At 39.8% G+C, this 72089-nt stretch overlaps 4 protein-coding genes across 10 annotated transcripts in view; 1 reads left to right on the plus strand and 3 right to left on the minus strand.

Annotated features, from left to right (window-relative positions):
* Nucleotides 1-10307: 10307 nt before the first annotated feature.
* Nucleotides 10308-15208, minus strand: LOC131471989 (uncharacterized). Of its 2 annotated transcripts, XM_058648931.1 has the most exons (6): nt 14770-15208; nt 14540-14687; nt 13984-14080; nt 13109-13280; nt 10882-11134; nt 10308-10789 (listed from the first exon to the last, which is right to left on the minus strand). In XM_058648931.1, the coding sequence occupies exons 2-6, from the start codon at nt 14660-14662 to the stop codon at nt 10703-10705; spliced, it is 732 nt and encodes a 243-aa protein (XP_058504914.1). In that variant the 5' UTR covers nt 14663-14687; nt 14770-15208; the 3' UTR covers nt 10308-10702. The 2 variants fall into 2 exon arrangements, with proteins under 2 accessions (XP_058504914.1, XP_058504866.1); XM_058648883.1 differs by having other exon boundaries at nt 14540-15208.
* A 4067-nt stretch (nt 15209-19275) lies between these two features.
* Nucleotides 19276-27025, minus strand: klhl20 (kelch-like family member 20). Of its 2 annotated transcripts, none has more exons than XM_058633053.1 (14): nt 26905-27025; nt 24918-24981; nt 23743-23991; nt 23516-23624; nt 23184-23390; nt 22456-22614; nt 22114-22208; nt 21873-21988; nt 21606-21789; nt 21379-21522; nt 21163-21296; nt 20838-21046; nt 20452-20558; nt 19276-20299 (listed from the first exon to the last, which is right to left on the minus strand). In XM_058633053.1, exons 2-14 carry the CDS (start codon nt 24938-24940, stop codon nt 20215-20217), a joined length of 1821 nt encoding a protein of 606 aa, XP_058489036.1. In that variant the 5' UTR covers nt 24941-24981; nt 26905-27025; the 3' UTR covers nt 19276-20214. The 2 variants fall into 2 exon arrangements, with proteins under 2 accessions (XP_058489036.1, XP_058489026.1); XM_058633043.1 differs by having other exon boundaries at nt 23743-24000.
* Nucleotides 27026-28182: 1157 nt separating this feature from the next.
* On the minus strand, nt 28183-38795 carry LOC131448131 (LIM/homeobox protein Lhx8-like). Of its 2 annotated transcripts, none has more exons than XM_058620396.1 (8): nt 35106-38795; nt 33519-33680; nt 32495-32616; nt 31803-32023; nt 31307-31407; nt 29902-29997; nt 29635-29815; nt 28183-28773 (listed from the first exon to the last, which is right to left on the minus strand). In XM_058620396.1, exons 1-8 carry the CDS (start codon nt 35145-35147, stop codon nt 28697-28699), a joined length of 1002 nt encoding a protein of 333 aa, XP_058476379.1. In that variant the 5' UTR covers nt 35148-38795; the 3' UTR covers nt 28183-28696. The 2 variants fall into 2 exon arrangements, with proteins under 2 accessions (XP_058476379.1, XP_058476289.1); XM_058620306.1 differs by lacking the exon at nt 35106-38795 and adding an exon at nt 33921-34081.
* Nucleotides 38796-52255: 13460 nt separating this feature from the next.
* LOC131443958 (microtubule-associated protein 4-like) overlaps nt 52256-72089 on the plus strand; it is a 65582-nt gene continuing 45748 nt past the window's right edge. For all 4 annotated transcript variants that reach the window (XM_058614094.1, XM_058614165.1, XM_058614240.1 and 1 more), the window contains exons 1-5: nt 52256-52423; nt 59909-60108; nt 64245-64331; nt 66958-67200; nt 70409-71533. In XM_058614094.1, the coding sequence (XP_058470077.1) occupies nt 59919-60108; nt 64245-64331; nt 66958-67200; nt 70409-71533 (1645 nt within the window). In that variant the 5' untranslated portion in view covers nt 52256-52423; nt 59909-59918. The remainder of the gene's footprint in view (nt 52424-59908; nt 60109-64244; nt 64332-66957; nt 67201-70408; nt 71534-72089) is intronic.

The raw sequence follows: 72089 nt of genomic DNA on the forward strand, positions 1-72089 counted from the left end.
GAGCACATTTACACATGAATGGAGACTGTTAGAGAGAGAGAGAGAAACGATGCGGAAAGAAACACACCAGTTTGCAAATAGTTGGAGGTCATGCATGTTGGTGGGATTTTTCCAAACTGATATTATCATTTTTTTCCTCTCAATAACGTTACAGTCAAACTATGTTTCTTGCAGCCAAACCGACTGTGGCTTTGAAAGGAAAATACAAGCTGCTGTTGTTTTTCTTTCTCCCTATAGGGGTCGCCACAGCAGATCATCTGCTTTTTCACTCACTCATTTTTGACCCCTTCATCCTCCACATGCTGGTGCCAATCCAGCATTTGGTGTCATGGTGACAAGGCCTCAAAATTTACTTTTTTCTTGTTGCTTAAAATAAGCAACAACAACAAAAAAGTACATTTTGAGGCTTAGGTGTTAAAGGGCCAGACTAAAATCTTTTAATATCAAAAATACTAATAGTAAAAGTACAACACAATATAAATAAACAATGTTAAATACAAGTTAATAGAAGTAAAACTTCAAGTAAAAATAATGCAGTAAAAGTAAAAATGTTTAAAATCACATTTTAAAAAACAGTTTAAAAGCAGCAGATCTGGTGTAAGTGAGGGATCAGGAGTTTGTGGAGACTGTGTTGCACTGTGCTTTTTGTGAATGTAATGCACGACACTGACTCCGCCCCCTCTGGCACTGTCCATTACAGAGTGTAAGCCAGTGTACCCCTCCCCCCCAGCCTCGGCACTGGCCAGCACCATTGTCTTCTCCATCACCTTGTCATCATGTTCACAGTGTAATTACACGCAGAAACATCCACCCCCTGCTGCTTCTCTGCTGCGCTTCATATCATAACCGGCGACCTTGAGACTCGGGAGCAAAGAGGCTCTTCATATGTGCAAATGAAGGGCTCTGTGACTGCAGTCGACAGCAGGATTCAGATTTCTATCACACACACATACTAATGCACGTCCCGCCTCATCCTCCTCCTCCTCCTCACAGCAGTGACAAAAAGAAGGGAACCGTGGTCACAATTCACCACAAGCATGTGTGGGCAGCCTCCCTGTGATGGCCTTCTTCTCTTCTAGTGCACCTTGAGTTGCCATTTTCCCTCCCCTTGATTTGATTTTTAATCTATTTTGCACAAGAAAATACACAGAAATGACATAGAACTGTATCTCTGTTGTCTTTAGAGTGGAAAAGCGTTAAAGCTTATATCCTTTAGGAAGGTGGAAAAGTTGGCATATCAATAAAATGAACTAACTCCCAGTACTTGAAAAATTGTCATTTTCTTTCACCATATTATTTAATAATTTCAGGGGAGAGAAATTTTAATTGAAACTCAGCTCGTCTTCGCTTGCCATTCACTGTCTGAAGAGCTGCAGGAATAATGGTGCGTTCCATTTGCATCGCAGGTCGGAAGGACAGCGGTTAATTAATTCTCAACATTTTTATCCAAAGTATCACCTGAGAAAATATTGAACTCAAAAAGGTCTTGTGAAAAATTCAGCGACAGACTTTTCACAGCACAGCAGGCAGATTGAATCTCTCACCTTCCTCACATATACTTCACACACTGGTATAGAGAAATTAGATTAAGTGACTGTGATCACATACCTACATATGGTACATATGGGTAGGACAGTATTTCTGATTTACCACCAGAGAAAACTTGCGTACCACTGGTGGGACACGTACCACAGTTTGAGAAGAGCTCGCAGGTGCGTTCATACCATGCAGCTCCTTCTTAATCGAAGCCTAGTCCATTTGCTCAAAAGTCCGGTTGGTTTGGGGAGGTGTGAACTCGCAACCGAAGAAGCGAAAAGGACAAGTTTCCATGGTACAAAGATATAGATGCCATTCTTGTGCCGCCCAGTCTACCGAGTCTACCGGACGATTAGGTGTGAAAATGACCCTTTGTGTATGACTGGTTTACTGCGGTCGCCCCGACTTTCCCTTGTTGGTTAAAGAACGCCCCCCTCAAAACTTCCGACTTCTGTCCACAACTTGATCGCACCATAAATCATGAACATTACCACGAGAGAAACCGAAAAACAAACCTGGAGAATGACGTCGTCCGTGTGTCAATGCGTGAGTTACATCCTGCTGCAGAAACGATCTGCATCTGTGGCTGTGAGTGAAGCGGAGAATGACAGCGGGGCGCGATGTAAAAATGGAGTCCGAATGTGACATTTTTATCATCATTTTAAAGCAAACAAGTTCTCCCTCGACGCCACTTGACAGCAATTTCTTTCCCCTCCCTTCGCTCAATCTGTGCCACTTCAGCTTTGCTCTCGCTGCTTTTCCAACAATCAAAAGTTCCTGAACAAATTTCAACTTCCTCAGGTCAAGGTGCAGCTTGTGCCGCTCGCTGACACTTGGACGACTGCTCCTGCTGCGTGAATGCTTTTTATTTCTCCCCCTCTTTGCTCCTTAATGAGAACATGTGACGGAGACATCACTCTCACTCACAGTATCCATGAATACTTTTCTCCTGGCAGCTTTAATGCTGCCTTGGTAACAAGTGCAGAATAACGAGGTTCTCAACCCGCGAAGCCCAAGTGTCAAAGTTAACACTGTGGCTCCAGCCAAATAAAGAAACCGGGAACAATATCAGAGCTGAACTGCAGTTTCTGTAAAAATAAATTATTTTCTTTAAAAACGAGATGAAGAAATGCAATTTCTGTTACTGCGGGAGGTGCAGGGTTCATTTTGACAGCAGATTTTATAGTTTTGTGACTAAAATACTGTTTAGTTTTAGTCATATCATTGTTTGTTTACATTATTTCAGAAATACTGAATATCGCTCCAAACTCAACTCACCTGTTCTGACGTGATCCCACTCCACATTATTTTTATTTATTTATTTGTTCTCTGTTTTGAATCTTTTTAATCTTATATATTTGACTTTCATTTTAGAATTCTGCCTTTTTTCCTCAGAATTCTGACTTCTAAACATTCTGATGTTTTCTTTCTTTCTTTTTTTTTCTTTCTTTTTGTTTTACATGTGTCCCTAATACTCTTCTTATCTATTAATATAAGGTTTACATTTAAAACACAGATATCACTGTTTTTATATAAAACTTTTTTTCAGTTTGAAGACGGTGAAACCAAAATTAGCAGCGTTGGCGGTTTAAATTAAATTTTGAATTTAACATTTGAATCTAATGAGTAATAAACGCGTTTATGAAGTCGACACAAGATGACTTCCATTTCTGTTTTGGGGGCGGGGCTTTGAAGAGAGTGACATACATGGCTATCGCTAGATTTTCCAGACTTTTCCAGAACCTTAATCTGTCTGTTAATTCCTCACATTTCAATGTATAGGATATTTTAACATATGGATCCAAGTGCATCCTCTCAAGCTTTTTCTTGTTGAAATCTGAAATAGATATATTAGATTTTGTGGTTTTTGCAAGAACTACTCGTGAATTTAAATTTCTAATGTCTGCAGAAAAACTGAGGACAATTAGATATTTTTCAACTGATTATTTTCAATGGATATTGCAAAGTTTTAGGTATTTTGTTATGTATTTTTTTATTTTGCTGCCATACACACACACATCTTAATTAGCCGGGTTTTTAGCGTTTTAACACTACTCACGCTGCTGTAACATAAAAATGGCATTTTAGCCATTAGATTAAAAATAAATGATAGAATTGTCTGTATTAATAAAAAACTTGTGGGTCACAGGACCTCAGCAGTCTCTAATGTGTCTGAACAAGCTGAGCTGAGCCGATCCCGAGGACAGACGTGTGTTTGTCAAATCACTCAAGGACAAATAATAACATCATATAAGTGTCTAAAACTCTTCTAGGACATTGTTCTGCCTCAGCTGACGAAATTAACTTCATAAATTATATATAGTATATTCTGTGAATGTGAGACATGTTGGCATAGTGGCTGGATGATGGTGGTCGGATCAGATTGGATAATCTGGGGTATTTGTTGACGTCTCGTATCCTGCAGCAGGTTGTTGCTGTTCCTCCACACTCATTGTGTGCCACAGGCAGAGGACACTGTGGGAGTGGATCCTGTGGAGGAGGATGGAATCAGATATGAAACACAAACACATTTACACTATTCCTTTTTTCCCCTCCCTTCAGGTAGACTCTAACTACACTTATGTATTACATGCTATGCTCTGTTTCCTAAAGGGATATTGTTGACTGTACTAACCCTGCACCTGGAAAAAATAGATTTTAGCCAAACAATCGAAGGATTACGTATTGAAATCTACACCATATTAGGTCTGCATCTGTGGTTCTCAAACTGTGGTACGTGTACCACCAGTTGTACGCGACCTTCCTCTGGTGGAACCTCAGAAATACTGTTATATTCTACAGTATATATCCAGTATATATTCCTCAATTTCCTTGCTAAATGTTGGAGATTAATGCATGTTTTCAGGATCTTTTAAGTCTTTTTAACCCTTTAACATATTTTAATGAAAAGAGACGTTGACAATAGTTTATAAAGACATGATTGACTCAGTCAACACGTGTCTGATCTACAGTTCGGCATTGTTCCCTTTAATTCTTGTGTCGGACGTCGTGCTCACGATTCTTCCAGTGACGATACTCTCTGACCAATCAGTGACCAGCAGTCTGTTGACATCATATTTTTGGATCGGCTCAGCTCAGCTTGTTTAGAACCTTGCCAGAGCAAAAAAACAGGTATCATCACTTATGGAAAAACAAAACAAAAAAATTTCACTGAATCAGTTTCCAAGAATGTGCTCAGCTCACATTTTCAACAGATCTTGTTGCAGAAACTGTCAGACTCGTGAAACTGACTGAGGAATGCGATTGTTCTCGCTGTGTACTGTCATGAAACACGCGGGGAATATTATTCTCCAGAGGCCCGACTGCATCAGTGTCTCATAATAATCCCACATGAAATGTAGGCACATTTGATTGTAAATACAAACATGAACAGTTAGATCTGTTTTGGTCACATGACGCCGAGCAGCTGTGCGGCACCAGTGCAGTGTTTAAAAGCATTAAACACACCTACAGTCGTATATCATGTAATGTAAAGTATTTAACCTTTAATTACTTCCCCCTTAATGTCACCCTGTCCCAGATAATGGTCAGAGCATCACAGAGATAAGAGGACGAGGCTGTTGCTGTGGAGCAACTCTGCCACCGCCTGGTGATGTGGAGGATAACAAGCAGACACAGCAGTAGTTTGGAAATCCCTTTTTTTTTTTAAGTCATGGATATAATTAATGTGTCACAACAGAAGTTGTGAGGCAGGTCAGACTTTTGAAGCTGTCCTTGCTGTTTTTCTACTCCAGTTAAAGCGTTTTGTGTTTTCATGTGAGCTCTGATCTCTGAGGTTCCTTTGCCTTTTTTGTTGTTGTTCACTTGAGTGTGATATTGTGGTTATTTTTTCCTTTTATTTTGTATTTTATTACTTTTTAATGTACACATTGTCTACAATGCAGTTATCCTGAAACTACATTTGCATTTATACGCCGTAACAGTAATTCCCGCACTTTCAGTGCCTAGATAGCTGCAGCAAGTCAAAATGCTTCTTTTTTAATTGTACATAATTATAAAAATACATACACTACATGTTTGTATACCCCCACTCTCCTTAATAAACTCCAACTTCTCCATCTAACACATAAAGCTCCATATAACCAGTGTTGTAATGTACAAGTACAAATACTTCTGTATTTTACTTTACTTATATTTTAGCAGCTTTTACTTTTACTCCACTACATTTCCCCTAAACTATCTACATTACGCTTGACTACCAAATAAAACCAAATAGAATCCGAAAAAGACCACCAAAACACACCAATATGTCCTCATATCACTATAAAATCCATGAAAACCCAGTGTTGGAAGAAAAAGAGACCAGGACATTCTCATAACACCATATAATCCATTAAAATGTTAAAACAGATCAGGATGTCCTCATAATACTGTAAAATTTGTAAAAGCACACCATTAAAACTATGTGAACTTCAACAGGTCATTTATCTACAGGCCTAAATGCACTGAGCTGCTGATATGTGATCGGATGATTAGATATTTGCATTAACAGACTTTTAAACTGGTGTATTGATAGAGTGGATAGAGAGTTTATACTCTTTTGTGTGCTGCTCTTGAAGTCAGTTTTTAACACTTTAACATGTGGCCCATAACCGACTTCTTATGGCGCATTTCCACCAGCTCTACTCGCCACGGCACGTCACGGCACGATTAGGTTGCATCTCCACTAAAAAAAAGTACCTACTAAAAGTACTGCTGACTGAAACTGCAGTGACACACACAAACAAGTGACTAGTGACTTTACACCACACTTTTGTAGTTGCTGGAGATGAACCCACGTTTTTAGGATTGTTAAGTAGTTTTAATTTATCTAAAATTCGGCACTGATTTCTGTCCATACGTCTCTGGAGTACAGCCTCCTACTCCACAGACTACAGCGGCAGTGGTCTGTGATGCTGCTTGCGATCGCCGGCGCTGTCCCTAAATACTCCACTCCACTTTAAAAGACTCCTGTTAAATATAGAGGTTTCACTGTTAGTTGTTGCAGATTAACCCACATTTTTAGGATTATTAAGTAGTTTTAAGTGATCTACAGTGCAGTGCTGTTCAGCTTGATTTGTGTGTGGGACGTCTCTTCCTGTGACGGGACTATGGCCAGTCAGCGGCCGGCAGTCTGTCCAATCATTGCATAGTACCCACTACTATAATAGTAGTACCTGGTACTAATGGTACCAGGTACTATGCTAGTGGAAACACTACGTTAGTGGCCCATGTAGCAAATTACTGCAAAAATAACAAGAGAAACACTTTTCACTGTCCTTCAAAGATTCTTACATCAATTCCTATAGTAGACATGTTACAGGTTAAATATTTTAGATTTTTCATGTATGTCTTAAATTCGTCAACACCTGCTGCATAAAATTAGCCTAGCAAACCAGGCCTACATCAAGTACAACAACTGGCAGGAGCCCAAAAACAACTATGAGAATTGTGGGCGTCTTCGAAAAACAGAAGAAAGCCCAAAGTATTGCAGAGAGATTACCACATGTTGGAGTCGCGGTAGAGAAAACATCGAGAAAGTCGGACAGAATTTGTCACTGGTGTCTTGATAAGAACGAGGAAGCCTCCGCAGTGGAAACCACGACAGGTCGTTCAGATAAGTGAGCCGGTATCCAGTCAGCAAAACTCTGAATACATCTTTCATTAGAAGGAATGACTTTAGTGCTGTTATTTGTTCATTTTACAAAGAAAAGTCGAGGCCAAAGCCGATTCGAAAGACTGCTGTTCGCCAGCAGCGGCCATCTACTTTATTTACATGAAGCATGCAAGCTAACGAGGAATTTTCTAAACGGAACACCTGGCTAATTAAGCTAATTAAATTTGCTACCGCTAGAGTGTGTCTAGATTTCTAAGCTAGCATAAAGTGTATGGCCAAAGCTAAATTTCTTGGTTTGAAAGTGCGGCCTAACTGAGTTTGTAACTGAACAGTCTTTCTGATATTTGTATTTCTGATGGAGTAAAAGACCACAGTGAGAGACACAGCCACCTTCCCGTCAGCGTCTTCACCTCCATCGCGTCACACGAGGGACTTCCTGACATTTGCAGCCACATTGAATCATCCGGCTTGTGTTTACCACGGATAACAGACACACTCATGAGTCGAAAAACACGGTCTATTTAGAGCTCATTGTCATTGAAAATTCCACACCCGAGTGTGTCTCGCTCGCACTAGCCTCTCCGCTCTGGTTGTCGTCTTCATGAATGTGCAACAAGCCTGTTTAATTCTCCGAGCTGGTGAGAGGCAGACAACGGTGGCGGGCCACATCTTTTATTTACTTTGTCATATGTGTCAGATGTAATAGAATATTACTCAGAGGTTAATGAATATTTTAGCACCACTTCCTGTGCCGTGTGGTCTACAGCGCTCGCTGTGAAGCTGCTTCTCCTGCCACTGGAGATTTTCTTCACAATTAAGAAGCTGAGTTTGTGCGGAGCTGTAGCAAGAATTCCTTTTTTTTGCTTATAGCTTCAACATCTCTTCCATAAAAATACAACCAGCTTGTCCTCAAAACGCTGTTAAAACCTAAAAAAGTGCGCAGTGTTGGAAGGTTATAACATACCAGAATGTCCTCATAACACTATATAATCCAGTAAAACGTTAAAACACATCAGGATGTCATTATAACACTGTAAAATCCATAAAAAAAATGTGCAGTGATGGTTAAAACACACCACGATGTCCTCATAACACCATCTATTAAAACATATAGTGTTGGAGGGGTATATGTCCTCATAACACATTAAAATCCATGAAAACCCAGTGTGGGAAGGTTAAAATACACTAGAATGTCCTCTTAACACTATAAAATGTGTAAAAACACACACTACAATATGTCCTCATATCGCTATAAAGTCCATAAAAATCACACAGTGAGGATTAAAACACACAAGAATGTCCTAATAACACTGTAAAATCCATGAAAAATGCACAGGTTCTGTATCTAATAAATAAATACATGTTGTTCTACCGTTATAATTATTACAGTTTGGTTAGACATGTAATAATTAGTCCAAAATATGGCCAAAAATTAGTTGCAACATGTTATGTTCCATAATGTGGTGATTTTTACGTAACAAAGTGAATATTTATGGCAAAAAATGATAATATGTGGCATTTACAGTGCCTGTCTGTCAGCTCCAGTGGCAGCTCAAAGAGACAGTGTGCTGATTACACGCCGAGGCGTCAATCCTCCCACGATATGTATTCACACATCACGTCTCCTCGCTCCTCAGTGTGTTCACTGACAGACGTGGGAGTGCAGGGCTCGTGTGGAGAGAAACGGATGAGTCTGTTCTGGATCCACGGGCACAAGACTCGTCCAAAGATGCTGCATGTGCCACAGAACAAATAGTGCCCCTGCTAAAAAGTGTTTGATATGATAATATTATTTTACATACAGTAATAAGATCATATTATGTGGAAAATTGATAGGTTTCTACTTTATTTCCTCACTGTATCCTCTACAGATTGTATAAACGGAGGCAAACTTGTGATTTTTCAATCCAGTGTTTTTATTGACAGAATCCAACAAATATAAGGGGATGATTTTGGTCGGTCTCCTGCTGCATTGTTTGGTAAACTTGTGCCTCTGAGGTAAATTAAAAATGAATTATTTGAAACCACAAATTCAAAAAGAGTAAACTTAGTAATGGAGGCAGCAGTGGATCAACAGCTCCTGTGTCGTGGTGTAAAAATCACTGATTTCCTCCATGGACTTTGGTGCAGTGTGTGAAAAGGTCGTCTGACATCAAAATCTAGCTTTTTTAGGTTTAATTGATTTGAGCGATTTTATGAGTTGAGCCTTTTGATAAGTGGTTTCTCTCCTGTAAAACCCGAAATATCCCCTTCAACCTGTCTTTCTATCAAAGGACAGCAGAGACTAAAGATCCGATTGCGCATATTTATCACTTGTTTACCAGGTTAAGGGTCTATAATTGCATTACCCGTGATGAATGTGTGCCCATATCCTCATCCATAATGGGAAATCGTAGGTAGAGAATACAGGGTTGAACTCTGGAAACTCAGCACAGGTAAAAAAAAAAGAAAACAAACTTTTTCCTCGCTCTTAAAACCCAACTGGAACCAAAAGCTGAGTCAAAGGTCAGTTGACTTTCCACATGTGATCAAACGATGCCGCTTTCAGAGTCAAAGTCATCTCCTCCTGAGTGGGAAATCATATTGTATATGACCAAGGTTAAATCTGGATCCATGTTACAAAAAATAAACATCACAAGCTTCTCTCAAAAGTCCCGCTTGTGAAATTCAATCAAAAGGTTCATCAGCAGAAGTAATCGTGCTATTAAATATTGGTTTTAGTTTATTCACACTTAACCAACTGCATTACAGTGAGTCAAGAGCCATGGCAGTAGCTCTGTGAGGCTGCATTAAAGCAGCAGTGTGTAACTTGTAAGCATAAACGAATGAGTTCAATTTTTACCACAGATACCATTTTGGCTTCTCAGAAGCCGTCGTCATTGTCAAGGCTTCCTTGGACAGCTGCCTTATTTAGACTTAACGTCTTCTGTTTCTACAATCCTGAAGAATTTTAAGACTTAAACCTTAAGACTGAATGATATTAAATGTGCTCTACAAACTAAAAATCACCTTAGCATAGCTTAATGACACACTATGACACTAATAAACCCTTTATTTCATTTGACAGTTAGTGGCACAAATCTTGGATATTAAGGTTCCCCTTAACTGCCGACTAGGGTGCCAACTTTTGCATCGTGACGGACTCTAACGCAAATTAACTTAAATAATATCTTTATTGTACATGTTTGTATTACATTACATTACATGTCATTTGGCAGACGCTTTTATTCAAAGTGATTTACAATAAGTGCATTTAAACATTTCGGTTCAAACAAGAGCTAGTAAGTAAGAGCTTCAAGTAAGCCAAACTATACAGTGCTAGTCAACAAGTGTTTTTTTTGTCGTCGTCGTCTTAGTTATTGTGATGTCTAATGGTTCTTTGACTCCAGCTCTTTTCCGTACATGAAAATCACCCAGGGAGTAAGGACCAGGTACTGTATATTCAGTCTGTCTGTTGAGCAAACTGAGTCATGTCATAGAAAAAGTACTTTAACATTAACATTAATACAACACATTTATTCTTGCAATCTTCTCTTCTTTCTTAAATTCTTAAGTGTTTGCGTTGCTCAAACACTTTATTTGGTGATTATGGAACGCCGTTTCAGAGATTCCTTGGATCTTAAAGGCATCCAGGACCTGAAACGACGAGAGCAACACGACGTAAAGACACAAACAGTCTCAAAACAGAACATATTACAAATGGTGGCACATGAGGTCTTCTTTCTCACCTTGGATATCTGAACCGCTGCACCGAGCTGTAGGTTCCCAGCTGGAGTGTTGCCCACCATTGGCTGGCTGGACCACTGGTGCGTGTACTCGCAGTGAGCACACGTCTGCTTCAGCTGCAGGAAAGTGCCGGTTACTGTTTTAGTAATTGAACAGCTCCGGCTGCAAACTGGACATGTTCTGAAGAGCTCCAACAGATTGTCCTCGTACACAATGTGTTTTTGCATCGTGTCAGGCGGCAGCTCATTTAAGGGACTTGATAAAAGAAAAGAAAAAAAGACAATATTCAATATAGACATGTCTACTAAACAAATAAACATGAAACATTCCAGAGGGGTATTCCAGAAAGCAGGTTCAACACACTCTGAGTCTATCCCTGAACTCTGAGTTGACTTACTCTGAGTCGGGAAACTCTGAGTATCCGGTTCCAGAACAGCTGATCTGAGTTAGTTCAATCAACTCTGAGTATGTTAACCTCGAGGTACGCGCGTGCACAACCACTATAAAAAGCCATCATCAATGGAGCCCCGATACCACGAGTCACCATGACAACCGAGAAAAAAAAAAGATCAACATATTTCAGTGCGAAGGAGTTGGAGATCCTTTTGCTGGGCTACGAAGAATATGAGCACATATTTCGCCGCGAATGCAACACAGCTGCAGCAGCGAAGGAGAGAGAGACGCATGGGAGAAAATTGCTGCCCGAGTCAACGCGTAAGTTTGAATGTACTATTCCATTGACGTAACCGTAAGATCGTAGCATAGCCTATAGTTATGAATATAAGTAGGAATGAAATCTGAGTTTTTCATTTAGGTGCAATCCAACAGGAGAAAGGAGGACTTGGAAGCAGCTCAAAATGAAACATAAAAACATCATTCAAAAAGGTAAGGCATATTTTGCTAGGCTATGATTGCACCTCACTTTGATTTATTTTTTTATTTTTAATTGACTTAGGCTATTAAACGTAACGTAAATATTAATTCAGATTGCAAACATTGAGTTCTGCTCAGCCAACAGAAAGAAGGCAGAGGCCCGAAAAACGGGTGGAGGGCCACCTCCACCACCTCTGTCAGAGGCTGAGGAGCTGGCTCTCAGCCAAAACAGGGGTCGCCCTGTGGCTGAAGGCATCCCCGGGGTAAGCTCATCTGAGCCTGTCACCCCCCAGGACACAAGTGCCTACATCAGATGCAAGTATACACTTATGTCTTTTTTTAAAATAATTATGTATGTATGTGTATATATATATATATATATATATGTATATAAATATATAGTGGAGGAGGAGACGCTGTCTGCTGCCACAGGGAGAGATCCGGAGGGGGGCCTACTGAAGTGTGTCTTAATATTATGTATAGCTACTGGCACTGCTCTACCCATTCATATTCATTTACATTCTTGAGTGGAATTTGGAGTTTGACATGTACACTGAAGTGATGAGCATAGATAATGGACAAACTAGCACATTCTTGTCCTTCAACAGAACATGGCTGGGCATCACCAAGAGGAGGGTCCATCAACTTCTAGAGCACAGCTTGACACAGTGAGATTTTCGGTCAATACCATGTTAAATCTGTATGTAGAACTGCAGGAATTAAATGTCGTCCATATGTTTCCGAGTTGCCGGTAAAAGAGTTGTACAGGGTGCACCTAACCCTAAACCATTCAAAAAACCGAGAAAGAAATGGTGTACCTGGACCGGCAAATCAGAAAAACAGACTTGGAAATTCTATTACTTGAACGCCAGTTGAGGTGGGTGCATTGTCATGGTGAAACAGGTGAATATGTGAAATATGTTAATAGTTGGAACTATATTACAAATCCTGACTGTTGCTTTTGTACTTTTAGAGAATAAAGAAGAACCAAATCACATGTGAATTTGTCTTTTATTTTTAATCAAAACGTCTAATCTGGGTCGGAAGATTCTCTCACGACATAATGCATTTCTAATAAATACGGCTTCGATGTCGATTGGATTTCTAATGAATGGGCAATCCATGTCTAACTGCTTTCTTCGTGTGGGAGGAGACCGGTAGAAACTCTGGGTTTCTTATAGTAAACCTGCCAGCGAGCAGGTTATGTTCACAGAGTAAGTTACCGCAGTAACAGACCCAGAGTTTAAGTTACCTCTCTTTCTGGAACGGATAACTCAGTGTTTCCCTCATCTCAGGGTTAACAAACTCAGAGTTCTCACATAACCCGCTTTCTGGAATACCCCCCAGAACTTTTACCTCGTGTTGGTTTCATCCATGCAGCTTCTGGAGTCGTCCGTAAAAACCTCACACTCTGCCCTACTCTCTGGAGTGAGGCTCACCACTGGGCCCTCCTCAAAGTTAACCTCGAGACCCACAGAATTGCCCGTGTCACACGACACATCCCTGTTATAAGGTCGGGTCTCCGTAGCTGTGCAAAAACAACAGATTCCACTATATTATACTTTCAAATAAGCAAAAACACGAGAAGCACAAATTAAGCTGTGGTAGCACCATAGCTTAATAAATAGCTGTTAATAAAATACAATTTTTACAGATTTATAAAGTGCATATACTGTACGTAAAGCCTGTATTTTGAGACACTGTGACATTTATAAAATGTGTATTGTAAAGTACAATCATTTTCCCTTAACTTTCCTCTTAAATGTCGACCAGGAAGCTGCAAATCTGGATGTCAACTTCTGCACCCTTGCAGATGCTAAATAACTTAAATATCTTGTTTATTTTTACATGTTTTTGTTGTGACAGAAGAATGAAGAAGAGTTTATGAGAAAATGTAAGTTTGTTGTGATGCTGCAGGTCTGGAAGAATCAGGTTATGTTCTGTGATATATATTGATCTCAGTGGATTTTAACTCTTACAGCACGAAAAGGTCATTTATCAGCACCTTTTCCTGTCAACATGGCGGTGTACGCAAACTGAGTCACAAGATGTCCAGAGCTCTATAAGCGAGTTCAGCAAGCATTTAGCAGAGTAACCATATACGACTTATTTCCAAGTAAATGCACTCAGTTGCACTCAGTGTCTTGCAATGCCTTTTGACACTATCATAGTGTATAACAACAAATATCTCTTTCAGACTGTGGCTGTGTTCAGTCTATATGATGACTCACCTTTGCTTCTCCTGTGAGGCTTGATGTCAACCTGATAAAAAGCATGTTTGGTGAGAACTCGCTCCGTCTGGCATCCAATTTCTCTCGTCGGCTTGGGCTGGAAAAATAATGTATTCCAGTTTCAAAATCATCAAGTTTTCCGATTTTTCAGCTTCTTAAATGGGAAGATTTTATCTGGTCTCTTTGCTCCATATAACTGAATAATTTTTGGGTTTTGGACTAGAAAACAAGATGAGACAGTTGAGAACATTCTTTCCAGGTTTTAGAAACACTGATCAACATTTTATGAACCAAACGATTATGACAGATTAATCAATTATGATAAGAATTGTTTATTGAAGCCGTTTATTTATTTTTTATTAACTTTTCGCCAGCACCCCCTTCCCTTGCCCTCCTTTCTCTACTATCTCTATCCTACCCCAACCTATCCTGGCAGATGAGGCCCTTTATGTGTTCCTGTTGGGTTTCTCTTGTGCTTCTCATGTTTGTGGACCTAACTTAAGCTACTCAGTCATTTTATTGTGCAATATTACATAGATAGCCCATATACACTCACCGCTATGAGGCGTGGTTGTGGCAGCAGCTCTTGCGGTCTTGGTCGAGCTACTCTCGGCCGTACAGGGGGAGCAGGTATTGGCACCGCGTCGCTCCTCAGCTTGAGCAGTTTGATGAATCCCATGTCTACCTCCAGACGATTAGAGAAGCTATCCGGGGGAAAATGCAAATTGCAAACTCCAGCTTTGCTGTTGATATCGTCGGGTAAACCCAGTGCAATGAGCCACTTACGCCTCATATCGGCGTCGACCGGGAAATAGTGCAGTGTTGTACGATTTCTGCAGCCGGTAACAACACACTGTCGACCCATGTTAGCTCAAAGCTAAACAACGAATACTTATATGAGCTAGCGCTAAACCCTACAAACTAACCTGACGCATACAACCCGAACTACCAGCTAAACTACTACACAAACATGAGCTGTCTAACCATTTAAAACGGAAAGAAACTGCATATAGTCACTAATTGAACATCACCAACTAACCAGAACGTAAACAAACATCATCTACGCACTCCACTGGTTATAACTCAGTGTTCCGTTTCGGTCACTTTACCATTCCAACATTACACTACAGTATCAATATTTAAAAATACAATTAATAGCTACTGATTAAATTCGTTTTCGCCAGAAAAAAATCGTTTTAAGCGCCACAGCGGTTCATAATTTGGCAGAGCGGAAACGGAAATTGAATGTCTAGTGTCCCAAAATGATCTTCCCCTGCTCCGATAGGTCATAAAGGCAGCCTCAACTTATTTCACACCGTTTTCGTAGTTTTGGCTTATTTATCCACCAACTATACATGTTTGTTTAAAACGCAATTTTATTACGTTGAAATGCATGTGAAACTTAGCGTCCGTTTTGAATACTAATATCTAAACAATGATTTAGGTACAGTTGCAGCAGTAGCGTGTGCTATTTTGTGAAAACATGTTCATCTTTTTACTTAATAATATTTGTTAATGGTTAGATATTTTAATCCTACATTTGTGAATATATGATTAGGACCACAACACTACCAACTCTATCTGGATATAATGGAGAAGGGGAATAGTTGCCAAATTATCTGCTTTACAGCAGGTTTGGCATTCTTTGCAATGTGTGTGCTATAGTTACATCATGTTTTATCACATTTTTTTTATCTTAAAGTTCATCATTCAAAGCACACTTTATGTGAAAAGCACATAAATTGTCACATTTATGCAGCATTATGGCAATTCAGAAGCCAGTCTCCAGAAAAGTGTATCTACAATACAAAAGATATGACTTCATCTTTGGAAAATTCTAACTCACCTTACTTTGCCCCTTACCTTTAATCTGAATGTGCTGGGGAACGGCTGCTGCTTGAGACACACAAGGACAGAATAGTCCTGAAAATTCCAATATTCTTCTGAGGATGCAGTATCATGTATTCCGTTTCGTAGGATAAATAGGGAAAGTCATGCTTATCATACTAATCAACAGGAATGCACATACAGAAACAGACACGAGTTTTGTTTTTCCAGGGAAAAAGTTTAATTCTCGTCATAGTGAACATATTCCAGAGCCGATGTAGTGATCACAGCTGAGAGATGGCTGCTGCTTGATCATGAGAACGGACACCAGAGATCAGAGAACGAACAGTGTTTGGTGTCACGTGTCGTTAACAAGATATTTGAATATCGGCTGTTCTGGCTGTAGGCTGGTCGAGCTGCGTTCATCACAGTCACGGCAGTATTTAGTGACACTCGGGTGTTTGTTTGGGAGCCAAATACAGTCTCGCTGCTTTGGTGGTCAATGGCAGCCTAAGTCCATTAACCTTCAAAATGCATAACAAAAGGTTGTTGATGAAACAATGTAGACTAAAGATTTGAGATCTCAGCATAGGTTAAGTCAAGATTGACGTTGGGCCAGTTTGTTGAAAACAGAAAACAACGTGTATCCTTTGAAAAACGCAGTAAGAATGAGGAAAATCAGGTTTTCACCATGAAAAAGTTCACATTTTGTTCAAGTTTTGCCACAAGATAAGATTTCTGGACACTAAGCAATGTGACCAGGACAAATCCTATCACATACAATGCTCTTAAAGCTGCTGTCAGTGAAATCTTTGAGTTAAAATATGTGTTAAATCACTCGATATTCTGACAGCTATTGCTGATGTAGAGCGTTTGCTCAGTCGCATGGATCTCTTAGTCTCAGGGTCAGACAGTAAATATCGGAGAAACGTTGTCATCTACACTAATTTTATCCAACCAGGAGCCAGAACTCCACAAAGAGGTGGTTCTTTTTATTTGTGAGTTTTGGGTGATATATGGAACACCAGCAATAGCTAAAAGACATAGCTGACAGCAGCTTTAAAAGAGTGTGATTTCCCTCTCATTCTGTGGCAGTGAAAAGAAAAAATGTATACATACAATAGACTGTTTTTCAAGAATAGGCATATATCACTTGCATGACTGCATAAACGTTTGTTCAACAAAGGCATAATATTATGTGTTTTCTATCACGACATTTGAAACGGTCCGATTGTACATTTCAAGTGGATATGAATTTTTCTAACTGCATGAAAAAACAAAACAATCGATTCTATGACAGATAGAAGTGAAACCTTCAAAATCTTACTCTGGCTACGTTCAGATCAACAGGTGAAAGTGACTTGTATACGATTTATTTTTAGTGATGTGACTCTGATCAGTTTTCAATTCAAAGTTCAGCATTGTAAACTATGAAATAAACTCACTTTCATGTAAGTGTGAGGCCTGAAATGTTGATTATCACTTTAGACTTCCCCCCCCGCCACATATCTGTAAAGTTCAATACCCTTATGAAACACAACTAAGTAAACAAACAAAAAAAAATAAACAACAAAAAAGATAAAATCTAAAAATACATTTCCAATCACAGTGCAATAAATTATGAGATTAACCAAAAACCAATCCACCATCGACTCAAAGTGTCTGTTTCACATTGATCTGACCTCGGCTACACAATCAGGGGACTGCTAAGAAAACTCTTTGCGTAATCCATACATCACTACTGCACCTAAGCGCCCAGCAGGGGGCACTACTGCATGATTGCTGCATCTGGTGGCATTACAAAAGTATAATGTGGGGAAACTGGACACAGAAGAAAAATGTCCCACGTTTCAAACATTTCTAGCTACTCCTGAAGCAGCCGTGACTTCATTTATGTATATACAGTTATGAATGATATGAATGTGGTTATGAGCTATGGTGTACGTGTGTGCTTTGCTACATTGGACATCACTTATTTTGCTCGTCAGTGCTTTAAATCTGTCGCAGGGCAGGAGCCAGATTGTGAAATGACAAAGTGGATTTAATCTTTTTGTTACCAAGGCCACTATGGAACTGAAGAAGAAAACACAAAATCCTCCATTGCTTGTTTTCTATAATTTCACTGGCTCCAATATAACTTAACTAATCTGCCAACAAGAAAAATGATGAAGTATTTAATGTAATGCAGTGTATTTTGTCAAGATTAGGGACTGATTTTTAAAGCTGCCGTCAGTGAAATACTTTAGTCACAATCAGTGGTGACTGTAAATCTAATTCCACAAAGAGTCGGCCCTCTCCCCTCGCGAGTTTGACGTCACTGACGGCAGCTTTAAATTTAAAAGGACAGGTCTGGTTATATTGTGCATTTTCTTTCCTCTCTCTAATCATTTCTGTATCCCATGAATTCTGAGTGAGACATATCTGTTAAGCCACACTGTGGCACTGGTTTGTCCTGTATTTACAGTATATTACTTAAATTTAAATAAAAAGGCACATATTTGTGACCTGTTTTTAACAATGAAGTGATAAAGTTAGGGTTTAATAAGCAGGAAAACGTAAAGGATTGACAGACGTAAAACAGCTCGTTGGTTTTGGTCTTCTCACTGGATTTGTTGAAAACAAAAAATTAAATATAGCGTTGTCCTTTTAAACTCCTACGAGTTCCAATATTCATCCACTTCTGAGGTTACACTGGTAACATACAGTCTATGTGTGTGTGTGTGACATTGAAACCTTTGTATGCTTCAAACCGTGTTTGTGAAGTGTTTGATTGTCCAACATGGTCTCCAAAAAACACCTAAAAACAAGGTTTTTTCCAATTTTCCTAGCAAGCTTATTCACTTTATAACCCAAGTGTGTGGACCTTTTTTTCCAAAGAGTGTAACATGTCCTCTTGAGGAGACATAAAAGCCACCCAAAAAAATACTATGGAGGTGAGAACCTTCTGAGCACAATGAGGCCTTTACGATTCATCACGGGAGTCAACAATAAACCATGTGTCATGAGTCATGAGTTTATGAATGAGGCGCCTATGTTTTTCCTTTTTTCCACTGACACTAATTAACAGGCCACATGGCATGTTCCCGTAAAGGTATCGTTTTTAGTGTGATTGTATGAAGTATGGACTAATGTGAAACCGGTCCGCCTTCAGTTAAAACTTGGCTACCAGCATGGACACACTTAAAACAGATTTAGCCACTAACAAAAAGGCTCACCTAATAAAACCTACTCTTTTCTCAGTTCTATAATATCATAAGAATACGTTTGCCACTGTATCTTGCCATTAAACCTCCTTTTACTCTGAGAAACTGAGGATTGTGTCAACCACACACTCTCCTGCACCAATGTCCATAGAGGAATTCAACGATTTTACATCATGGCACGCATGACTTGTTGACCCACAGTTGCCTCCATGAGTGAGTTCAAATGTTTTCTTTTGCAAGAAAACATTTGAACTTCTTTTGTTTTAAATCCCTCATTTGGATTTAAATAAGTGAAACGAACTGACCAAAATGAGGCCGCAGCAGACAAGAAGCCTCTGTGTCCCCACAAGTTAAAAATGCTGATTTGTAGTTTGGTAGTTTGGTGTGGCAATTTACAGAGCAACATAAAGCTGTTTTATGGCGAAATAATGCAGCGAACATATTCCTACGATATCTTAGATTAGATTAAATTAGGTTGGCCTTAGGTTAAGAGGCTAAAATGTGTTTACCAGGTTCTAGATGACGGGAAAGCAAACAGCACAGTCTATGTCTGAATCTCATATAAGCAGAAACAATCCTTTTAACTAAACTGAAATTATATCAAAAATGTAACAAAAGGCTACAGTAGCCTCCTGTAAAGTGCAGCAGTCCCATTCAGTAACAGTGTGAAGGCAGAGGGGAAACTACCTGTCCATTTTCTACTCTTCGATTCTACACACGAGATCCAGCCGCAGTGGAGATGTACGCTTCAAAGCCCAAAGAATTTCGGAGATATGGCGAAGGTGATGGAAAAAGCCCTCTTCCAGTGACCTGATGCTTTTTGGACGTTGAATAATTAACATTGAAGTCTGATGGAGTTCAGTTGTTCCATTCAAATATCCGCGACCGATAAAACCGCGGTCACAGGACATGGACTGCCCTCTCCCACGAAGCTTAATGGTACTTGGCCCACTTCACGCTGATCACAGTCGGACGAAGACAACCAGAGTCACTCACTTTAGAGTGGAAATAGAGGGGAGGAACTAGGAGTTTGTCCCTCTTTCCCTCTCGAGCTGTGCCCCTCCAGACACACTTTCCTCTCATCCTCGCATCATTTGACAGCATCTCTTCTGGAGGCACGAGAGTTGCAGAAAAGAGGCATCCATTGCAATGTGATGAGAAGTGAGTGAGTGAGTGTAGAGCGGTGGAGGTGGTGGTGTTGTTACCATATGTGAGATTCACAATGAGTCATTTTTATGACACCCACCCCTCCACCTAGTCGACGGTAGTTCATTCCTCCGTACAACCTGGAGAGTGAGAGGACAGTGACAGTCAAATGGCAGAACAGAATAGACACTTTTTTAACAATTTTTATGTGATATGGAGCAAAGACACAAGAAAATATTCACTTTTAAGAAGCTGAAAGCTTGTTTTAACTATTTAAAAAATTAAATCATACCTCCATGTGTTGGCGTCAGGGTCGTAGACTTCTATAGTTTTGAGATACGTCGTTCCGTCAAAGCCTCCTACTGCCATCAGCTGACCGTTAACCACAGCCAAGCCCACCTGCAAGTACGACAACACTTCAGCGTCATATGCAAATTAAAGCATATTATGGTGCATTCACACCAAACGCAACATTGTTTTTTTTTGCTCTTCACATAAAAAAGTCAGGGCAAAGACTCAAGCAGATGCGAATATTGCATACATTGTGTTTAAAACTCACAAAATCCCAAAACATACACACACACACACACACACACACACACACACACACACACACACACACACACACACACACACACACACACACTCACACTCACACACACACACACACACACTCACCCCGCTCCGCCTGGAGGTCATGGCCACCACAGGAGACCACTGGTTGGTCCTGGGGTTGTACCGCTCTGCACTGCTCAACTCCGTGGTGTCGTCCCTCCCTCCGACAGAGTAAATCATGTCCTGGTAGACGGCACAGCCCAGGTGCTTCCTCCTGGTGCCCATCGGGGATACGGTGTGCCAGCGGTTCTCCTGCGGGTTGTAGCGCTCCACTACAGAAAAGAAGAACGACAATAACACAAGACATTTTGTCTAGTGAGAACAAGCATCAAGCTGCAGCATCAGTGTGTCACTCCCCCCCAGAAAATTCCCTCAAGTCACACCACACCTGTATTTAACGGTGACGTTCCATCCGAACCTCCCACCGCATAAAGAAACCCTCCGAGCACAGCCACAGCTACACCCAGTCGCCTGGTGCTCATGGAGGCCACACGAGTCCATTTGTTCTCCTTTGGATCATATCTGAAGAACAGGAAGGATGGAACTTTAATTTTTACATGTGGAGACACTGACACTGATGAGACAATTCAAACAAAGTCCTTACCTTTCCACAATGTTGAGGCAAGAAACCCCATCCTGACCTCCTACGGCGTACAGGTAACCACCCAGGACAGCCACGCCCACACTGGTGCGACACGTGCTTGTAGGAGCCACGTCACTGCTCCACTGATTTGTCTTAGGATCATATCTGGATGAAAAAACATAGAAAATAATAATTTTTTCATTAAATCCAAGTAAAGACCAGAGAGCAGCAGGAGTGTAAGCCCTTACCTCTCCACAGAATTGAGATACGACGAGCCGTCGTGACCTCCCACCGCGTACAGCAAGTCGTCCAGGACACTGACACCGACCCCACATCGCCGCTTGCTCATCGATGCTACCATCCGCCACTCGTTGGTCTGAGGATCGTATCGCTCCACGCTGGAAATGGCGTCTCCGCTGCACCATCCACCAACTACAGGACAAAGGAGAAGAGGGACACATGGATGAGGATACAGTCTCCACATACTTTGAACTTCAGTGCCTGAAGATACTGACCTGCAAAAAGAACCTCTCCACAGCGGATGGGTTTCCTCGGCCGTGTCCTGGGGCCCTGCATCAGGGGCCTCTCCTGTGGCAGCAGCAGATAATTCTTCGCTTCATCAACCAGGTCTCTGAAACATCAGAACAGCATGTCAGTAAAAATGAGCTTATGACGCCAGAATCGTACAAATTAACTCTAAAACACTTTAAAATTAAATTAAGTATTTCAGTCTCGGCTCCAAAAAGCAGCACCCACCTGCACTCCTCGTCACTCTTGATGAGTGGATCTGAACCCACAGTGCCGACCAGGAACTTGGGACTGAGCAGCGGCAGACGTACATGCTGCAGGACCTGAAACGACACACAAAGCCATTTTTTTTTCCCCCAAATGTACTTTGTAGTAGCTGTAATGGGTTATGTGTGACAGCGTTGCTGATCAGTCATGTCAAAATTACGATTAATAGTTTTTTCATATACAAATGTGTGCAGCTGTGCACCAGTTGCTCCTCCAAATGTTGGATTCAGGACAGAGAAACATCAAGATTGATTTTAATCTGTTAACATGGGTATTTCGGATTTGTTTCTCCTCGAGACAAACCTGTGGCAGCTGCGGCCTGCGTTCCTGGATGCTGTATTTCACCCAGGCCATCACCGCGTTGAAGACCTGCTCCTCGCTCCGCACGTTTAGCTCATCACTAGAGATTATATCGATCAGCTGGTTGGCTGGCAGCAGCATGAACTCTTCACTTTCCATGACCTGAGATGAACAGTCGTGGAATGATATGAAAATATCATGTCACAATTAAAATCAATGTTGCTTAGTAAACATTTTAAAAACAGTAATCTTAAGGAGATGATTACAAAAAAGGAGGCTACCCCTTGTAGCACTTGATGAATAAATCAGTAGGAAAGTATGTTGGTGAGCTAGACAGCATTTTCAAATAGCTCAAGTAAAATAGTAACAACTTCCACATTAGCATTCTCCAAATAATGGAAATTGACCACTATCAACTGATCGTGAGTGTTTTTTTTTTTTATCCTGCCTGTGGATGTGACTGCAGACCACTGATCTCTAACATGCACACGTGAGTTAGTGCTGATTTTCCTGCTCTGAACCGACTACGTGTTAACATGTTTTCACTCGCACACACACGGAGCACAGCCAAGTGTAAAAACTGTTTCCATAACTATTTCCCTTTTTTGTTCAGTATTTCCCCCTTTTGTGCCGTTTGCATTTACCTGCATCCTTTTTGCAGGGCCGTGCCGCATGTAGGAATTTAACCCACTAGGGACAATTGTTCACGTACAGTACGTCTATGCTCTTACCTCTTGAAAATTGTGCTGGGTGAACTTGTCTGCAATGCGGAGCAGCTCGCGGCAAGAGTGCGTGTCAGCGAAAGCCCTGATGCCCAGACAGTTGGAGGGATCCAGCTGCCTCTTGAGGAACTCGCAGCAGGCCTCCTGGATCTCAGCCAGCTGGAGGAGGCAGGCTGCGGGAAGAAGTGTTTGCACATTCCCCTCCTCTACAGTCACCTGGGAGAAGGGAAGAGAGGATATTATGGAGTTCACCATTCATATCATGAGCCCAAAAATCAAAAAGACTCTCAGAAACATGAAAAACATTAATAACACACTTCTAACGGCATTGTCCTCGTTACCTGTGAGGTGTAGGCAAAGTCAATGAGCAGCTCCATGGCTCTCTCGTCGATGTCCCGGATAACTACCTCAGTCTGTCTGCTTTCTGCCAGCTCCCCAGTAAACATTGCCCTGTAAACAACATCGACGTAAATCACAAGATGTAATGCAATTACAGCCAGCACTTCAGAGGTGTTGATTCACTGTCCAACTGATTCATTTCCACAAACAACTCTAAGTCTCCAAGTACCTGAAATAGGGGCTGCAGGCGGATAGAATCACACGGTGAGCGTAGATCTTCTTGGCCCCCACCACCAGCACCACGTCACAGAGCTCACGGTGTTTCCTCAGCAGGTTGATCACCTCCAGGGTCTGCCGCGGGTGTTTGTCTGAGACGTAGGGCATGCGTGCAGGCTGGGGGACCCCTTCAGGGAGTTTGTTGGGGTCCCCCAGAGTGCAGCGGCTGGTGATGTCCATTCCAGTGGTGTCTTGGCGTACGCTGGAGGCCCTTGATATTGTTAATTATTTGAGCAATCATCACGTGCAAGAACATAAACTTGGTTGTTGTTGTAGAACATGTAAAAAATAAGTGATAATAAGTAGAAGTAGAAGAACTAGTGTTTCTGTCTAGACCCAGGGTTTACTATTTACGACAGCAACAAGAGTTAATGAAGAAGAACTGATGGCCTTTATTGGCGAGTTTAAAGTTTTATTATTCTACAAAGTGCTGGTGATAATTTATGAGGTTTGTGACATGACTTTATCTGCGCGTACGTGTGTTCTTGGGGATAGCGGTCACTCCCTCTTGGATGAAGTGATAACTTTTGGCATTTGCTGTAACATAATTAAAGGCTACAACCACCTGAGTGACAGTTGGAGTACTGTTTGGCACACTCTGTGTCTGGCTCGGTCGGGTTTGAGCAGAAAAATGTGGCCTGAGTCACACTCTAGTCCCTATTAACTTGTCCATTTCCTGTCAAACAAGTACATTTGGTCATTAATTCATCTGAGTTTATATTTTGGGATTCCACTTCCCCTCACTATATCTTTCCCATAAGTTTCCCAGCCTATTAAAAAAAGAACAGTTTGGAATTTCTGCTCAGCGTCATCTCCTAACCTGTCAGAGGTCAGACACTGACCACAGGCTTCAGTTAAAAGCCAGAGCAGAGCATGTGGTTGGACCCACCCAGTCTTGTAGGGGGGCTGGGACGTGAGGGATTCCTGTTGGAAAACTAGTCTTCAAAGGGAAACTGTATGAGAAGGGGTTGCTCATGTTGCTGTAACCAGCAGGACGGAGGTTGAAGGGAAGTTGTTGTGAGAATTTAGCCTGTTTAAAAGTCATGTTAATAAAAAAAACAACAAAGAGCCTTAACCACATTTCTTTCTATTCTAGAAAGAATCAGGCCCACATTCTTCCACACCTACCTGCGCATTGGCTTTGATTCCATGCACTGAAGAACAAAGTTAAGTCCCACACCTTTAGGTGAACCTAGAAGGCCAACAAAGGAAATAGCAAAACAATGTTTCAGAGTCATTTTACAAATACCCCGTTCCGTCCAGTTTTAGATTCAGATTCCTTGAGGGAAACGTACTCATGTGGCTGATTAGAAACTGTGCTTTTCTGTCACAATAACAACTTGTCCTTACTCTGTATTGGTGCCTACCAGAACCCCACCCTACCCTGCCACCTACTTCATTTGTAGTCATTTATCCAGGACATTGTGTTAGCTTACGGCCACAAATTAATTTCAGGCACACCTGTGCAATGTTCTTAGACACCGTCAGACTGTCTTTATTCATTTGATTTGTAACTGACACTTTGTTCTGGAGACTATCGTGACGTCTGTGCTTTTCTGTTTCTCATAGTTTCAGTTTCTCACACATTTTTATATATATTTTAAGGACTTTTTATTTCCTTTACATTGATTTCTCACAATTATGTCTCTGTGTTGTTTTCAAATGTGGGTTGTTGTTTTTAATGTTCCTATACTGCACCTTGAATCTGGCTTTGTGTATGAAAAGTGCACTATAAAACTGCCTTGCCTTAAAATGTTAATAATTTATCATAAGGTTGAGTTTGTACTGAGCTGCAATAGATTAAAAATTCACAAAATAACACTTTGTAACTCAACAACTTTTTAAACAACTCTTGTGTGCTGTGACAGATCGTTGCAAAATTCCCCAAAAGACTTTGGCGCAGAAGGTGCAACACAAATTTCAATTTCCAGTCGTTTGTGGCTGTCTAATGGCAAGACAAAGAGTCAAACATACTCATAATACAGCAGTTCATTGTCAACACTTAAACAAAGAAGCCAAACAGACACATTCACACAAATGCAGAGCATTAATATACAAATACAAACACAATATAAATCCTAATTTAACAGCAGTTATTAACGTGCATGTTCAATTTTTCCTCTTCGTGTTTATCCAAATCATGGCAGTTCCCCACAATCAACTCATTTTAGGAGCTTTCTTTTATTAACCACAATGTGCAATATTATCACGATAATTAGATATGAGCTGATACGATGCTCAGTATTGATATTGTCTGATACAGAACAGAAATCCTATATACGTATATGGTATACATCACATGCACACACATCAAATGTAAATACAAATCAGCAACAGTATTTTATTTTCGTCATGTTGTGACTGTTTATCTCCCGCCCCCCTACTGATCAAACTAGACACTGGGAATTGCATATCGGTATACTTGAGTTCGTGAAATCGGTAGATACTTGAGTTTGTGATATCGGTAACGTACACGAAAAAGTGGTATTGTGCCATCCCTAGCGATAATATATGTCTGAGGAGGCAGTAAAGCAACGTTTATTGTCGTGAAAAATTGAAGAATAAGTTATCAATTTTAGCAGATGAACGGCGTGTGCTGCTAACCTGTTACTACATGGATGTTAGCACGATTTCGAAAAGTGTGTAAAGAGTTAGTTAATACAAGGATTCATCCGTACTTCTGGTAGAAGATTATTGGCCAAAATTAAAGAACGACATGTCTTGGCGCAGACTGAGTAAAATAAGGGAGTAAGCATAACAAGATTTTTCCATATTTGGGTGTTGGGTATAGCTAGGAGCTGTTGCTAGCCCCGAGGCTAAGACTCCACAGGCGAGTCCGATTACGAAGATTAATTACGGAACGAAAAACGTCAGGAGTGAACTCAATCGGCCGAGTATAGCAGAATATAAGGAATAAATGACGCCGTTAATTGCTGATTCGTCAATTATCAAGGTTACGTGTGGTCAATGGAGAGGGTGTCATAAACTGTAATGCTAACCTGAACTAAGTTAACGTTACCACTTCCGACACTGCACGCGTTGCTATATTTAGCAGTGACAAATATCTGGTAAAAAATAAAATAAAAAAGCAAACACAATTAAGGTGAAGTTTTACCTCTATATTTCCATCCTAACGACGCACACACGTCGCTCTGCTCGCTGATGTTTACAAATTTCTGCCGTGACTTAAACACTGGTGCTTTTCTTCTTCCTCGATAATATGCGCACGCGTCACTTCCAGCCTGCGTGCTTTTCAAAATAAACGCGTGCATTACGTCATCATGAGCAAATTTAAGTAATATAAAAACTATGACATTTTATTGACACTTAAAAGAATAACACAGCTTTTAAGATAAACAATATATTTTAAAATAACAAATTGTTTCTGTTGTATTTATTACATTTATTTTTATATATTGGCCTTTGTTTATTGCCTTCATACTGCCCAGGCAGATTATAAATATTCATTATGACAATGTCTTACCTCTGTCTACAACTACATGGAGAACAATAATAACAATAATGTCTTCAGTGGAGTTCTTTAAAACGATATATACACAACTCGATTTGTCAATATTTATCAGTGTCAACATATCAAGTCTGGCATTTATAGACAACAAAACGACTGAAACAATTTAAACTGTTAACTGTTAACAAACCTTTTCAAAGAGGAAGTATGTGTTATTTATAATTATGATTGTCTATTTGTATTAGTTATATTATTTTTTATTGTGTTTACTGCCTTCATAACTCCCAATAAGATATTTTAGGTAACCACATATTGTCTTACCTCTTTTGTCCACTAGATGGGGTACTTGTCTGTTGTATTTTTTACATGCTATTTCACTAAAGATCTTTAAAAAATTAACAGAGCTCAGTTACCCACACAAACGATTTCTCACCATACAAAGCTATATTCAGGACCAAAGGAAACAGCTTAATCAAAGTTAATCTATAAGCAATGATGGGTTATTTTGATGGAAATTGTATATTTATTATAAAATGAGAAGTAGTTTTTAACTTTGTAATTTTCAAAAAAATTTCTGCTACAAGATTCGTTTGCTGCTATAACATTCGTTACCTTTGTACACTGGAGCACTGTGACGCAAGAATTTCCCGCAAGGGATTAATAAAGTATATTCTATTCTATTCTATTCTAAACTGTAATTGTTGTCCATGTTGCCATGAAAATTACAATAAATTAAAACTACTGCATCACTTCCATTCATGTCATTGAGTTCCTTTTCTATTTAAAAAAGTCAGCCCCTCAAGGACAATTTGGGATATCCTGATGTACAAGTAAATTGAGAGTAAAGTGGTAGAAAAAAAAGTGGCGTTTACTGTAAATCATCAATAAGACAGAAAGGATGAGAAGATTTTGTCCATCAATATACCATCTCCAGTGGCTTTAATACACAGTATAACCAAACAATGCATTTCCTAGTAGTCTTTACACATCGAAACCTTACGATTCCATTATTTGTAAATGACAACTGATATCTCAGTTACATAGAAAAAAATATATTTTTTTTGTTGCAGAAAACCAAAAGACATTTTACATCATTTTCCAAAAAAAAAGTGCCATATCTCATATTTCCCCCAAATAAATTAAATTCATAACATACACATATTAGTTTGTCTTACATAAAGTTCCATTTCACAAATATCAACATTTCATCGGACATTTTCAAACATATGCTCACCTGTGAATCCCTGTGTGATCGAATGAAATTAATTCTGGAACTTAACAGTCATATTTAAAGTGTCTACTCGCATGTTAGGCAGTGTAAATTAAATTGATCATTTGCTGCTTGCTTGCTCAGCAGTTAATGTATCCAACCTATGTAGTTTCTTCTTCTTTTTTTTTTTTTTAAACGAAGAGTAATGACTTTGTTCCTCCTCAGAACTCAGGCATGGCTCACGGGCAGCTCTGTCAGGGAATGAGACACGAGTGGCTGAGCCAGAAATGTGTCTGGAGTTTGAACTGCGAAAGAAAAATAAACAACTTGTGAATAAACAAAGATTTCCATTTAGTAAGAAGCTCTTTGCAGCAAGTTTCCCATTAACTCAGATTTGGAATGTCTACCATGCATTGAAAATAATGTATTTGTGCACAGTACAGGTCAGGTGATACTGAATTTTTCTCCACTTTACATCCATCCATCCCAATCCCTATTGTTGGTGGTGCCTCTCGAATCAAATATCCCACAGCACCAGTAAGTAAAGCGGCGTGCCTAGCAGTCACTCTCCACTTTCTGCCTGCAGTTATAAGCCAGCAAGCTCAGGTCTGACAGCCAGTTTTAGACTCTTTTTGCTGTAGAGAAAATGTGGACAAAAGGCTCCGTGCGTCTCTGCCTTTTGTTGTGTGGAGTACAAATGGGCCTTTTATTTTTTATTTATCCTTTATTTAGCCAGGAAGTGTCCCGAGTTTCGGAGCCGAGACAATTTCAGATGTTAAACCCACAACAGAATATAAAAGTTAATTAAAGGAGAGTGAATAAAGAGATATAACAAAGTGCAGAGGTATACAGGCCATACCAACAAGATCCTTATCCATCCAGCATTTTTGAATGTGTTTAAAGAAGGCAGTGCCTGGAATGAAATTATGTTTTGCAGCTCATTCCATGTCCATGGTGCATAGAAGGAGGACGCAGTTTTACCAAATTCTGAGTTCATTCTGGGAACTTAAGATGTTACATGTAAACAGCTGTACTGTATATGTACGGCCATTGCCTAATTTAACGAAATTTACTTTTTCCACTCGTACCCCCATGGACGTACAGTGGCGTGGCTTGTATGAATTCTTGTAAGAAGAGACCATGGAAGTGTCAAGTGCTTTTCTCACCATCCATATAAGTCAGTGTAGTGAGCAGCGGCGTGTCTGGAGAAATAAAGGTTGCATATTGAAGATCCTCCATCAGAGGTGGCGTCAACTGACCGGGATTAAATGACGTCATCACGGTTGACGGAATAGAATTTGGACTGACGTGTTTCTTTTGGCGAGCTCGACAGTTCTGAAACCAGACCTGAGGGAAATGGAAAACATGGATTGATAAATGGACTTGAGGCACTGAGGTGCGACTCCCTCCACACAAAGTAAGAGTTGCTTCACCTGAATGACTCTGCGGCTCAGACCGGTTCTCTCTGCCAGTCTCTGAAGAGTCTGAGCATCTGGATTGTTATCTTTGATAAACTGGGCTTGCATTACCTGGACAGAGAGAGAGAGAGAGAGAGAGACAGTTATTAGATTGACATTGTGGTTGATCCCAGCTGATGTGAGTCTAACGAGTCTGCTTTCATTTACAACATATTTAGTAGCTCTAGATCTGCTGCTGATACTGGAAAGGTAATTGTCTTTTTAGCACTGGTAATGAGCAGTGTAATAATGTGTTAGTGTTAATTATTTCCTTTGAGTCCATGATTTACTAAGAATTAACCATGAAATCCTTGCTAGTGGCGTCTCATCGCTTCTGATCGTTTTGAGCAAATTTTATGGCAGATCGATCCAACTCCACCATTTCCCTAGATCTGTGCGGGACCTGTCTCTGTCTCTTTTGACATCCCGCAGCACAAAAGCTATCAAGCATCTTCACTTTTATGGTGAAAAAAAGCCAGCAAAGAGTCAAGTTTTCTGACATATTGCCTGATTTAAGGTGGGAGATCTGGTCCTCTGTTGACGACATCACCACTTCACTGTCCACGGAGGTTCGCAACCTGGGTGTCATTCTGGACTCTACTCTATCATTCGACACACATCAAATCTGTCACAAAATCTGCATTTTTTCACCTTAAAAATATCTCCCGACTTCGGCCATCGCTCACTGATTCTTTCGCTGAAACCTTCATCCATTCCTTCATTACATCACGCCTGGACTACTGCAATGCCGTCCTGTTTGGGGTCCCGAAGAATAGGCTCCAACATGTCCAGAACTCTGCTGCTAGGGTTCTCACTCAGACCAAACCTTGGCAACACATCACCCCCACACTGAAACAACTGCACTGGCTCCTCGTTAAGTTCTGGATCACCTTCAAGCTTCTCCTCCTTTGCTACAAGTCTCTCCATTCACTTGCTCCACATTATCTCTCCGACCTCTTCCATGTGTACTGTCCCTCCCGGAACCTGCGGTCTGCTGACCTAGGTCTCCTCTCCGTTCCCCGGACCTGCAGGCAAAGCTTTGGCAACAGGGCTTTCAGTGTCGCTGCTCCAACCCTCTGGAACTCACTCCCTCTGGCTGTTCGCCAGGCACCAACTCTGGAGTCATTTAAATCAGTGTTGAAGCGACACTTGTTCCAGCAAGCTTTTGCCACCTGATTGTTTGTTTTCTTCGCTGTTCTCAACTGTACAGCGACCTTGGGTTTCGTGAAAGGCGCTTTATAAACCTAAACCATTATTATTATTATTATTATTATTGTTATGTGTCTAGTACAGTGATTCTTGTCCTGCATGTTTTAGATGTTTCCCTGCACCTGATTCAAATGATGTGCAGCACACAAACAAACAAACAAACACATCCTACCTGTAACTGGTCAACAGTGAAGCTAGTCCTGGCCCTCTTTGCCGGTCTTGGCATGGAACTGGATTCATCTTTGCTTGCCTCGTCCTCTGTTTTTGGTTGCTCTTTAAGACAAGACAAGACACACCTTTCACATCTGTTGACCTAATCATTCATCAGCTTTGTTACATAAAGGTTTGTCACATACTGACAGGAGGTAAAGACCAACATTGTGAGAAGCAGGCTGTTTTCTAAGCAGGTGTTTGGTCAAACAAAGGCTTATTTATTTGGCTCTATGCAGTCTCATCTTCATGGGAGAGGATTTACTGATAATTCAGATGCTGATAAAGTCTGAAGTTGTGTTCCCATTTAGAGGGAAATAGATGATAAAGAGGAAGGAATGTGACTGGATACCAGTGTGATTTACAGCTGGTATCAAATCTCATGGCTTCACAAAAGACTATGTGCATTTTTACATACAATAACTGACTTTATCTCTCCATTCTAACCATTTACTCACCATTCTCCTTAGCACGTTTGATGTTCTCCATCATGATATCGTAGTGTGGCCGGCAGAAGACTCTGTTCTCCAGGAGTCCACATTCCTCTCCCGTGGACAGCTGACGCTTACAGGAGGTGCAGGAGAAACAGGCCAGGTGGAAGGTGCTGCCTCGTGCCCGACGCACCCAGTCGCTCGAGTGGATGTTGCGGCCGCAGCGAGCACAGCGCGTGCCGTACCTCCTGGAGAAAAAGCAGAAAAGAAAAAAGGGGGAATGCAAGAGAAGACGGATAACTTAGAAGAGCATGAGATGAAAGAATCAAAGAATTGTGAAAAGGGACCAGGTGAAGTCTAGAGATGTTCCTATTTCATTATGTTTTATGTATAAAAGTAGCACATCTGCTTTACAAGTGATTGCTGTATATTATTCCTCTTACTCAGGGACCATGTTTCATTCATTATACTTAAAGCCCAGGTCTGTACATGTGGAAGAACTAGCAACAGCAGCCTACACTTTGACACAATGTCCATTGGCCTTCTCATCAAAGCTCTTAAGGTCTCAATTGCTAGTTTCAGTTCTTCTTCAAAAGAAAATTATTTTAATTTAGTGTATTATGTTCCCATATACAGGAAAATAGATGATAAAGTCTCACACAAACATATGAATGGACACCAGTGGGATTGACAGCTGGTATCGCATTGGTATGACTTACCTGAAGTAGTCGAGTTTGCAGAAAACCTGTTTATCTTTGATGTAGCAGCTCACGTGTCGCCCAAGCGATGTCTTACACACACTGCAGGAGAGGCAGCGCACATGCCAGCACAAGTTGTTGACCTGAGCAGGAAGAGTTTTTATTTAAGTCATTTATTTCAATAACAGACAAGAAGCAACTTCAAGTTAATTTCTGCTCAACAAACAATTCAGCACACACAATGGTTTCTCCCTCAGCATAAGTCATCTAATGTGACTTTTATTTAGATTTATCAGTATGTTTTAGTCTTTTCTCACACGTGTTGGACAAATTGTCTATGCACTTTTGTTTTCCATTGCCTAATTAGGGGATAAGTACAGTATTTTAAAATAAACTGAATAACTAACAATAATGTAGACAATAATGCAAAAACAAACTGACTAAACTCAACACTTAACAAGCTAGGTAGAAAGTGGGACAATAGATGGCCACACAAGACAGAATATTGTAAAATTGCCAATGCTCAGATGAGAATGACCACACTGATTCAATGACTGACCAGATAGACTTATTAGGTACACATAATACATAATATTATCATAAATAAATGGCTGGTGAGCGTGTAACAATGACAATCATAATTAATTCACATAAGGATGTGAAATGCAATATGTCAAAACTACACATTGTCAGTGAAGGAAAAAAGGAGCAGTAGTGTGTTATAACAGCAAAAATCATAGTTAACATCATAAAATAAAACAAAATGTGAACACACAATTAATTAGAAAGTTACAAAAATGCATAAAACAATACTGTAGGGAGGAGAAGATTATACACACATTTCTTCAATCTTTTATTGGAACAATTTTAATTATTGTGCTTATATTCTTTATTTGTATGTTTTTAATTGACATTATTGTATATTTAATCCATGACGCTGCTGTAAAGAAGCATTATTACTGGCAATAATGTTGTATGTTGTATTTCTTGAATAATTGAAAAAGGTGAGTTTTGAGTGCAGTGAGCTCATCAAGTGTCTCTTTACCTTGAGCAGGTACCGGTCCAGTATCTCCAGGCCGCAGGAGGTGCACAGGGTTTTCCCCTGAAGACAGGAGGACACGGCGTGGACAGAGGAGGAGGACGAGGAGGACAGGGAGGACGGAGAGTACGAGTCATCCTCGAACATTTCATCCGGCCCGGAGGAGCCCTGTACGTGTGTCACAGTGAAAACAATCCGACCATGTAAGTCACAAAGTTTGAGTGTGCGTTAAATGTGTCATTAAACTTTTAAACTTTTAATCATAAAATGTAGAGTAGACTTGAGGCCCGTTCATGTTAAAAGGTGACGTGTTTTTTTGTTTGTTTGTTTGTTTGTTTAAAGGTTAGGTTTGTTTTTACAGATTTATGGCGCTAAATGCTAAAATGGCGGCACTTTGGAGACACCTACTGTGTCCACAAACATGTCCCCCCGCTGTAGCTGCGTGAAGACAGCGTCCGTGTGTCGCGTCTCTTCCGCCGACATGGACATGCTGTCAATGTTAGCGCCGAGTCACGGTGTCACGCGCGCGCACACACGCGCAGTCACTTCGTTTCCATGACAACCAATCCCCCCACTCACACACCACCACCACCAATTAACGCCTTAAAAATAACTGTTTATTTTGTTATAACGTAGTTTTTTTAAGGGTGTGTCGTTCACTCTGACGCAGGAAAAGCTAAATGGAACGCAGCCACAATCACTCATGTGATTATTTACACCTGTTAAAATGGCTGCTGTGTTTGGTTCGTTAAATTAAACTCGCTCATTCATTCACAGCTGAACCTCATTCACGCTAATTATGTTTCACGCGCGTGTGTATGATGAGGAGCTCGCGGCTGCTTCACTGATTTGTAATTCCTTCACGTTTGTCGCAGCGTTGCTTTGCTAAAAACAGACACACAAATTGTAGTAATCCTAATCCAAATGATGATATACAATATGGTAAAGTTTAATTTAATTGCCTGTAATTCAACTCGATTGTTGTTGATATTTGTAATTTATATATTTTTTTCCCCCACACTCACACACACAAAATAATTAATAATAACATTTTTATTAATTACACAATTTTTTTATTGTTTACATTGCTGCTGTAACCCCAGAACTCTCACATGAATGAATGATTTTATCTTCAGAACTAAGAACAAAATCACTATTTTTAAATACAAATCACGTTGTTAAATAGATTATCATTATTTTTATTATTATTATTATTATTATTATAAAACTACAGAATACCACGGTCTCACTGATGTAGTGTAGTTATTTTCTGTTCTACAGTATGTACTAACTTTAAAAAAAACTTTATTCTTAATTTTAGAATTTTAGAACAAGCCTCACTTTTGTAAGTAACCTTTGATTTTCACAGACAAATAACATAAACAACATACAAATGAAACTTTAATGAAACTAAACATGGTGCCACACAATGGAAATTACAAGGGGGTTGGATTTTTATTGTGAAGTGAGATTTGGGGTTTCCCCTAATGCAAAAAAATTAAGTTTTTCTGCTTATGCTTTTAAAAAGTTAAGGGAACAATAATAAAGTCACAACATGTGAGCAGTGAAGTAGTTTTAAAAAAAAAAACTTACCACATTCACGTTTGAGACACTGGAGAGAAACATGGTTTTCATGCAGCTGCAGCAGTTGTTTGCTGCTGTTTCATCCTCAGACAGATGTTAGTATTAGTCCTTTAAGTGTAGTCCAGTCCAGTCCAGCTCAGCTCAGCGTGGAACAGCACAGACCTGCTCCTCCAGACTTGTTCTCTCACCTCTGACTTTTCTGTTTTAAGAAGTTCTGCACCTCCCACACTGATCTGATGATGACCTGGACCCGCCCGCTGCACCACCACCAACCATCAGCCTATATTATATTATATTATATTATATTATATTATATTATATTATATTATATTATATTATATTAGGGTAAGGGTCAGTATCAATATTTATTGATATCAATGTCAGAATATCGCAATAATTAGATTTTTGTTTCAGTAAAAAGTTGAATAAACCGTTATATTTTGACTTTAGCAATGTTTTCACCAATTTGAGGTAAAACATACATCATGTATGTGTGTGCATGCAGTGCTTAAACTTTAATTAATTACTGATTCATTTATTTATGTGCCAGGAACAAAAACACAATACATCTAATTTCAAAAAATCTAATCTTAGTAACTGAATATATTATATGATATTACAAGGCTGCTTGTGATTAAATGGTTGTAATCATAATTTCCCCTCTACAAATAATACATAAACAATAAACCGTAAAATAAAGCAAATATGAAGGTAAATTTCACAATATCAATAATATCGGCATTAAAACAAGACTATATATATGTGGAGAAACACTGAATATATCAGTATATCTTGAATTGTTGTAGAATAAAAAACACTATTGATTGTATTAATTATATTATTATATTAAATTCCCTTATATTATGTGTTTTTAATCGTTGTTTTTTTAACATTGTTTTTTTCACAGCTTATCTTAAGAATGGGGAACGTGAAGAAAAAGCTCCAGAAAAAGCTCTTTTCCTGTGAGAGGTACACACACGCACACACACACGCGCACAAGCACGTCTCGTCATGTATCAGTGTTTTCCCCTGTTGTTTTCTTTTCCTGTCATCGGGGACGTTACAAACACACAGCACACAGTCAACCTTTTGGGGGAATCATTTGTGTTTGTTTAGAAATTTACACCATGCGTCTGAACGCAGCAAAACCCTCCACATTTCAGGAGTTACATGTTTTAAATGAAAGAAAATGACGTTATGTGTCAAATATTTTATTTTAATGCACGATAGCATTAACTTTTAATCATCTGCAAACAAGTAGGCTGAGGGGTTGCTTCGTAATGTAGCGTTTTTTGGTAAAAAAGCAGGGTTTTAATATTATTTGAGGGTCAAAAAGGTACGAATGAAAACACTCTATGAGGACGTTTAGTGAGTCCTCTGCGTCTCCAACGTCTGTCATTTAACACCTCAGTTTCTTTTGCCTGTGTGTATATATGAATAATTTCAATCTGTGACAGAGTGAGAAAAATAAAACCCGTATTTTAAATTATACTCAATATAAATTGTTTAATTTAGGAATTAAACACCTTTTTACTTTTAACAGTTACTGGGTCGTCACAGCTCACATTCATTATTAACTTACTTTACAAATTTACAATGCAAAATGTTGTATTTTTGAATTTTTCTGTCTTTTCTGTTGAGAGAAGCAATAAATGAAATTATTGTTCAGATCAGATATATATGTGATATGTGACCATGAATGTCCTCCTTTTCTAGATCAATAAAGGTACATCTTATCTTATATTATCTTATCTTGTTTTTCTCATCCTTCAATACGGAGTGGTTGAACAAAATATGTGTATAAAGTGTGGTTTTCTGTTGTTGTTAATGAGGCTTAAAAAAAAGGTGTTTGAGAGAACAGTCATGTTCAGATGTTTGTTAACAATGTGAATGTGGAAAACTGATCTGTAAGGAATCAGATTTGAATCAAATTTGGACAATGTAGTTGGTAATCTGAATATAGCCTTTAAAGCCTGACTGATTTTCAAATGTTTTAATCCTGAGAAAGCATAGACTAGGCGATTCAGTCCAGATCAGACCACACACTAGCGTTTAATCAAACGATTTCAGGGAGGAGATTCCAGGGACTTTGGGATCTCACAGAAACGTGCGTGATTTAACGTGACTTCAGAATATATATGGATGCATTGGAGGCAGACTGTTGACGTCGTCAGTTAGTATCTGTTTTGTGTGCGAAGTTTTGTGCGGTGGATGAAGTCATGGCTGAGAAGACGGATTCAACTTGGCTTGTACAAGTTACGGTTCTAAACAAAAAAAAACGCAAACAACCGCTTCCCGGTCAACTCGCTCTCACTGGTTATTGCAGGGATCAAAAATGTTTAATATGATAATGATTTGAAATTAGGAAGACTCTGATGCGTCCGATGACGCCTGTTAATCCCTCACACTACAGGATAATCTGTTCACACCAGCCTCAAATCAGAAGACACCCACAACTGCTGGAAGGACCAGATCAAGAAAAAAAAATCACATGCAGTCAGATGTTGTCAGGTCAATTTTCAGCCCTTGACTGTCTTTCACCTGGTGCAACAGAGGACAAGAGTTCAGGCCAAAGAACTCATGCTTTTGAAGTGTTTGGGGCAAGAGAACAAGTCTAGTGTGAAACGGTGAATGCAGATGTCAGATATACGTCACTTTTGATAAAAAAAAACAATATAAGCAGGTCAACGTAAACAAAATCTGTAGTTTCTAGGTTGTCATGGATAATTTGGGGCCCTTTGCACATAGACACCATCCCCAGTTAATCCATCCAAACCCGTGGCAGATGTCTCCACTCCACTCCTCTAATCCAGGCTCTCCACAGTGTTGTAGGTTTTCAGGACAATGCAGCTGCACAGACAGCATCTGTTGATCCATTGAAATCAACGGGAGGGTAAGGTGGAGGCACCTGCTACATTAACGCTCTGCCTGTTTTAACATCATGGAAACAATCACTGAATCTAGAAGTGCACTTTACCTTTTTGTTGAGAACATGTCAGCACAGTTTCTGGCTTATAATCCTGTTTGTGCTGCTCATGCTTGAAGCTGTCGGTTCAGAAACTGCAGACACCTGCTCGGATACGACGAGAATGGTTCTGCAAACCTGTTAGTGTTAGCACTGATCGATAAGCTTTGATTTAAGCTATGTAAAATATTTCATTTAAGTTTGTCATAGTGTGAGGATCACAGTGTTTGTTTTAGTATATCTCGTGCAGCTTTAGACACAAGACATACATGTATAAGTGGATGAGTTGATGCTTTCAAGGATTTACAGGATACATTTTAACATGCAACGTGTTAAAATAAAACTTTGGTGTGAGGGTTCCATGGCTTAGGTTTGTTTTGACAGATTTATGGCGCTAAAATGGCGGCACTTTGGAGACACCTACTGTGTCCACAAACATGTCCCCCCGCTGTAGCTGCGTGAAGACAGCGTCCGTGTGTCGCGTCTCTTCCGCCGACATGGACATGCCGTCAATGTTAGCGCCGAGTCACGGTGTCACGCGCGCACACACGCACAGTGGCAAATGAGTCACCATGACGTCAGCGTTCGTGAGCAGTGGCTCTGTTTGTCCTGGGTTTGGTTTCCCTCTCCAACCAAAAACAATCCCAGCATCCTACAAACACACTGTTGTTTGTTGTGTGTGAAGCTACAAACTTTCTCTTTCTCCTGGTTTATCTCATGGCCTGGAGCGAGAGTGTGTGTGTGTGTGTGTGTATTGTGGTTAGGTTATGGTTTGGGTTATAGACTGTCCAATTGAATGGTAGTCACTAATCTGTTTTTCTGTTACTCAGAGCCACAAATTATCTGTGAATAATCGGGTTAATCCATGTCAGTGTTATGCAAATTATTTTGTATTATGTTGTCATTTATTATTGTTATTATTATTATCATTATTATTATTATTTATTGTTTACACATGACATACTGTATGTCAGAGATTGTTAAAGACCTTTAGTTAATATTTATTAGTATGTGTTTTAAACAACATGCATGAAAAAAGTCATTTTCTGGTAAAAGACTTCAAGTATGTCTTTTAGGCACTTAAAACAAGACTGCGTATAGACTCTTTTTCATAGTTTTCATAACTTCTTAACTATGGACTCTATACTGCCCCCATGATATCTGGTGGTATTGCTCCATTTCATCCATCATCGCACAATGACGGACGAAATGAACGCAAAGTACGGACGAAAGGTTTCATCCATCTCCGTCTTTTGTGTAGAGTTTAAAATGACTTTTTACAGTAAACAACAGTCAGTTGTTGCCATATTTTATGCCTCTCTGAATTGTTTTTTAGTTCTTCTGCTTTGGAGTCCAGTTTTTCATGACACACTTTCTTCCCCATGGCCACTAAACGCTCCACCAGCTGCTGTTTGGTGTTGAGCAGCTACAGTGCACACTGCGGTTTGTACCGTAGTCGTTTTGCTGCTGCAGCTGGAAACTAGATTAATAAACGTGGTGAGTGAAACAACCATCACCTCTTCAAGTGTTACGTTATACCCTTCCACACAGCTGTTCATATTAAAATAAATATTTGAATATTTCAACTTTAATCATCTTTGATCCCTCTGCAGTATCCTATGACTCTCTGAGGTGTCCGTATTTTTTTCTCATCACTAAATGCTTTATATAATAGACTGTATTGTATATAAAATGGATATAGTCCTCCTGTAGCCACCCCTGGAAATCAGAATATACTGAATAATTAAATCCAGTTCACTGTACATAGTAAGGCAGAAACCTTCACAGCATCATAGAGAGCAGAGAAACCCCAACAGTTCACACACTGAGCAAGCACTAGGCATCAGTGGAGAGAAAAAAATCCCTTTTAACAGGAAGAGATCTGTGACAGAACCAGACTCGAAGATGTGCAGGCATCTGCCAAGACGGGTTGGGGTGAAAGGAAAAATGGGGAACTTAGTTTGAATGGAGGTCTGTGGGAACAGGAGTCTACTTTCCACTTGATTTATAAAGTCAGTTAACATTTTCTTGAGGAGTTAATGATCTCCATCACTAGTTTGAGATCTTCTCCTGTATAACACAACGTTACAGGTGATGTATGTGAACTTGTGTTCGCAAAACCTTGATATGAAACTGGCAAAATCTTGAGGCTTGGACTGTACAGAGGACCTATATTTACACTTTCATCCAAGTGTTCATACCTAACAAGTAAATACTCATTAAATTATAAATTTTTAAAACACGAAAATAGTGCCATGGTTCTCAACCTGTGGTACGTGTACCACCAGTGGTATGCAAACTTTCAAATTTTGAAATACTATTGTTCTACTGTATAAACCAGGGTATGTAATTGGAATGGAGCTGAGGAATTTTGACCGGAGTGTGTAGAAAGTCCGTTCAAATAACAGAGGTGCGAAATCACCAAATTCGCCAAAAATGGTGGCCTTCCTGTTGGGTTTCGACCATGATTTACTTTTTTGACCGTCCTGACATGATTAATGCGTGTACCAACTTTCACTAATGTACGTGAAACTTTGTTTTTAAAATCACCTAATAAACGCTGTTTTTCTTTCTTTATGTAGCCCCTCCCACTTCCAATTTTAGACACCGATTCACCAAACCACTTTCAGATTTAATTCTGTGAATTTTGGTGCACAGAAAGGCCAAATGAAATGGTGGTCTGCATTAGTAAATAGATTATTTGAATGGTTTAGGGGGGGAATTAGTAAAGGAACAATCAATAAAATCAACCGACCTTCAAAAGTCAGAGGTCAGGCCCTATATTTTGGTTTGAGCCCTAACGTGTGCGTTGTATCCTGGTTCGTTTCCAAATACTGAAAATGTCGCTGAAATGCTGAAACTGGCCGACACCACACTGTGATTCCATCAAAGCCTGAGATCAAAGCTGCGTCTGTCAGTCTGATGACTAACTGTTAAAAACCACGTACTTACACTCACTTTATGTTATTAGAAAACTTTCCTCACTCCATCTGCTGCCGCACGCACAGCGAGCCGCCGCCGCTGTTTTATCAAGTTATATCATAATCACAACAAACCACTTTGTATCTAAAAGTGGACTTCAAAGCTAAAGGAGGGGATAATTTTGGCTCCGTCTTTATTCTATATTTTTCTGCTTCCCTATTCCTCTCTCTTTTTTCCGTCCACCATCTGTACGTTCCCCCCTTTTCCAGTTTCCTTCCTCCTCCGAGATATTCTCCCTCTATTTTTTGTCCACTTTCCTCATTATTCTGCCCCTCTCAGCCCTCCTCTCTCTCTCTATCGCACCCCCCATCTCTGTCCCCTGCTCTGGCTCTCATGTCTCTGTGTTTCCTGTCTTTTGTGCGAACCCTCCTCCCTGTCACATCTTGTTTTCCTCATCCTATCCTTCCTTTTTTCATCCAGCGCCTTGCCCCCGCCCCCCCTTCGCGCACTGGAGTCACGCAATTGGAGGAAGCGGATGAATGGTGGCTGCTGAGTGACAGGTTATTCTGGGCCCGAGTGTGGAGGTAAACATGGCGAGGTAATGGAGGTAAATGTCTGGTGTGATTTGGGTGGCGCACAAACAATGGACCGGGAAGATTGTGTGGCCCGGGCAGCAGTTGATTCAGAAAAAGCAACAAACTTACAGTATATGAAGCCCTGTTTTCATTCTGATCAGACATCAGTTCACCTGTCACTTCATTCGACCTGTAAACCATAATGAAAAGCAACCTGCTGTAGGAGTTCATTGATACTCTTCTTCTCATTTGATCTTCACTGAAAAATCTCAGTGTATTTCACAGCAACTTCAAATCTGACAAGCTCAAATGTCAAAATCAATGTATAATGAAGACTTAAAGCAAAGGTAAAGCCCGGCCTCTTCAAATGAGTCATTCATGCTCTTATTATCTAGATTGCAAAAATAGATTATTGCAATTGGCTGTTTATTATTGGTAGTGAACAGTGTTTTCTTTTGCGTTATGTTGGCAACTTTAGAAAATATTCTACTGCTTGTTTTTTATGTCAGAACTGCACAGACCATAGAACCTGATCAACCACTGCCAAATGTTGCACTGGCTTTGGATATGAGTGGACTTTGACACCTTAATCTTATGTGTCATTGTTCAATAATTTAAATATCTAATATTTATGGTGTTATATCAACATTTTATTGCTTCCTTTTTGTATTTTACAGAATTTTTTACATGTGTTTTTATACGCTTTACATCCATTATCCCATTATCTTCGGACTTTTCAGCTTTTTTTTTGGTAAACTGTTAAATAAACTTTAACTTGACTTGACTGCATTATCAACTAGGTTTCTTATTAATGGTGCCAATTTATTTTTCCCTCAAAAATGAAGTTGACATCAATATCCTGCCTCTGTCTGAAGGTGTTAGGACTAACGGGCCCCACACACACAGAGGAAGTGTGTGAGGCCCTGTCATGTCTGGCAGCATGAGGACAAATCTGTGGAGGGAAAAGAAATGTGTCCACACTGTTGGCCAAAAACAACTTTAAATGTGGGATTATCTGATCCAGACATGCACAAACCTGTTGTGACCATAGACCATATATCAAGTAAAAATATATTGAATGGCCACCAGGGGGCGACTTGCAAAAAGGAACACGTTCTGAATGGAAGTCTATGGGTCAGATACCGATACGGTATCAAAAACGTTACTGAGATTTTTGACCATTTATGAACGTATGAAGCTGTTAACCACACGTTTGTGCTGAGTCATTTCAAAGAGTTAATTATCCTGTGACAAATATTGTTCTCTTAAAAAAGAGGAAAAAAAAAAAAAGAGGAAATAGACAACCCAAACATGACTCAGCTAAAATGTTTGCTGATTTTTAATTTTACATTTATACAGTCTGTGCATAGTGAGGCATGCGATATATATATATATATACAGTATATAGGATTTTTGGATTTTATCGGATTCTACTTTTTTATATGTTCGATAGCCGATCCAGTGATTCTGACCGATACCGATACTGACCGATTCTGACTGAGAACAATTCTGACCAATACCCATCCCTAAAATGAGCCTACTTCTCACTTGATTTAAAAATTTCCCTGAGCAGATAATGGTCTCAATCACTAGTTTCAGTTCTTCTTCTTCAAAAGAACATGATGTCAGCAGTCTTTCAATTTGGAGGAATTGGTCCTTGAAAGTCCTTGAAATGTCCTTGAATTTGATGTCAACCAAGGTGTGGGAGCCCTGATATTGGCTTTTGGTCCACACAAAACTGGCGTTTTTTGGAAGAAGAAGGTCTAGAGTGATGCCAGGGTTAAATTTTTCGTGTATATTAATTAATACGCAACTTTGGGAAAATGATGATGTCATAGGCCCTCCTCTCTTGTTGCCGTCTTTGTCATGTAGTCTTCTTCTTTTCCCTTGTCGCTGTCTACACTGAGTTTGTAGACAGTGTGCAAACTTCATGCGCCTGCCCCAAGTCTTCTTCTCTATTGTTAGTGTGTTTCTGTGGCAGCTTTACAGCATCACATACAGGCCTGTGGCAAATACACTACAGCATTGGAGTTGTTTTTTTTGGGGGCGGGGGTTGCGTGTATGAAGGCAGTGTTCACGGAAAATGAATCACTTTACCTGACCACTCGAATGTTTGAGGAACAAAGGTGACAGACAGAAATGGTTCTGCTGTCTCCCCCCCCCGACAAGGTTCAAAGGTCAAAGGATATGAGGTTGAATGGCGGAGAAAGTGATACAAGGAGAGAGAGAACGAGAGGAGAAGGAGACAGTTTGGGTTACTCTTGGTGTGTTTATATAGCGGTGTTAGGATTTCCTGCTACATGATGAAATCATTACAGACTTAGCTTTATTCTGTGTGTGTGTGTGTGTGTGTTTGCACATACATCAAGGGTCAAAAGGTCAAAACAGTGTTGAAACAAACTAAAGGCAGTCAGTTACTCTCGCTAGTCTGGTATTTTTTAATAATGTTCATGCTCATTGTGCTTTGGTTTTTGTTACATAGACCAAAGTATAAAAAGTCTCCCAGTTTATATAAATATATAGATTATCCACCAATTTGAATGAATATCTATGGAAAATTTACTTCTTTCTTGAGGTCTCAGTGGTCTCAATTGGGAGTTTAAGCTCTTTTTCAACACAACATAATGTCAGTTTTGTGAATTGTGAGCCTGGTTGCAGTCAAATATACTTAAATAAGTCATGTGTTTGCTACTGCTGTGTAAAAAATAACATAAGATAACATCAACTAATGAAATGTGAGCCCTTTTTATGTCTGCAATAGCTTAAAAATATGTTTACCACTTTATTTTAGCAGTAGACATGAGACATTAGCCTTTTCCAACTGGGAAATTGCTTTGGAAACCGCTCAATCCTTCCACACCAAAGTCCATAGAGAAAATCAGCGATTTTACTCCACAGCACACAAAAGTTCAAATCAGTAAAGTTCAAATGTGTTATCTTGGGACTTCAGTGTTTGACATCCTTAGTTCCAATTAAACACAGTGACACAAACTGACCACACGAGGCAGCAGTGGACCTGCAGCTCCTGTGTCCATGTGAGCTAAAAACGTTGATTTTCTCTATGGATTTTGGTGTGGGAGAGTGAACAATTTACAAAACTTCAGAAATCAGCTCACATGAAGAGAAAACATTAACTCTATCCTTATTCATGTGAAGTCTGTACACGATAAGATAAATACAATAAGATAACGATGTACATTTAAGGGATATAAGCTAAATACAATACAAGCTACAAAAGAATGGAAATATTTATAGTAAAGATAAAATCACAATAAATAAATTAAATTAAAATAAAGTGTAGAAGGTTATTAAAAATGAAAAATATTATGTTTGAAGATGCTGAGTGATTTTATGTTTCACGTTTCTCGACAGAGAACTGTTTTGTTTTCGTTCCAAAAAAAGACGAAAAGCAAAATAAGTCGCATTCAAAATGAAAATTTCCTGTATCCGTGTTTTTCTTGCACAGAATCTTTGAAGTCGCTGCTCTAATGTTCTGTCCTTTCTCCGTCTAAAGTGCATGTGGGTGTACAGTGCTGCCGCTCACACAATGGCAGACACATTCATACATTTCCCCCCGTCCCCGTCCCGTCTAAGCAAAAGAGGAAATTTTACATTTGTCACCCTCATGTCCGTCTGCGTTTACATGCAGGAGAAAAATGCAATGAGTGGCGAGAGATGCTGAAAAAGCAGAGCAGAGAGAGACGACTTGACTTGTCCAACAATGAGCCTCACTTCACTTCACTTCACTTCACTTGAGCGGGAGAATTAGTCACACAAACACAGACTGAGAGAGGAAACCACAATGAATGGGATGATGACAGAAAGCCAGACTTAAGATGCAGCGAAGGAATGAGCCACAGTTACTGCAGTCATATTCTAATACTGTACCTGAGTATTTGTAGTTATATTTACTTTCAACCCTTTTTGGGAGACAATATCGTGATAGTTCTTCTTATATGTTTTATATAACTGTGCTTATATAACTGTGCTAATTATTATAATATATAATGTAAAATACAGAAAAGAGTCTCTGGACAGTAGCGATAAGGTTTGCCTTTCAGCCATTATTTTAAGTGATAATTCAGGGTTAATTTAAGTATCCAGAAAGTCCCTAGAGGCTCACTGTTACTGAAATTACAGCTCTCAAGCAAAAACACCTTTTATCTGGAAAAGCTCACGTATTTTAAGGATATATTTGCTGCTTTATCTTTTTGATGACAGCATTTTCCAACTGGAAACAGGCTTACACTCCTGCACCAAAGCCCTGAGAAAATCAGCAATTTTACCTTCATATGGACACAGGAGTTGTTGACCCACTGCTGTAAAATAAAGTAGTGATCGTAGACTTAAGCCTTTTGTTGTTAGGCTCTTGGCAAAATCAGAATTTTCCGTTTAACAGCCATGTTAAAAACACATATATTACTTTTTATTATAATTTTTTCCTCTCTCTGTTGACAGACCGTTTTTTGCAGACTTTAACACTATGTTAAGTGGAGTTTTTTTTAAATGCAGGATTCAAATACAAGATTTTACAAATGACAACCAAACGTATGTATTATTAATCATTCCGTAACCCCTATATTTGTTTATCTTGTAAAGGTCATTGGAGGCTTGACCTCTGCAACATAAGTGACAAAATGTTGTGTTATCACAGAACTTTGCTTTAATATACTTTTCATTTATTTATTTTTTGAATTTACTTAAATATAATTTACTGGTTGCTAGCAGTTTATAGGATAAAATGCATTAGTATGATTGATATTATCTCACCTTTTTTCAGCTTCTATTTGAAATGTGTATAGTTTCATCAAACTGCATTTACATGCATATTGTATTGTAATAACAAAACAATACACATATGGAAAATTAGGCTTACAATAGATCGTAATATAATTATACACAATAATAATATTGTTAGTAAGCCCACAATATAACTGATATTTGTTATTTTTCCAGACACTGATGTGTATGCAGTGGACTGGCACTGATGTTACTCTCCCTCACCAGTAGATGTCGCTGTAAGACTGTGAACACACTGCAGTGATGACGATGACAGACAGAAAGACAGACGACTTTATTAATCCCTCTGGGAGGTTCCCTCGGGGAAATTAAAAGCTCCAACATCCACACACAGCACTGTTAAAATTAGAGTCATACTTTACAGGAGACCAGGGAAAAGAAACACACCCCAGGTACCAAACACCATAAAATATAGAATAAAAAAGTAAAATAAAATATAAAATAAAATATAGAATAAAATATAGAATAAAAAAGTAAAATAAAATATAAGATAAAATAAACTACACATATAATATATGTGTACATATATATGTGTCTATATATATATATATATATATATATATATATATATATATATTTATAAACACACATACATACGTACACATATATACATATATGTGTACGTATGTATATATATATATATATATATACATATAATGAGGAGTACAGTTTGATGGCCCAGAGGACAAACGAGTCCCCCAGCCTGTTGGTCCTGCAACCTGTTGCTGAGGCTTCTGTGGCTCCTCTGGCTGCTGATGACAGTGTGCAGAGAGTGGCTGGCATTGTCCAGGATGCTCAGCAGTTTGTCAAGTGTTTTTCTCTCTGCCACTGTCACCAGAGGGTCCAGCCTCATTCCGACCACTGAGCCGGCCCGTCTGATGAGTTTTTCCAGTCTGTGGAAGTCTGCCTTAGTTGTGCTCCCGCCCCAGCACACCATAGCGTATAGGAGAGAACACTGGCAGGTTAATGTGGCACCAGACAACAAGGTTCCTAACCTATATTCCTCTTCCTCTTTGTTGTCTCTGATACACCCCATGATGGCCGTGTCGTCTGCGAACTTCTGGATGTGACACGTTTCAGAGTTGTAGCAGAAGTCCGCAGTGTACAGAGTGAAGAGGATGGGAGACAGCACAGTCCCCTGAAGAGCGCTAATGTTGCTGACCACAGTGTCAGACGTGATGTCCTTCAGCCTGACATACTGTGGTCTGTCTGTGAGGTAGCTGGAAATCCAAGCAACCAGGCAGGGGTCCACTCGCATTCTGGTGAGTTTTCCCTTGAGTACAAGGGGCTGGGTGGTGTTGAAAGCACGCGAAAAATCCAAAAAGAGGATCCTGACTGTGCCACTTCCCTTGTCCAGATGCGAGTGGGCTCGGTGTAGGAGGTAGATAATGGTGAATGGTAGAGAATGGTAGAGAATGATGTAAGAGAGGAAGTGTGTAACAGGTAGGAGAGAAAGAGATGGATACTTCACCTCATTAAATCTGTTTTAAAATGTATTCTTATGTAAATTTGGATCACAGATCTGCACAAATATCACACGGTGATCCTTTGAAATATGTTTTCTGAAAGAAAATGAGAATAATGATGTAAGAATTACCATTCCCTATTATATAGCTAATCATATCTCAATCGCAGTTCCTGTCAAAATAATCGCAATTAAATATTTATTCATAATCGTTCAGCAACAACTACCACACAAAGCGTGTGGGGAATGTTGGGTACCTTGCTCAGGGAAACTCCAGGCTTTGTGCCGTACTGTATGCACTAACGCAGCCAGAGGAAGAGCCGCATGGCCAATATAAACACCACATGAAGGTGCCAGTGTTGTAAAATCATTTCTAGTGAATCTCTCACAGAATAAATTGTATTAGTTCAATGTGACCTATGAAAAAAACAAAAACAGTCAGCTTCAAAAACAGACGCGACCTTTATTCTTTCTTTTACAACATCACACAAGCGACACACAGGCTTTGTTGTTGTTGTGTTTATTTCCATATGTTTGTTCCATGTCGCAGTGAAGGCAGAAATGTCATCAGACATCAGAGGATAAATGTCAATGGTCACATATCTGTACTTTACTTTGTTATTTATATTCCAGCAGCTTTTACTCATTACACTTCCTCTAACTGTCTTTGTTACTCGTTACTACCAAGTAAAATAAGAAGAAAACAAGTTGGTATTATGGTCTGTATCTATAGAGAGCTTTTCTTGTCTTGATGAGCTGCTTTACACGACAGTTTTCACTCATTCACACGCTGCAACATGGGGTTAAGTGTCTTTGCTCAAGGACACACAGAGCCAGGAATTGAACCCACAACCTTCCCGCTGAAAGACAACTCGCCCTACCTACAATCCTAACTCCTCGCTTATTTTTAATACTTTTACTTCTAAAACTGAAGTACATTTTATATCAGAAAATGACTTAATTAGATACTTAAGTGCAGTAAATGTCATATATTTTACTTTTTCTTAAGTAATATTATGAAAAATTTCTACCAAATTTTCTGGTAACATACTTGTACTTTTACTTTCACTGAGTAAGACCGGCCTCACCCTTCCTCACACTCACTGTAATATCTTCATTTCTTCACTCCCTCATCTTCCTATCCGACTAACCCAGACACCCCCTGTGCAGCTTTGCCCCCAATCCTCCTGTTAACATTAAAACTCTTTCAAATCTCCTTCTCCTTCACCCCACACACACCATCTACCCCTTCTTCTCTGCCACTCATTCACATACTTACAATAGTATCTCTGTTTTAGCTCGGATAAACAACAGCGATAATTGTAATTATTTGTGTTAACTTTGCCGCCGCCTGCTTGACAAAGTGAGAAAGTGTTGACGAACCTTGTGGCTCTGGAGCTACAGTCGTATCTCCAGAGTGTGTGTGTGTGTGTGTGTCGTGTGCCAGTCCCTCTGCTCTGCTGTAAGCCTCAGCGCTGCAGGGTTTCACTCCTCATGTAGGTCATCAGACGTCTCCCAGCATTTTAAAAAATGAAAAGGAGCGAGGGATCAACGTCAGTTGGGAGCACGGCCACGCCGTCAAACATTTGACTTAAAGCTGCAGTAGGCGATGTGTTTTATATACGGTATATTCTGTTGGCATTATTGATTCATTCTCATAGGGTGAAAGGCGGGCAACGAAAAGAGACCATTCTTCAAAGGTTGTGACAAAGTAACATTCAGGGAACGTTCTGGGGGCCAAATGTGCAACCAAAAACCAACGTTAGGAGAACTTTCCATATTAACCACAGGACAACCTAGGGGGGAACCTTCAGGGAACATTCTCAGAACGTTCAATTACCCTGTAACTTGGCTGTACATTGACCCGATCTGCTCAATACTTCTTTTTGTGAGACCAGGGACCAGCCCGCCCTGGACTTGTATACAAGTCATGACCTGCACACAGGTAGTAGGTCATGGCCTGTGGCTTTGCGGTCATTTTTGAGTAGGTTAACAACTTGCACGGCGGGGAAATGAAGGTCCTTTCGAATTCAATGAACACTCCTAGTTTTATCTTCAATTTCTGCCAAATGAAAAATTATTTTTTACACACTGGACGTTTAATACTGCAGCTGAGCTGTCCATGGTACTAAACATGAGCATGATAGACAGTGGGGGGAAACAAATACTATATGTTTGTAATAAAATTAACCCTTGTTTATACTCAATATTTTTCATGCTCTAAGTGTGTCAATGTGCTCTCTTTAAAAGTTGTCTTCAGTATATTGAAAAGCAGAATAATGCTGTTTTTTCAGGGTAAAATATGAAAGTGCACAGAAGTTGGGAGGACAAACTCTGAATTTAACTTTTTTTAATGATGTGGGGGATGGAGAGGATACGGTTATGAGAAGGAAGAAGTGAAATAAAGAGGAGAGAGGATGTGATGTGACAGACTGAGTTTGAGTTAGACAGAGCAGGGATGATGGAGAGAGAGAGAGAGAGAGAGAGACTGTTACATAACAGGGTGAGAAGGAGAGAGCAGGACAGTGATGGAGGAGAGGACAGTCTGTCTGACTCCTCCTCCACTGTATGATAATGATGACAATGCACATGAAGCCACGCCCCCCTGAGTCATCATCAGCTGTTGATGATGAGACACAAACCAGCTGAGATAAATTCACTTTCATTTTCATCAGTCCAGAGCAATTAAACCAAAGGTCTCAAACTCGTGGCCCACGGGCCCTCATGTGGCCCTTCGATCAATTTCCTGCGGCCTGCAACTTAAATGTTTGGTTTTAGGTGTATCAAAACAAACACTTTTATTTTGAAATTATGTTAAAATAATCATCACAAAGGTTGTCATTGCAAAAAAAAAGTGCAGTCATGCCGTGCCGTGCCGAGTCCAGCACCATATGAGAACCACGGAGGTAATTCGAGTCTTGCATCTACTGCCCTCTGGTCAATTGTACCATTTGCTCTCTTGTCCACCCTTGTGTCACTGCTACACTTGTTGTCCCTGACTCCTCCCCCTTTTATAAACGCCAGAGCCTTGTACTTTGTCACCTTTTTCTCTCAAAAATCCCACTTTGCACCGTTGCCATAGCAACACAATGTAACAATACGTCATGGTATTCAACACGCATCATCTCCCGTGTGTTTTGAGTGATGTCACCAATTCTGAGTTGGACACGATAATCCCTGTAAAAGTTCCGTATGAAATTGTAAAGAAACTGTGTAGATCGGTCACTGTATGGCAAACAGTTGACTTCCTGTTTCGTGCGTTCCACTTCCTGTAGGGAGGTCATCTTTTGTAGACGTGTTCAGGACAGGTCTCTGGTCTCACATATGAAGTTTCGGTGGATAAAACGATCCCTGTTTAGAGCAGCATGACCAAGTGTAAATGTCATATTGTCTGCCGTCACATATATACTATATATGTATGTATATATATATATATATATTATTTGTGGACATCTGATGATCTGAGCAGCAGCTGACACACGGCCAAGAATCTTTTGAAATATAAAGGACATCTGTCGTTTCTCCTGTGTTTACTGTGTTTATGTGCTTGTGTTTACACACTCTGTGATATTTGAGAGATTATAGCAAACCCCCCCTCTGCCCCCCTCCACCACCACCACCAAGTCAAATGGAAACTATAATCCCTTTATAATCCTATAGAATCCGTTGCCTCTTCAGCAGTCAGTCAGTCATCCAATCTAGCTCCATGTATCAGTCAGTCAATATCAGGAAATATTTATTTAATTTTTTTTAAATCTTCCCCCTCTTCTCACTTCTATTTTTCTGTATCTGCATGAAAAGTAGAACGATTTATTTAGTGAAACCTAAATGTATTACTGTGTTTGATAGAGGACTTTTACTTTGAAATGCAAATTATTTATTTTTGAAGAATATGACTTAAAAATACTGAAATTTTCCTTTGAACATTATTTTATGAACTATTATATACGTTTTTGTTCCACAGTGTTTTTAGTTGTATGGTTAAATACAATGTTTGTTACTCTACTTAAGTACAAAACTCACCCAACTTTTTTTTATCATAATATTACAACTTAATTCTCATATTACTACTTTATTCTTGAAATATTAAAAAAATATATATATATTCTTTTCAGCTTGACCCTAATACTCCGTCATATAAGTACATTCTATATCAGGAAAATTACTTTTGATACTTAAGTACAGTAAATGTCTTATAATTTAAGACATTTAAGTATTATAAAAGTTGTCATTTTCTGGTAAAATACTTGTACTTTTTCTCACGTATCACCTTATTTTGTACTTAATACACGAGTATAAATATTTTTAAAGATGTAAATAGAAATATTTTTTACTGCTCTCGTCTTTCTTTCTTTTCTTTTTTTTCCTCTTTTTTTCCCCCTGCTTGTGATTGGCTGAGCCGGCTGATCAGGGGGCGTGGTCTGTGTCCGGCTCTTGGTACCACAGTCTGCTTGGTAAAGCAGTGAAAGGTGGAGAGAGAGAGAAATCTTTTTTTTCCCTTCACCATCACTTTCTCTGACTGTCACACACGTACACACACACACACACACACTTACTTAAACACACACACTCAGTGAGCGGAACGGGACGCAGTCAAACGGTGAGTAGCCGCTACATTATATCACATTTATGATGTGTCATCGCGCGATTATCGCCGGCCACGGTATCCTCGCGCTGCGCCACGGATAGGATCAGCCTCTCCATCGCTCATGAATGGAAAATGGGGGATGAAAATGTGTTTATTGTGCTGCGTGGACGTGGGGCCTGTGCTGCGTGGACGTGGGCCTATGATTCACTATCATCACAATGATAGAGGATAGTGGGCGTGTGAGGGGGTGAGGATTCGGGGGTGGGGGGGATGAGAGGATGATTGTTTTTTGGGGGGGTGATCTGTGTCTCATGCAGAGGTCTGTGGATTCGTGTCTCTTTGTTGTGTTGGTGCCGCAGTCAGGCTGGTTCACTTGAGTCCCACAGAGACCACATGAGTCCTCTCAGACATCACCGGTGACCACAGTGGCGTTGATAAGTCCCCTCCTCTTTAAAGTGGACATTCATAGTCTTGAACATGAGTGACCTACAGTGACCTGTGACATTGATGATGACTGGTGTTGCTTGTTGTTGAAGGTTTGGTCAGTGGCAGACTGCTGCAGGTCCACAGTCTCAAGGCCTCCCTCCTTATATAAAGGCTTTTTTCCCCTCCTTTATATAAAGGTTTTACACACACACACACACACACAGTCTGTTCACCGGGAGCAGAGAAGTATGTCAAACTCTCACAGCTGTAACAAGTCCGTCAGTATTCTTCTCTGCAACATTATTGTAACACGATCCAAGGTCCAATATGTATGATTATTGTATCCACGGTATGATCCATTTATCGTCATATTGTGATAGTATATTTGGCACGATATTTATGAGCATATTGAGTTTTTTTTAGAGGTATTTATGATATGATATTTGGGATAGTATTGTGGTATGATACTTATTGCAGTCTTGTGATAGTATCCAAGTTGCGTCATGTATCAATAAATTGTGATAGTATCCATTGTATGATATGTATTATAATATTTTGAGAGTTTCTATGGCACGATATTTTATTGTGATATTGTGTTTGTAGCCACAGTAAGAATGTATTACCATATTTTCATAGTATCTATGGTATTCTGATATTCTGGGAATGTCTATGGTACGATTTGTATTGCAATATTGTGATAGCATCCATGGTACGATATTTATGGCTGATATTTTGATAGTATCTATGCCGATTTGAGTGTCTGTGGTATGATATTTATTGCGATATTGTGGTTGTAGCCACAGTACGATATTTATTGCCATGTTGTGATAGTATTATGGTATGACATTTATTGCCATGTTGTGATAGTATTATGGTATGACATTTATTGTGGTCTTCTGATAGTATCCAAGTTTCGATATTTTTGAAATTGTGATAGTATCCATGGTACGATTTTTAGAGTGTCTGTGGTACAATATTTTTCATATATTGTGTTTGTATTATAGTATCCAGTACTACAATATTTTGATGGTTATACCTTATGATATTTAATACAATATTGTAATATAGCGCCAAGTAAATGAGTAGCAAGCTTCTCCTGTAGGGGTCGCAATAATAGATATTTCTTCTATCCACATTATTGATTTAGCATAGATTTTGTTCGAGTTTATTATGCACTGAACTGTACAATATATACAACATCATTTGCGTGTTAAGGCAAATTATGTTGTGTGTTTTAGTGATACAAAGTTTTTGTGTGTCTCTCTCCTGTAGGGGTCACCAACACAATAGATTTTTGCCTATATGCATTTTTTCCTGGCGCAATCAGGACTGGCACCCCCTAGTGGCTGGATGTGTTAGGCAATTAGGAGTTTCTCACCCATGATGACTAAAGAAGTCTAGAGGTGCCGGGACACGCACGCCAATCATTTTGAAACTCTGTGTAACTTTTGTATCTTGGAAAAAGTTGTTATTCTTTGGCTCCTGTGTCTTTACTAACCATCGCAATACAAAATGGCTGTAGTTTTTTAACCTGTAGTTAGATGTTGGTGAGCAGTTGGATCTCTCCTCTGTCATTGTTTGCTTATTTTCATACTAACAAGAAAGTACTAGAATGAGAAGTCAGGGAAGCTTTTTGTTCTGATAGTTGAGTCGTAGCCGATTGAAAACTGCGCCATAATTTTTTTGAATGTTCTCCACTGATCTCTGAAATGCTGGACAGTTTTTTTAGACAGTTTTAAGTCTCTCTGTCTGGCTGGATTTTTTCCCTCGCATCTTCTCAGGATCTGTTTTGGTTGAGGAAATGGCTTCTTATTTTACTTTTAGTCCTTCACATGTAGGTCATCACGGTCTAGCAATTAGAGCTGAAACAATTCATCGACAACTATTTTGATAATCGATTAATCGGGTCAAAGCTTTTTTCATGATTAGATTTCCGATTGTTTAAGCTTCTTAAATGTGAATGTTTTCTTAATTTCTTTGCTCTGGGTAACAAAGAAATCATTAAAAGTTTATCATTTTGGTTTGTGGACAAAACAAGACATTTGAGAACATCATCATTTCCAGGTTTGACGAACACCGATCAACATTTTTCTGATATTTTATGGACCAAACGATTAATCGAGAAAATAATCGACCAATTAATTGATTATGAAAATAATCGTTAGTTGCAGCTCTACTAGCAATGTCTGCTTATTCTCAGATTCAAAAGAATTTGTAGTATCCATAATTTCGACATGGGAGCTGTGTTCTCCGTCCACCATTTTCATTATAACGGGTCTCCAGGGGCAACGAGTTGAGCGCAAAGGATGATGGGAATACGTGAGAAGAAGGTTACTATTCACAAACTAAAACTACAACTACAGTTTTTTATACAGTCACGGGATTACAGAGGTATCAAGGCACTTTTGTCGCCACAATATTGTGAAATTTACCGTTACATCCATAATAGGGACTAAGTCTGCTATTATACAGTGATACAGTGATACCCCACCCCCCATTCGTCCACTGTACACACACACATACTGCATCCTCTGTCTCTTTGTGGATTAGCACACATTGTTCCATCGATGCTTATGTCTTCCTCTCTGTGTGTGTTAGTATCTGTGGTTGTGTGGATGATAAATGCACTCTAGATTCATCAATAAAAGTGGACCAGCACTTTACAGACATGCTGGCAGACATCCTCCCCTTAAATATGTCGCGCTGGTGTCAGAAGTTTGAGTTAACGTTGTCGTAGCATTTGTCCTGAATCCCACAGCCTGTCCCCGCGCCTCAGCGATGATGCAACGCCGAGATATTTTCAGCCAAGACACATGGCTGCAGCGTTACATAAAACGCAAACACATCCATGACTGAGGTGCTGTGGCTGATGCACACGCTGCGCTTCCCCTCAAAATTCCACCTGTCATGTTCTTGGGGAAGTCTGTGGGTGTCGACAGGAATGTGGGACATGGCTGTAATGCTTTGTGTCGGGTCTGTTTTGTCCCGCAGAGTTGAAGAGGTCACACTCTTTGTTTGTGTGTCCTTTTTCTGCTTATTCTACTGCCTATCTTGCACTTGTTTAATCCATGAAATATCATAAGATGTTGATCTTTTTTTCCCAAACCTCGAAGGGATGATGCTCTCACATGTCTTGTTCTGTTCACAAACCAAAATGATTCGGTTTTATTGATTTTATTTGTTATATGGAGCAAAGAAACCAGAAAATATTTACATTTACGAAACTGAAAAATCAGAGAAACAGACTTAAACCTCAATTAGTCGAGTAATTGTTTCAGTCAGCTCTGAATGTAATGTAATTGGTATATTTGTTAATGCTAATAAAGCTAGTTTAGTCAAATTTAATTTAATTTTTTAAAAAAGCCTGTTTATTTTGGAGGATACTGAGACTTTGTAATATACTGTATATGCTGAAAAATCTGAAAATTAGTTTTAATTCAATTAATTAAAAAAAAAACCCCGAAACATTCAAACTGAAAGTTGACGATTATTATAGTAATTGATTAATAATCGAATAATCGTTGTACATGACTCTAGATTCTTAACATTATCTAAAATCTCCAGATTTGATGGTTCTCATTAAAGTTTCCCATTCGGAACATTCCGAAATTCCAAAAGTTTCTGGAAATTTGCTGGGAATCTTTTGCAACCCTACTGACAAAAAAAATTAAACTAAACTAAAAAAGAAGCATATTTTTATAGATTTGGCAGATGACAGCAGCCATGAGGGAAATCCAGCTGCACACATTTGAGAACACGTGTCATGTCTGTCATGCCACCAGACATTCATACCATCATCAGACAGCCACATCATTGATCTTTCAGGCAATCAGTCTTCAGAACCTCCACCCCATAAACACAGTATTGAGCAACATCTGTTGAAGTTGAATATCTATCACCTCAACCTTCTCTTTCAAATGTGAAGTAGAAGGTGTGGCAGCCATCAGTTAGCGTTAAAACTCAAAAGGTGTTTAGTTTGACCATTAAAAAGATGACGGTCCAACATTGTGGCCAAACAAAAACAAACAATCTAACAAAGAAAAAATACCAGTATGGTTATTGTGTATTCCATTTCACCTGAATCTTACACACTTGACCTTTAAACATGAAGTCAGGTGACAATTAATTTGGCAGAAGGTCATTCATTCAGGGCTAAAATAGCATTTTAATCCATACAGTGTCTTCTTCAGCTTCATGTATCATGATTTGTATCTGGAGAGACATCAGATACTGTGATGCAGTGTATATGTGCATATACAGTACATGTATGGTGATGTGTCAGCACTTATTTGACCTGCTGTCCATCAGAGACACTGCATGTGTGTGTGTGTGTGTGTGTGTGTGGGTGTTCTTGTATTTATTACCTCTTTAGGACCTTAAAGACCAAAACCTGGTCCTAATGAGGCAGAAGTTTAGAAGAAGCTATGATTTGGATTGTGGTCAGGCATTAACTGGTTGTGGTTAAGGTCAGGATGAATGGAAGTCAATGCAATGTCTTATGAAGAATAGCTGTGCAAACGTGTGTGTGTGTGTGTGTGTGTGGGAGAGTGAGGAACTGCTGAGTCACCGTGACAACAGGGTGGGCAGTCATTACAGGATCCTGGTGCCACATTCGATGCAATAAATCAGAAATAAATATAGTATATGTTTTGTCATCAGTGTTAAACCAATGAGAGGGATTGGTGATGCAATGTCGTCACTAGAATATAATATATTCCCATCCCATTATTGCATTGGAACCCTGGCATCAGACTCCAATGTGTGTGTCTGTGTGTGTGTGTGTGTATGTGTGTGTTGTAGCCGGTTTTATTAACAACATGAAAGCAGACAAGAAAAGAAGAAAATCTAGAGGGAAGTGCCCTCCCGTTGAAAAGATTTAAACAGATTCGACTGCCTCTCAGAGCCGACCTCTCTGAAATCGCTAATGGACTCTCAGACTCATTCAAGCTCTCTCGATGTTAAGCTCTTAACTTAAATTTCATACTCATTTATCCCCCGTGTGTTCCAGCCTTCTCACTCGTACAGTAGTTTTTCTCTTTAAGATACAGATAAGGTTAAAGTTTGTCTGTTAAGTGTTTAAAATGGTTGTCATTTCCTGAAAAACAAAACCCTGCCCAGTATAGTGCACATTCACTGGATAATGACACAGCAAACATTTGTTTACAGTTTTTCATATGTTATAAGTTTCCTCACTTAAAAGTGTAGATTAGCACTAGTTTCCCCTTAACTGTGTGGTGTTGAGGTTATGTTGTTTTTGACTTCACATACATCTAATTGAAAGGGAGGGAGAGTAGCCATAGCTGCTGAGCTAACTGCTAGGCTAGGATAACCACATACACACTGAGTATGTATAGTTAAAATAGCTTAAAAAGAGCTAGCTAGCAAAACAATAAATAACACATTTCTGCTCTTAAAGGGCCATAGCAGCAGTGGAGTTGCCATTATTTCTGTCTGAACTGGTTTGAATACGCAGTGACGTCATGTGCGATTATTGTGGGGGATTTTCATCCTCTGTGTTGGCCTTTTTTCCTACAATGGTATTTTATTTTTGCAGATACAGGGACATCATATGGTATCTTCAATAGGTTCAAGTAACTTTTAAGTTTAGGTTATTGCTCGAGGATGGTTGGGGTTAGGTAGTTAGATGTGATGGTGCATGTAAGGGTATAAGGTGTGTGCCATTTACATCATAACTGACAGTGATATCACCTCTGAGTTAAACCACGTTCTAGCTGAGAAGTCGGAAAAAACGGACGCAACGTAGTAACACGTCCACAGATAAAAATTGATTAGTTTCAAGTGCAAATAACAGTAAAAGCAATAGTAGAATATGTTTATTACTGGTGCAGTGGCAGCCATCTTAGAATCCTATTGCTCCAACTTTCTGAATTGGAGCAATAGTTTGACAGGGCGTTTCGTTTCTATACTTGAGTCTAGAAATGCACAAATTCTGAGTTCCATTCCATAGGGAATGCATCATATAGACTTGCGTGAGAAGTGTTTTGGAGAATGAGATTATGACTAAGAGAGGGAGGCCTGCTGGATGTTGGAGCAGGGGATTGTGGGTCCAGGGATGGTCCTTAATCCCACAGACAGCAACAGCTGTCCAACTCCTCGTCAGCATCACCTCCTACTTTTTCTGTCTTTCTCTGAGTTTTTCACATACTATCACTTACATTGTTATGGTTTGTGTGTTATATTACAGTAGCCCGATGGTTACTTTGGGTTTTGTAAAGTTTGGGAGCCTGTAGGACAGAGTTGTTGCTTCATTAAAAACAAATACTTTGATGAAACCATGCACATAATCTCATTTAATCTCATTCAATTCTGCTTTACGTCATGATGTATCGTACCTACATCTTGAGGCATTCTAAGAATTAAACTCAGCACTTTAGAAGTGTGTACATTAAATTGTAAATGTACATTAAATTGTAAAAAAAATAACATGTTATTGACTAATTGCAGACAAACAGCCAAACAGACTCCGCCTGCTGAATATTGTAGTTTATGAAATTTAGTCTCCAGTGAATAGGTAAATGTTTGTAGAATAATAGACCAGGAGGGTAATGAAGGTTAGGAAGCTGGTATCTAGGATCAGTTCATTTTTTTCTTATTGTCTTATTGAAGATTAAATAAAATGAGCTAGATTCAATTATTGAGTGCATATTGTGTATGCACTCAATATTTTGTGTATTGTGTGTGTGTGTGAGTGTGTGTGTAAGTGTGTGTGTGTGTGTGTGTGTGTGGGGGTGTTTGGTACAGTTACCAAACAATGACAGCTTGTTCGCTGGGAGGATGGATGGAGGGATAAACAAACCGGGGACAGAGTGAAAGGAAAGTTTGTTCAGAGATCTTGCTGTGTAAGTGTCCAGTTCTCGTTGTATTTTTGTTTCACAGCTTTGTCAATAGAGCAGACACAAAATGTGCATATTATACAACTTTTCAAATGAGAAGGTAGTTTGTCCTACATTTTAGGAGGACAACAGATGAGGGAGGAAATAACACTTGCATATGACACATACTGTGGGAAAATGAAGGTAACCTCACCTGTTTCTCACCTTTTCTCTGCAGTAACAGGACTATGGACCTGAGCCTGCGAGATGCTCTGGGTGGGGGTGGAGGTGGGGTCCCAGGCGGAGCCCCTGCTGAGGCTCTGCTGAAGAGAGACTTCATGGCCTCGCTGGAGAAAGAGAAATACGACGATAAAGTGGGAGAGACGGTCACTAAGAGTGATTACAGACCCTTGATTGATGGAAAGGACACCAAGAGCGGTATGTCCTCATCACTGTCACCCATTCATAACAGTTCACTCACACGGCGTACACTAATTATGATTCCAGAAAATGTGAACAAAAACATTCATACAGGCGATCTATATGCAGCACTTTCTCTGAAGCACATCTATCATATCCATTCCTACACTGATGGAACAGCCATCAGGAGCAACTGAGGGTTCTTACCCTAACCCTAAAACCAGGTCTTAACCCTGAAAACTGAAGAATGCGAAGAGTAGTTTTCATGTGTTCATTATTAATGTACAATATAGAGCGTAATAAAACACATACCATATACAGTATATATATGTATATGTATATGTATATACACAGTGCTTAACACATTTATTAAACCACCTGTCATGAAAATGATAAAACAAATAAGTTTGAAACTAAACATTTTATTGTTATTTATTAGGCAAATAACAAGCAGAACATTCAAACACTAAAACATTTTTTTCTGTTCAGGAGTACAAGTAAATCATTATAGTTTGACATCGTAATCGAGAAATCATAAAACATTTTTTGTAAAACAGTATATTAGAAAATTCATGGGCAACAATAATTAAAAACTAGGGCCGTCAATCGATAAAAAAAATTAACCAATTAATTGCGAAAATAAACCTGAAACTTGTAACAGATATTTATTTATATAAAATCATGGAATAAATCGCCACCGGAAGTAAACTAACAACTTTAACGGCGTCCTTTTTTTTTCTTCACATTATTATTATTTATTTAAATCGCCAAAATGAACGTGTTAGCGCTGACAGCACTATTAAAAACATAATTTTGGGATTAAAGAGCTTCCATAAGACAGAAACTATATATATATATAGATAGATAGATATCTGACAAAATGACACTGAACAAAGATGTCACATCTGTCTCAGTTGCATGTGAACCACATGCCTGTCATGTCCTCTCACATGCTGCAGTTGTTGATATGCCAGTGCACAGCTGGTATGATAATAGCAGGTACACACACACACACACACACACACACAGTGTATGTGTAATATCCCACCTATTTTAAAACACTGGTGTCTCCACTGGCCTAAAGGCTGAATCGTGTGTGTGTTTGTGTGGAATCATCATGAGCGTCCATGTCGACACAGATGTTTTACCACGGGCTTTCCCCGCACATGTTTTCATATCAGTCCAAGTGATGAGATTTTAACCAAAAAGGGGCCTAAGGTGGAGCCTCCGGAGGATCCACTCTCTGAGTCTGAGTCTGCTCTACCTTTGCAACTAAACAATATTTAGGTCATTTGACACCAAGGCTGTGAAAATAGCTGTGAGACACTGTGAGTGTGTTGTAATATGTATGTTATTTCTTGCTCCATCAGGACTGAGGCCTCTCATATAGATGGACATTAGAAAATGAACGCTGATTTCTGCAGATCTTTCCACTTGTAATATGATTGTGTTTGTGTAATATGAAGTCAAACCAGTTCAGGATTTATTGAGCGTGTAAACGCACACTTATTTCAAATGGGTATTTGGGTAAAAATCATTGTGTTTCTCAAACCTCAAAATGACAAAGATATTCAGTTTACTGTCACAGAGAAGCAAAGGGACCAGAACATATTTACATTTTCAGAAGCTGAAATCATTTAAACAGTTGCTACTTACAGTACATCCTTTTGTTTCCTATCAAATTGTAAAACAAAGTGATTTTTTGTGTTTTAGAGCAAATGTAGGTTCTTTAAATTTGATTTATTTTTACCTAACATTACAGAACTGCAGTTATTCTGGATAACTGAAATGAAAATGTCCATACATTCAAGCTCAGACAACAGTGACTTCCAACCGCCTACTGAAAACACTGCTCTGCCCGCGCACACAAATACTATGAATAGAATGCATTAGACAGAGACCTGTAAATGATTTAGTAACTAATTTGCTCAAAATAGTTCCACACACGTGAGCATTGATTTCGCTTCACCTGCTTCCATCTCACAACCTGAGAGAGGGAGACACACAAAACAGTAGAACGTGCGACTTTGTAGCATCAGATGCAACAAAGGCTCATGTGATCATGTTTTCAGGCATTGGAATGGAGTGGCATTTGGCTCCCACAATCTGTATTTTATTTCATTTACTCATCATATTTTAAGACATGCTGAGAAATGGGAAAATGCCAACATAAAAAACAAGTAGTGAGGGTTTTTTGGACATTTCTGTGCACATATCTAAAGTAACTTGAAGGTAAAAATGACATTGTGCTGTTGAAGGTCATTGGGTGACAGTCAGACAGTTCTCCAGACTTAAAAATAACATGTTCTTACTTAAACGTGATGGATGGTAGATAAACAGTGGATACCAACAGGGATGTGCAGTGTAATATTTCAATGTCGTGAAAAGTCGTCATCACCATCTCTGGAAAGGTGAGCCTGTCACATTTTTGCTGAATAAGCATCAGAATTTTTCTTTTTTACCCGTGTATAAAACAAAATCAAGTTTTTATAGAATGTTCAAATGTAGAATTTCTCAAGTTTGGCAGGAAAGTAAAATAAAAAAATATAGCAACTTTTTTCAGGGAGACAAAACCAGTAGAGCACATTTTACAAACAAAACCCACAAGGTAGACAGTAGAGACAGCAACACGACATTTAACCATCACAATGACTCAGAAGTCAATAATATAATGATACATAGGTTAAAATCCTAAATGTGGTCGCAAAGTTAATGGTTAAATGATAATAACTGGGATGCCACTGAGGATATGCATCATGCACTGAGTGGCCATGGGACTTCACTATTATTGCAGAGCATCTGCAGCTTGTTTTGTTATTGTGATAATGGCTGTCAGAACCACAGCACAACACTTCTGTCGGTTTTCCTTCCACGTTACACGGCGTACACTAATTATGATTCCAGAAAATGTGAACAAAACTGGTCCAATCTTTTCCCGACAGACTCACTACACTGACTTCACTTCAGCCCTGTTTTTTCAGGACCATGGACACAACAACACTGGAAAGAAAAACATCATCAAAATGTGTTACATACAGATTGTATTTTCCATTCTCCGAATCTATATCTGGGGGTGTTAATCCTATAATTGAGTGTGTTTAAAATAATTCCACCCCCACTATATTTTACAGGACAATTACTTTGTGTTACTCCATTATCTTAATCTCACAGCTGTGATTATTGACTCACCTTTACGATTAATATTTCATGTACAAAACCTTACAGGCAATATTTCGGATCAATAATTCCACAATCACCTCTTGGCATCATTCGAATTAAGTGGTATGAGATAGAGAACAACACTGCTGGCACCTCCTCCTCCCAGCTGTTTATATAACAAAGAAAAAGCTGGTGACCTGAAGTCCAGGGCGCTTTGGACAAAAGGTGGTAATTACGATGTAAAACTTCGAAAACTGAAATCTGTGAGAGGGGGAGTGACGCAGAGTCGTGTCCGTGGGTGCTTTCCATTCTGTTAATTTATGCGTCCTCCCTCCCTCCCTCCCTCGCTTGCTCTCGTCTGTGACCCAAAAAACCTATCTCCCTCCTCCATAATCAAGAATGTTCCAATCCCTTCAATGAGGAGATGGAGGCAGAGGCGAGAAGATCCCTCAGGAAGAGCTCTCAATATATTAATCACTGTTATTAAACACCAAAAAAAAGAGAAAGAAACAACAGCAATCTCCAGTAATAAAAAAACTGGATAATGATAATAGGTTACCTATAATAGACGCAAGAAGACTGCACCTCTTACATCATCTGTGGTTATTGATAGATTATAAACTTGGCCATAGAGTCATGAGAATCATGAGAATTTTCAAGCAACTTTCATAAGTATTCATATCTTCTTTACTTCTGTTATGACTTCCACTGTGGACAGAAACATTTTTATCCTGTAGAGGGCAGCATTGCACCTCTCTCTGCACAGCCCGTCTGGGTTTGAGGTTTTTTTTCAAACACCAATCAATATTCAACAAAACAATGTACTAAATCAATGTCTGTTATAGAAGTTAAGTAACAGTATTCTATCAAATCTACAAATTTAAAATGACAAATGTCCCATGCAGGAGCCTTAATAGACTTTTGTCATCTAGATTTGATGTCCGTGGTGGCAGAATTATAAGAAAGCTGGTGACATGATGTTCTGTTGCCCTCAGGTCCGGGGATTATGTCATCGATGATGTCGTCAGGCGGATACCAAGACAAACCAGGGCAACCTCCATTCACTTCTGGCAACCTGTCTGGTGAGAATGGATTGGAGTGCTTGTTATTCCCCACATGGTCCCCCCATACCAGTCCTTCTCTGATACTGGGTCACAGTGAACAGATGTGATTTTTTTATATGGGGGAAGTCACTATATAGAACACCTCTGATCCACACAAGGGAGCTTGCTCATTTCCCACCACAGTTTGTAATAAATCATGATTCAGCAGCCATTAAAAATGGTCCAGCTAAAGAAAGACCAGCTATGGCAGGGATATTGGGATATGAATGACACGGGAATACAATGTACAAAAACATGTAGGTTAGGGAAGGAGGATGAGCAAAAACAGGAAAGTGGAAACAACCGTCCTCAGGGAACACTGCCTTGCATGTTTTACCTGATAATGAGCCATTCATTTGAATCAGGTATGTTGGAGCAGAGCAATGTCTGAAACATGCAGTGTGCAGTGTTCCCTGAGGACCAGGGTTGGGAAACACTGCATTACACGACTCATAATATGGCAAGAAACTGTTCAGCATGTGCTGCTTGAATGTAGGGGATGTGAAGACAAAAGGAAAAACTAGTATCAGTGATGCAGAAGGAATACATGGCTTTTAATATCAAGAATATTCTTGGAAATACAACAAAGAACATTCACACTAACATAATCAAATACCTGAAAGACACCAGAAAATTGAAATGGAATGTTTGTGTGTATGTATGTGTTTCTTTTTCCTGCCAATCTTCTGTTTCACACTCCAGTCCTGTAGGTGGCAGTAATGCACCCATAAGAGGGTCAAATCACAAAGAAGAGGAAAAGTCCAGCTAAAGTTAGCCAAACTATCACCTGTAAGAGACGCTTGCAAGACGATGGGCATTAAACTGGGTCCTGTTAAAAGAAAAAACAGATTTTAACTAAGTTAAACGTTGTTAATGAAACTATGGCGAAAGTTATAGCCAAACTTTTACCTGGGAGGTGAGCTAGCATGATGATGATTGTGAACTATCTGAAGTTAAAAACACAGACCTTAGCTAAAGTTAGCCGAACTGCACATGAGGATAAACATGAAGTATCACCTGTTTTGTTAATGAAACAGAAAAGCCCAGTTAAAAAAAACAGACCGAAGCTAAAGTTAGCGACAGAACAGACTGAAGCTAAAGTTGGCCAAACTTTCACCTGGGAGGTAAGTTACTATGAAGAGGATTGTGAACTGTCTAAAAAGTTAAAGTTAAAAACACAGACTGTAGCTAAAGTTAGAGACAGAACAGACTGAAGCTAAAGTTGGCCAAACTTACTATGAAGAGGATTGTGAACTGTCTAAAAAGTTAAAGATAAAAACACAGACTGTAGCTAAAGTTACATGTACATGAGGATGAAGTGTCACCTGCTTTTTTTTACTGAAACACAAATGTTTAAGTGGCATGAAAGACTGTAGCTAAAGTTAGCCAGCATTTCTCCTTTGAGGTAGCTTGAGTGAAGGACATACGAGGACATAAACCTACTACTGCTTTGTTTATGAAACACAAAAAGAACAGAGTACAGCTGAAGTACGAGCTAAAGTACGGCCCATGAGGTGTGGGATTTTCTTTTTTTCATTTTACAAAAAATAAAGACGTTTATTGTGCTCTCCTTTTGTACACTTCCTTGCTCTTTTGTGCAATATTGACAGCAAGCAGACTCAATGAAAACATAGTTAAAATGTATATGCAAAATACCTCTTTAAACAATCACATATCCTGTCGACCTAAATATATTCACCTGGTCTCATTTACAAAGTGCACTTGTTTTTAGTAACAAATGCATAAAATTAAGTTGTTAACCTTTCCTGCTTTGTCTCCTGACCGTGGTCGGGGAACGCAGGGGAGATCTATCTTCTCCAGGGCCGGAGGTGGCGCTCTTTTCCGGGGTTAACTCCCGAGACTTTTACTCCACAGTTGTTACGTGGTGGCGCACAAATGACAGGCCGTTTTTGCTGAAGAGAATCCGGCTTTATTAGATGATTGCACAGTAACATCAAAAGCTCTGCCTATCTGCTCCGGTTGCCGTCTCCACCATTCATTCACCGGCACACACATGTAAACAAAAACACACCCGCTTGCGCGGCGCCCCTCGGCTGCGTGCACTCACTCACTCACTCACATTCACACACTGAGCTGCCTGGGTTACACATTAGTGTTAGACACATCCCACAACAAAGTGATTCCTTTTTCAAACCTAAGTGTTATTTGGGGTGTTTTTTTTTTGGGTGGGGGGGGGGAATGGCAGCAGTAGGTGTTAGAAATGGCAGTAAAAATAGTCTGAAACATTTAGTCATGGCTTGATTGTTCTGATTATGGTAGTTTAGGAATTATAAGATTATGTGTATACTATATATAGTACAGATAATGTATGTGTAACTGTATATCTTTGACACATCAAGAAGTATTAAGAATAATATACTGTGTAGAAAATTTTATTTGTAATGTGATATAATTGGCAACAATGTTTTTGTTAATGCCAATAAAGCTTTGAATCACATTTTTTTAAAATGCCTGTTTATTTTTTGGGAAACTGAGACTATGTAATATATTTTTCTCAACCTTGTCTGCATTCCTGCTATGGCAAAGAGAGTAAAGGCAGTTTTCTGTTGATTATGTAACTCTCTATTTTGTCTCCTTCCATCAGGCTTCTCTCAGTCTGCGCTGGGAGGGACTATGGGGTCCGGGGTGCCACCGTTCCAGACCAGCATGAGCTCTAACCCTTTCAGCCAATCTGGGATCGGTTCAGCTATGGACACCCAGAAGACTTCAGGCCTGTTTGGTGTGGAAAACAAAACCACCACTAACACCAGTGGAAGCAGTCCATTTAAGACCAGTGATCCATTTTCCTCCAGTGGCCCAGGAATCCACACCACAGATTATTCTGCAGGTATTAAAACAAATAACAGGGTTTAATTGCATGTATCAGCCTGCGTTTGCACAGACATTCGCTCTCTGTGCTATCATTTATTTATTTGACAGGGAATGGTGGGCTAATGCAGAGCAATAGCATTGATCAACAAACATGTTTGCTGCAACAAAACCTGGCTACCCGTTAAAGCTGATCACAAACGTGCAAGGACATGCTTTCAAGCTTTTACTTTCTTACTGCCTTTTGCCTCTTTGCTTTTAATGCAGAGCAACCAAATGTCTGTGTGAATGCAGCTGTGCATTGTGCTGCGCAGCAAGGGAGGGTGTAAGTCAGGAGCTTAAGGAACAGCTCGAGATAAAATCTCATCAGAGTTGGGTCATATCTTACATAGTTCCTTTTTAACTTAATTAAACCTTAAACGGGTTGCTTATCTCTTTTTTAGCCCTTGGGGCAACATGGGTATTTAGTTGTAGTAGTATAAGAGAATTCACATACTGTAGGAGTAGCTTTCACCAGCAGAGGGCAGCCTTTTCTAGCTTTTTTTAACTAACGCTCTGCTTATACTGTGTGTTCCATGTGGTTTTATGTTTTGAACACAAAAACCTGGATACACTCACGGATAGGACTCAAGTGTAGTAAACTGTGTGCGGTTACACATTTTTCATGCAGTCAGTAGTTACTGAAGAGGAAAAACAGGCCACACAGTCTTGTATCATGAATTATTAATGTTGATAAAATCAACAGCTACTTGTGTAAGTAATAGCTGTAATAGGTCGGTGTGTGAACGACAACATAAACAACACTTACTGCTTCTCTAACAGAGGCAAAAGTACTTCAACCTTGATATAATCAAACATTGAGCTCTGGTTTTCCCAGCTAAAGGCTGTTCCCGACTATACTATACTTCTCTAGAACACCTCTGTGTGTTCAGTTGTCTGGTAAATTTGTTGCGTTCCATCCTTGGGCAGTTTTCCATACTCCAAATTAAGGTTTACTCCCATTAAACACCTTATCAAATTAAATATACTAGATGATAATGCCCTGGACTTAGCTCTTTTTCTTTCATTTGTTTAAAGCTGGTGAAGCAACAACTGTGGGGAGGAGATAGTCTCTCATTTAGAAATGAAGAGAAAAGTGCCAGATTTAGAGGGGAACGCACCCTTATTTTCGCTGGACAGTAAGAGCAGTAGAATCTTAGGTCAAACAGATTCTACCTGTCTGTCTGTTTCTACCCGTCTGTTTGTTTCTGTGTTTCCCGCCCCTTTTTGAGCGGACGAGCTGCTTTTTTAGCAGCAATTTAGAAACGAGGCTTTAGAGGAGAAAGGAACATGAAGAGACGACTGAGGGAATCAAATAAGTGCAAGCTGAACAAAATGTTTTGTCTGTTAAAAGTGGCATGTGCGCAGTTGCCCTGTTTGTGCATGTGACAAAATTATTCAATGTTTCCGACCAGCATGCATTTATTTTTAATTCACGCATGCATGCTACGACCCCGTATGAAAAGTGCTTAACGTACGTACATTGATGTGCTTCTTTTGCATCGTTTTGTATGCCTTGCTCCCTACACAAGTCCAATTCAGCATCCTGGCAGAAGAAGAAGAAGATGACGATGATGATGATGATGATACCACTTATTTCTTGTTTGGCTGGCTTAAAGCCCATTCAATTTCAGACTTCATCTAGATTGTTTTCGAGAAAATATCATATTGAAAATATAGTACTTATATGTGCAGACAGTGTTTCTTCCCATTTTACAAATATTACTGGGATTCACATACGATGCACTTGTAACGAATGTGTTAGTTCTGCAAAGTTGCCGCAACCCTTTGTCAAATTCACGTATCAGTGATTCATTTCAAATGGACGGTAACAGTTCATTGAAACCTCGGCACAGCTGAGCAGATAAATACATCAATTAATCACATCCCCAAGCTCCTGGTGCCCAGTGCTGATGTAAAGTTATGATGATGCGCTTCCTAGTTTTTACTGAACCATAGTCCTATATAATAATGGGTGAGTAAAACAAGAACCAGTTCAATGCACAGTCTTTATAAAAGCAGGCACCATCACATACATCCCAATTGTGCCAAAAGGAAATCAAAATCAAACAGACTATGGTTACTATAGCTGGAATAGATTGTATTATTTATATCTGTTTGACTGTATGCAAAGACCAGGATAATATCCATTGTAACATTTGCCTGGTTCCAGCAAAGCTTTTTGTGTGTTATGCTTCCTGCAGGCCACGGTAGTTACTCTTGGATTGGGAGAAGGAAGAAAAAAATGTGCAATATCACCTCTAGATGCCGCTTAATGCTACACACTGGTCCTATAAGTCAACAAATTTCTCCAAATTCCACACAAATCTGGATTTCTTTCCCAAAAAATGCATGTTCACTCTTACCTTTTAGAATAAAAGCCAAACGCTTGTTGCTTCAATGGCCGTGCATTATACTGTATGTGTGTTAGTCACAGAGCTTGTCTTTTCATTCTTCTTAACATGACTTTTATAACAACATAATTCTTACAGACCAGACTTGAATTTACTCTCACATGTGCCTTTTATATCTGCAGGGAAAACAAGTGGTACCATGAAATGGTACATACTAAACCTACCTACTACTGATTAGCACCCACTTACCACCTAGCCACTTTTGTTCACATACACTATATAGACCCTTCTGGTTTTCCACAATATCTTCCTCAACAGACATGGTGTTTAGATAGATGGTTTCCCTTGATGAACAATCGTTAAATCTCTTTTTCTCATTTTTACATGTACATATAGTGTAGGATTAATATGATCCGTTAGCACAACCTGGCTTTTTACAAGTCCTGTCCAAAGAACCCTGATCCCAAACTCGCTGGAGAACAAATGGATGCCTGAACACTAATTGTGCAGCATCATACTGCGTCCCTTCAAAGACAGTGCATCACTAATCAGTAAAGCTGTCCCAAGTCATTGGTCATCCTACAATATCCCCCTCTCCGATACCAATGCCGTGTGTACAGGAAGTATAGCTATAGCTAATTTGCAGTAATCGACCAGTCAATGTACTCATTTCCTGCAATGAAACTGACCTACCACCAACAATGTAGACCAAAATCAACATTTAAATGAAATAGTACTATAGTAACCACAGTCTGGTGGCATTTTGGCAGATGATTTCTCTGACACAGTATGTGATTGGTTCCTCCTCTTATAAAACCCTCCCCCCCTCGGCAGCTCCTGTTCTCTCTCCCAGTGGCTCAATTGATGACATCAGTCCCTCGTCCTCCGCCTCTGACGACAGCACCGAGAGAGTAGGGGGTGAGCAGAGACGGCGCAAGAAGAGGAGGAAGAGCCATGATGAGGTCTATGACTTCTTGGATAGCCAGGAGAAGAACGTCAGCCAGTCAGAGAAGGGTGGGAAGGGGGGAGTGGACAATGAAGAGGAGGAGGAGGAGGAGGAAGAGGAGGAGAACTGGGAGTGGGAGATCAGGGAGAGTGGAGTTGGGGGAAGAGTAAAAGGCAAGAAGACCAAGACCCGTGCAAGACTTCCAAAGGAGTGGGGTGCACCACAGCAACCTATATCTCCTACACCGGCTTCAATCGCTCCTACCTGGGCTACACCTGGTCCAAACTCCAACCCCAGCCCTGTGTTGACCTCTGCACAAATACCCACAAGTTTCACAAACCATTCCCACGCTAGCCTCCTAACAGATTTGTCTCAACGCTCCTACGAGCCCATGTGTGTCGATGATTTCCAAGACGTGCCAAAGGCAACTGAAGTTTTACACAGCAAACCTGAAGCTGGTGTTAGCATCACGGCCGGTGCAACGATCGCCAAGGCTGGTTCAGCCGGGGATGCAGGCCGTAGTCTAGTGTTATTGACGGGAGAAAATCTCAGTCCAGTTTCGCAAACCTTTTCTTTCCTCGATTCAGTCCTCCAGACCCCTCAGTGCTCCACCCCCGAATCCCAGACCACCACCCCGATCACCAACACCCCCTACCTGGCAACAGCACCACTGACCAAGTCCACTCCGAAAGAAACCGTTATCCCCGCTTCAGACTCCTTTTCTGTTTCTAAGAACCTCCCACTCCTTACTCCTGCCTCCATGACATCCACCGTCCCGGCTGCAGTCGGATCCGCCCTCAATGTCAACGCCAAACCTTTTGTCCCAGCAGCCACTTCAGCCCTGCCCCTTGGTTCCGCTCCAGCCCCTCCCACCTCATCTTCCAATGCTCCCCTCACAAGTGTAGCCACTTGCCTTAGCGCAGCTCCGCCCATCACCCCCAAGGCCCCTCCCTCTCTCCCTGCACACTCAGAGCACCAGGAGTCCTCGTCGCCACAGCTCCCCCCATTGGAAGGTTGGTGAACTACAGGGAAGATAATGAATTACATGGGGCTAATTTGAACATAAAGGGATTGTGGGCTGGGATTGCAGCTATGATTTGTCAAACCCGCATGCATGGCTCTTTGTCTGTGGATTGAGCATCAGGCCTGCCTGCTGCTTAATCCATTCCTCTCTGTATCTGTTATAACCAAGGCCCGAGAGGTCGATGCCAAGCAACTTCTGGAGATATTTGAGATATTCCTTTTTATTAAAAACAAATCTAGATTCAGTTCTGCTCTTTATTGTGATTATGATTCTTAAGATACAGGAAATTGATCTCAAACCACTTGAAGCTTGTGTCCAGGTGTATATCTTGTTTCTCAGCTGCTGGCATGATTGCAGGATAACAAAGTGCTGTGCTAATCGGGCCCTGTATTAACAAAACAGCGAGGGTGAACTGATTGTGATTTGGTTTCCGTCTCTGCCTGCCTCTGTGTATCTGTGGCCATGATCACAGCAATATTAATACTTCACCTGCTGCTTCAGCTTTACCGTGTGTGTATCTGTGGCCATGATCACAGCAATATTAA

The sequence above is a fragment of the Solea solea genome, chromosome 1, assembly GCF_958295425.1.
Source record: "Solea solea chromosome 1, fSolSol10.1, whole genome shotgun sequence".
Classification (NCBI taxonomy): Eukaryota; Metazoa; Chordata; class Actinopteri; order Pleuronectiformes; family Soleidae; genus Solea; species Solea solea.

Bases quoted from the DNA above. Each gene is read 5' to 3' on its own strand.
- LOC131448131 (XM_058620306.1), bottom strand. From the start codon at position 34,001: ATGTCCATGTCGGCGGAAGAGACGCGACACACGGACGCTGTCTTCACG. The intron at 32,617-33,518 runs GTAAAGAGACAC...CTTCCTGCTCAG, and splicing joins TGGACCGGTACCTGCTCAAG to GTCAACAACTTGTGCTGGCA. The intron at 28,774-29,634 runs GTGAGAAAAGCA...TTTCTTTCGCAG, and splicing joins TACACTGACTTATATGGATG to TTCAAACTCCAGACACATTT.
- LOC131471989 (XM_058648883.1), bottom strand. From the start codon at position 14,848: ATGGGTCGACAGTGTGTTGTTACCGGCTGCAGAAATCGTACAACACTG. The intron at 13,281-13,983 runs GTGAGTCATCAT...GTTTTTGCACAG, and splicing joins GCCTCACAGGAGAAGCAAAG to CTACGGAGACCCGACCTTAT. The intron at 10,790-10,881 runs GTGAGAAAGAAG...TCGTCGTTTCAG, and splicing joins CAGCGGTTCAGATATCCAAG to GTCCTGGATGCCTTTAAGAT.
- klhl20 (XM_058633043.1), bottom strand. From the start codon at position 24,940: ATGGAATCAAAGCCAATGCGCAG. The intron at 21,297-21,378 runs GTAAGGACTTTG...CCTGTTCTTCAG, and splicing joins TGCCTCAACATTGTGGAAAG to ATATGATCCAAAGGAGAACA. The intron at 21,047-21,162 runs GTGTGGTGTGAC...TCTTTTCTGTAG, and splicing joins AACGTCACCGTTAAATACAG to TGGAGCGCTACAACCCGCAG.